The sequence below is a fragment of the Nylanderia fulva genome, unplaced genomic scaffold (genome assembly GCF_048542155.1).
Source record: "Nylanderia fulva isolate GAGA-0341 unplaced genomic scaffold, ASM4854215v1 Scaffold419, whole genome shotgun sequence".
Lineage (NCBI taxonomy): Eukaryota > Metazoa > Arthropoda > Insecta > Hymenoptera > Formicidae > Nylanderia > Nylanderia fulva.
This window is the reverse complement of record NW_028190498.1, coordinates 18,560-90,648: the sequence shown is the minus strand read 5'-3', so window position 1 is coordinate 90,648 and position 72,089 is coordinate 18,560. Positions and strand designations below refer to the sequence as shown.

The 72,089-nt window shown below is 34.0% G+C and overlaps 4 protein-coding genes, 1 long non-coding RNA gene and 1 pseudogene across 5 annotated transcripts; 3 read left to right on the top strand and 3 right to left on the bottom strand.

The window, feature by feature from the left end:
- Positions 1-12,202: 12,202 nt before the first annotated feature.
- LOC114931175 (uncharacterized) lies at positions 12,203-17,497 on the bottom strand. Its single transcript, XM_085486311.1, has one exon. The coding sequence runs from the start codon at positions 17,495-17,497 to the stop codon at positions 12,203-12,205; it is 5,295 nt and encodes a 1,764-aa protein (XP_085342437.1).
- A 1,738-nt stretch (positions 17,498-19,235) lies between these two features.
- LOC146721758 (uncharacterized) lies at positions 19,236-19,991 on the bottom strand. Its single transcript, XM_085486310.1, has one exon. It carries the CDS (start codon positions 19,926-19,928, stop codon positions 19,236-19,238), a length of 693 nt encoding a protein of 230 aa, XP_085342436.1. The 5' UTR covers positions 19,929-19,991.
- Positions 19,992-21,985: 1,994 nt separating this feature from the next.
- On the top strand, positions 21,986-24,759 carry LOC146721757 (uncharacterized). Its single transcript, XM_085486309.1, has 3 exons — positions 21,986-22,123; positions 22,437-22,657; positions 24,577-24,759. The coding sequence occupies exons 1-3, from the start codon at positions 22,111-22,113 to the stop codon at positions 24,757-24,759; spliced, it is 417 nt and encodes a 138-aa protein (XP_085342435.1). The 5' UTR covers positions 21,986-22,110.
- Positions 24,760-29,535: 4,776 nt separating this feature from the next.
- Positions 29,536-32,101, top strand: LOC114939757 (uncharacterized). The gene is made up of 3 exons (XR_014925511.1): positions 29,536-30,354; positions 30,844-30,985; positions 31,192-32,101. It is a non-coding gene; the product is annotated as an uncharacterized LOC114939757 (long non-coding RNA).
- Positions 32,102-33,940: 1,839 nt separating this feature from the next.
- On the bottom strand, positions 33,941-36,895 carry LOC114945571 (uncharacterized). Its single transcript, XM_085486312.1, has 6 exons — positions 36,788-36,895; positions 36,267-36,473; positions 35,174-35,342; positions 34,789-34,990; positions 34,313-34,492; positions 33,941-34,229 (listed from the first exon to the last, which is right to left on the bottom strand). The coding sequence occupies exons 1-6, from the start codon at positions 36,880-36,882 to the stop codon at positions 34,069-34,071; spliced, it is 1,014 nt and encodes a 337-aa protein (XP_085342438.1). The 5' UTR covers positions 36,883-36,895; the 3' UTR covers positions 33,941-34,068.
- A 6,966-nt stretch (positions 36,896-43,861) lies between these two features.
- LOC114931301 (uncharacterized) lies at positions 43,862-45,076 on the top strand (annotated as a pseudogene).
- The last annotated feature ends 27,013 nt before the right edge of the window (positions 45,077-72,089 follow it).

Sequence of the window (72,089 nt, the reverse complement as noted above, 5' to 3'; positions counted from 1 at the left end):
TTCAATATAATAGGACCTGTATATAATAAAAATTGCCGATATTCTGTGGCTTTCCAATGTTTGATATACTTTAATGATCTTGGTTTTCGAGCAAAATCAGAAGGAATATAATTGCGTAACTTTATTAGTTTCTTAGAAATTTGTTCTTTGTCTGAATTTGATAATCTTATCTTAAGTGGTCCTGAAAGCCATAACATAATAAGTTTACGCATAACACCCAAACATACCAGGTGCATATAATCTAGTGGCACATTTGTAACTAAGCCTAGATTTGGTATATTTTTTAAAATTGTGTCACCAGTTTGATAATCAAGATTATAAGATCCAGTAAAAAATTCTTTATCATTACGTAACATCATATTAGATGTGTATGGAAAACATATATGTCCTTCTATATTATCACCTTCAATAATGCATTTAGTGCAACTATTATATCCAGTGTGTCCTTTTACATTTAAAATAAATGATTTAGCAGGAGCGTCACAAATTATTGCTTTAATTTCGACTTTTATGATCTGTCCCTCATAATCAATCCCATTATTTATAAAAGCAATAGCATCACCTACAAACATTTTCAAAAAACTCATTTGCATTTTTTGGTTTTCCTTCACCATAATATAAGGCAATGACATATACATTGTTTATAATATTATCTGCACATAATATTGGCCATAAACTCTTTGTGGAAGACTTATATATAGGTAAACCATCAATATTTATAAATAATTGAATGATATCAAGAGCAAAATTCAATCTTTTACGTTCTTAAATAATTTTTAGAAGAGCTTTTTCGAGACCTAAGTGGCAGTAATCTCCGTTTTCAATTTGTATAATTTCAGTTGATTAGGAGTTTGCAATAATGTACGTGGATCTTTAGGCAAAGTATAATTAGTGTGTGTTTGCAATATCTGTAAAAGGTGACGGAGTGATTTGAGTGATATCTTTTCTTCAATAGCCCATTTACTTATGTCATGTATAAAAGTTTCGTTATCATTTAAACACAGATTTTCATAATTGTTATCGACTATAGCTTGCAGCTTATTTGCATCCGTGTAATTTTGTATCATACAGGCATTATTTTCATTCAAAAAGTTAATATTATTTTCATCATAATATTGATTTAGATTTCTATCTGAGTATACTTTATCAGAATCACATAAAGACGAAGCATTCTCATCAACACAATTAGTTGATCATTATTATTATTAATTATTGCCATAGAATCCGCAGAATCAGTCTGATGAGATATCATATTCATATCTGTTACTGTGTTTCTTGCAACTAATCTTCGTTTATGTCTTGCACTATAAAATATTGAGTGTTTTCGTTTGCGACCCATATTTTTCACAAAATATATTTTTTTTCCTAAATATACATATACAATGAAAAAAAGATATCTTGTTACAATAAATATGAAAAAAATATAAGACAAACATAAGATAAAAAATATTGTATATACTAACCTTAATTTTTATGTTGATGTTTTTCACTTTGTTAAATCACTTCTTATTGCTAAGTGATCTTCTGAGATCACTTATTTTGAGTCAAAATGTCCTCTTATGCAAATAAAAAACACGTGCTGGTACACCAACAGACTGCGTATACGCTGCAGAGCGTTTTGGGCAACGTGCACGCGCCTACACGGTCACGCTTGCATTAGGATTAGGTAAGATTAGGTTACATTAAGTAGCGTCCATTAACGGTGACGTGTTGATTCTTTTACTTTTAGAACAAATCAACGTCAAGTCTTGACAAGATGACAACTTAGCAGTCATTCTGCTGAACGCGACTATTTTAAAGAAAAATATTTCAAATAAAGTTGTTTGATTCAAAGGAGGTCATAAAGTAGATGATGCCCTTTATTTGATGAATATTTTAAGAGATATTTGAAGTGGTGTACGTGTTATTTTAAATTTGACACCCTAATATATATTTAGTTATAGCAGTAATAATATAAATAAATAAATATAAATTATTTATTAAATATATCATAAATTAAACTTTATTTTTCTAATTTTAATTGTTGTTCGTCACAGAACAATATCTTTATGATGTCACTGTGACATTTTCTTGCTATGACAGATTTTTTATCATTATTGTTACATTTCGTGATATACTAGTTATATCAATGTGACATTTTTGATGATATCACTGTAACATCATAAAGATGTTGTGCTGTGACGATTAAATATATATTTTATCGTCACAGCAGAACATCTTTATGATGTCACTGTGACATTTTCTTGCTATGACAGATTTTTTTATCCTTATTGTTACATTTCGTGATATACTAGTTATATCAATGTGACATTTTACAATGATATCACTTCAATTGTGATTAATGATATCACAATGACATCACAGTGACATTACATTTTTTTGTCACCTTGTGACTCTATTGTGAGCTTATTGTGATGTCACTGTGACATTTTTTGCTATGGGGGATATAATTAACTTATAAGATACATAATAACACAAATCGCTAACACAACTAATATGGTCAGTGCTGTTAATGTGGGCAATAAGAAGTTTTAGTAATATATATAAGTTATCATCTAATTGCATTCATTTATCGCTAAATAATTTTAATACAAGCCAACATTTTAATATAAAAATATTAATTTCTCTTTGATTTTAACGTAAAAATAAAAAATTCATGAATACACTAAATACACAAGTAACTATTATTGTGATACTTAAAAAATGATAAAACTTATTGACGTTGTTGCTTTGCCTGTAAAAAATAAAAGTAATAATAAATATGTTGTTATATCGAAAACTAAAATATACAAGTAAAACGTAAAACATACTAGTTCTCTGTCGTAGCGCGTTTTTGAGTGCCTTAACCAAGCTGACACATAGTTCTGAAATTGTTTATCTGTCAAAAATGGAAAGTGTTTTCTAGTCGATCCTACAAATGTAACAAAAAAAAAGTTAATATAGTACCGGTACAATTATTATGCTATTAAAGCATTAATTTTTTATAATTATATATTTTTACATTTCTATATACGTTTTAAAATGTCCATAATTATTAGTGTGTTCACTTCGAAGTTGCCTTTGCGACCCATCCAAGAACATTTTGTACCCAATTTATTAGTAAATATTTTTTCTAGTCCAGCTTTTATTTGATCGTGGGGAGAAGTGCCTCCTAATAAATAGACAAATGTTTCCTACGAAAAAAATGTAAATACATATATATATATATATACAATTGTTCGAGCCCTTTCTGGTAAATATTGAGCATCCTTTTTGTCTAGTTTAATTTCAATTAAAGTCAGTTAGTCAGAAGGAAAAAGGGTTAAATATATATTTTTTAAAAATAGATATCAGTAGTTTTGGCATATTCAACAATGGTACAATGAAATTATAATGAATGTTATAAAATAATCCTAGTTTAATCAAGCTTGAACAATCAAAATTGCTTTTGAAAGCAATTTCTTTCTAACCATTTACATTATTTTACCAGCTCGAACCTTGAATTTTGTCTTAAATATTCAAAAAACAAGAAATAAGAAATGTAGACTATTTTTACCATTTGTTTTTGTCCTTCCTCATTAGTTTTTAATGCGATGTCGAAATCAAGTAATTTTGTAAATTTCTTGAAAGGTTTGTTCGGAATAAGAGAAAAAGTACTACTACAGCTTGAACCAGATGCTGAGAGCAGTGGAAGCGAATTATTTGTACGCTCTAATTGCTTTAAAAATGCATTTTGTTGTTCCAATAATTTTTTAATCGCAATCGTGTTTTGCAGGATTGAAACAATATTCTGAAATATAAATTTACAAATTATATTACTATAAACAAAAGAACAATAAATATGAATGATTACCTGCTGGAAAATTTTCAAAAATGTTATCGGTTGGTATCATATTATTTACTGGATTAACAGCATCTTTAGGATCTAAATAATGGAAATTTTTAGTATCATTATTGTATTTATTTAATATTAAATTAATAAATTAATAGACACTATATATATATTAAGCGGGATTACTTAAAATCGACTTGTATTGTTTAATACCTTATTGTACCAAAAATTATTTGTTTATACCTTCATCAGAAGTTACATGGTCTTCAGAGGCAATATTATTCTTTTTATTTTGACTCACGTTTATTGCTGTTTCATCCATATTTTCGATATCCTTGTCCAAGTTTTGGTTATCATCATTAATCAAATCTAAATGTATAAAAAATTACACTATTAAGCATTACTTTATTTGCAAGTTAAAAAAATAATGTTAAAGATTTATAAAAATAATATATATATTTATTTATTGTTATACCATTTGTCAACTGTTCATTTTCTAAATGCAAATCCATGACAGTCATTAACGGAGATGGTGTCATTCGCGGATTTGAATCGTCATCATTTAAGTTGTTTGCTGTAACTGGTTGGAATGTTTTCTTTTTTCTTTTCCCTCGGCCTAATTGCGAACATGATGTATCTGATGTATCGGTTCGAATTTTTTTATGTACAACATCTATAGCTTCCTTATATGAATCTGTAATTACAAATTATTTTATTAATTGTCTATATATATACATACATTTGTATTACATGATTTATATAAGTCTTTTCCATAACCGTATTCATAAATATTGGGAAGTTATGATTTGATATATTAAATACAAAAAAGTCATTTTTTTAATATAAAACATGTTTAATTAAGATATTATCTTATTATATACTATCAATATTTTTATGACAATACTTACTACTTTGAAATATTAGTTGCACTATGTATTTTTGCCAATTGTCTTTTGGGGGTTCTTTCCGTAATATATATTTCCTAACATTTTTTTCCGGCCATTTACACATTATTTGATCATTTGTAAATGTCATCCATGAGGTTGGTACAACTTCTACAGCGTTTGATTGGCCTTCTATATTGATAAATTCAATCACTGACCAAGTCTGCAAAGCATATAAACCATTTAATTTTCAATTAATAAACATTATTATAATGTTATAATATGATCCCACAAAAAAAGACATCACAGATGTAAAAAAAAAGCGCTAAGTTATATCTTTCGTCAGCAAAAATAGTTCTTTATAATAATAAAAAATATAATCTTCTCAAAAATTATGTTTATAGCCAAAATAATTCTTTGCAAAAATTAATCATTATCAAAAATATTTTCTCAAAAATTATATTTATAAATTATATTTTATTTTTGTTAATAATACTAGAAAAAAATTAAAATATTAGCATCAAAAAGTAGTGAAATCAAAAAATTGCGCTAAATAATTATATTGATAATACGAGAAAAAAGGTTAAAATATTAGCATCAAAAAGTAGTCAAATCAAAAAGTTGCACTAAGTAAGTGACAACATAATATATAATATTTAGATAAATTTCTTATAATGATACAAATGTATAATTATTGCTTTATTTTTAAAACGTTTATAATATCTACAAGAACAAAAAGCAATTCAGTAAAATAGATATATAGTAGTCTATTATATTTCTTCCTCTTTATATTTAAATACATGAATAATTATGTAATTATTTAAAACTGGAATGTATATACATTGTAAAGTTATTATATATTTTTATAAAATATTTAGATAAATAGATATATATAATAAATAAATTATTTAGCTCTAAATAATTATTTAATCAAATATATTTAACGTATATTCAAAAAGGTAATATAAGGCACAAAAATAGGAACTTAAATTTAGGAAATTACAAAAAATTTAAAGTTTAAATAAAATTTTTAAAATGATAATCCTTAAAGGTCCCCTAAAAAATAAATCTCTCCCCAATTTTAAATCGCCCGGGGAAAAATTTTTTTTAAAAAAAATTTTAAAATTCAATTTTGGGGGTTTATTTAGCCCTTTTCAAAAATAATTAAAACCCAAACAAATTTCACAAACCCCCACAAAAAACCATTGTTTTGATAACAAGTAAACTGACGAAATGGCACAAAAATATTTTACTTTACAGAAAAATTTTCACATCAATTTTTGCTAACCAAAATCTTTTTTTCTCCATTCCGTCATTTACGTTCATCAAAAATGGTTTAATTTTTTTGGGGGTTTTTTTGAAAATTTATTTTTTGGATTTTCTATTCTTTAAAGGGCTGCAATAAGCCGAAACTTGTAATTTAATAATTTTTAAATAATTATTTCCAGTTGGTCGACTTTAAATTGGAGAGAATTTTAAAAATTTTTATTTAAAAAAAAAATAAAAATAAAAAAAAAAGAAAAAAATGTAAAGTACAAAAAAAACTTGCGCTGTTTTTTTTAGAAGCGAGAGAGAGCATACAAAGCGGGAGAGAGCGAGAGAAAGCGAAAGAAAGCGAGAGGAAGCGGAGAGAACGAGAGAGAGCGAGAAACAGCGAGAGAAAGCGAAAAAACCGAGAGAGAGTGAGAGAAGACGAGAGGGAGCGAGAGAGAGCGAGAGAGGCCGAGAGAACGCGAGAGAGAGCGGGAGAGAGCGAGAGACCGGAAGAAAGCGAGAGAGCGAGAGAGAACGAGAGAAGGCGAGAAACAGCGAGAGAAAGTGAGAAAGAGCGAAAAAAAACCGAGAGAGAGCGAGAGACGACGAGAGAGAGCGAGAGAACGCGAGAGAGAGTGGGAGAGAGCGAGAGAACGCGAGAGAGAGCGGGCAGAGAGCGAGAGAACGCGAGAGAGCGGTAGAGAGCAAGAGAGAGCGATAGACGCGAGAGAAAGCGAGAGAGGGCGAGAGAGAGCGAAAAAGAGGAACTACGAGAGAAATTAGAAGAAGGAAAAGGAGGAGGGATAGCAGAGGTTATGCTACGGAAATAAAGGAGAGAGCAGAAATGAATAGAAAAAACTTTCAAAATGGGAAGAGGAAAGAAAATCTTTTGAGGAAAAAGATTTATGGAAGGAAGGGAATAACCTTGGAGAAGGAAGAGGGAATGACAGAATTTAATTAATGATAGAGAAGAGAAAGAGCAAAACAAGAAGGAGGAAGATGGGAGAAAATAGAGAAGCAAGACATAATACATGGTATAACAAATTAAAAGCAAGGGATGACCAGAAACCTGACAAAAAGATGGGCAGATAACAGATGAAAGAGTGCAAGATTTAGGAAGGAAATGAGAGAGGGGAGCGGGCGATATTGGGAAGGGGAGAAAAGAGAAAATGTAGCGTGTGTGGGGAAGAGAAGAAAGAGGAGGGAGAAGAGGAGAGAAAGAAGAATCTGGAAACAGTATTGGAAAGGGTAAGAGAGAGAAGGATGGAGAAAAAGGATTGGAGGGAGAGAGTGTAAAGATATTAGAGTGAGGAGGAGAGGGGAAAGTGGATGAGAAAAATTAGAGGAGTGAGAGAAGAAAAGTTAGCAGAAACAGGAGGCGTAGGAGTTAAGAGTGCGTGTGAGGGAGAGCGCTTAGTTTCCCCCCCACGTTTATGATCCTTTTCACCCCAACTTCTCCAGTCCTATTTGCTTTTCCTTTTCCTTTCACCACATCTGGCCCACCTCCCATCCCTTTCCACCCCCCTCACTTCTAGTTCTCACCTACCTACTTAGCCACCTTTCCTTCTCTTCTCCAGCACAATTACTCTTATAAATCCATCCACCACACCCCAACCATATGCTTCATATATTCCATTCCAGATCCACATTCGCTAATCTTTGCCGAACCCCTCGCTCGAAACTCTACGCCACCAACACTCTTACTCTCTCAACTCCCCCTTCTCCCTTTCTATTCCAACCCCCCCCAGCTCTTTCTCAGTCACCTGAGCCTCACTGTTACCCATTTTTTCACCCCCCTCACCCGTTTTAACCACATCATAAATACCTCGGTGTTTTTTTGCATCCTCTCCGTCCACGACTCCCTTCTTATGCCCCTCGGTTACCCAGCTTATTTTAACTCGCTCGGTTGTTAGTCCCTGCCCTCACCTGCTCTTGTTGTGATCATCAGATAGGGTTCTGGTGGTCTTACGGTCAAACGGGAGACGTAGGGCGCCGTGAAGTGTGTTCGTCGGGTGGGGGGGGCGGGGGGTGTGAGTGTGAGTGTGGAGGTGAGAATGGAGGTAAAGAGAGGGAGGGAGAGAGAGAGAGAGAGGGAGCGAGAGAGTGAGAGAGCGAAATAGTAAGCAGTAAGAAATGAGGGGAAAGGAATGCATAAAGCAATGCGAGAAGGAAACCGGAAGCGAGGGTCCAATAATAAGATTAGAGTAAGATATAAGAATAAGTATAGAAAATAAGATATAGAATAGGATAGGTTAAGTTGAAATAGTGATAAAAGAGTAAGCGAAAAAGCGTGTGTGTGTGTGTATCGGAATAGGTGTAGGATGTATATATTAGAAATAAAAATTTAGTGATAAGTATTGTATTCGAAAATTGTAACCCGACTAAAGGGAACAATAAACAATTTATATATATATATATATATATATATATATATATATATATATATGTATATATATGTATATTATCAAATATCGTTGCCGGCTCGTCAAATGAAATCATAACTAAGAACTATACGAGTCGCTATACGAGCACGAAATTTATTTTGCTTAGACATTGCTAAAACATTGAGAAACAATCTCATATTGGAGATATGAATTTCTCGGTACTTTTTACCCCCCTAAAGTGTAGACGAGAAAAATATATCGGTCCGAAAAAGTCGCCTTCGGCTCGTGCGTTCACTCCGCACTCGTGTACAATTGTCAACTTCCCGCACTTGTTACACAAATAACTATTAAATCCAAAATGTCTTGAAGCAATTGAAGTTAACACAATTTCACGTGGAAAACTTTTGTTTGTTTTATACAAATAATTTACAATGCATAGATTTAATGTTATGCATTACATATATTCTCATAATTAAAAAATACGATGTACATGTTAATATCAATATTATTATTTTTATTAATAAAATTTAAATTCCTCCATAAATTATTTACCTTTCATTATTACAGCACATGTTTTCAATATTTCAGTGTAACTCAATAACTTTTTAAACAGCAATCAGACAAAAATGTAGCAATGCTGTATCCCGACTAAGCAAGATAAAACAGAGAGATTATGATAAATAACTTTTGTCCATGCAAATACTATTAACTGATTTTTAAGAAAAAAAACCAATTACATATATTGGAAAATAATTATTAAAAAAATTAAGTTTTTTATTTTGTATGTAATGTTAGAAAATGCTTTCTTTATTTTTTACGTATTGTCACAAGAAATAATTTGTTTTTTATATATTGTTAAAAAAATAATATATAATATTGCTTCACTTGATAAGGACCACAACCAAATGGTCGAAACGTCGTGAAAGTATTGAATAAAATTGCTAGTTACGTCGAAATCAATTTTGCCAAGTTTATTTTTACCACTAGCGTCCAATATTAATTTTGATTGATATAATATTATGATGAAATTATTTTATAAGACGTAATGATTCGATGTAAGTCCGATGATTTTTCGTATTTAATTTATGCAAGGAAAACTATGTTAAAAAATTTTTAGAACACAAGTAGTATAGTGGGCACTATGGCCCGTCATAACAAACCCCCACCACCGACCCGTCTGGCGCCGAGTCTTATCTTATCTTTCCCCCACCACCGGCGTCTGGTTTTTCCGAGTGTGGGTGTAGGGGGAGAGGGTGTTGGGGAAAAAAAATGGCGACTGGCCCCGAAAGGTGGGGATGAGAATTTTTTATTTTTTTATTTTTTCTGATTTCCTCTGGATTTGAACCTGGGGCCTTCGTGTTTCCGAGCAGGGTCCTAGTATGTTGAGCTAAACGAGATCTTACTAGTCTAAGGATTAGATGAGGTATTTAAGCTAAAGCTGCGTAGGGTACGGTAGGGGGTACGGGTATACGTATGGCAAGGATAGCTCGTCGAATCAAATGGTCGATATTGGACGGGGTGGGGTAAAAACAGTTAGGGTATACGTATGGCAAGGATAGCTCGTCGAATCAAATGGTCGATATTAGACGGGGTGGGGTAAAAACATTTTGACCAAGAAAAGCGTCATGCGTTCGACCGGGGATCGGTGGCAGGTAGTAACTGACAATGCCGTAGGGTAATAAAAAAAGAACACGCAAATATTTGTACTGGCGAGCATTTCGACTCGTGTCACGATAAAAAAATAATGCATCATCGTAGATTAGAAAGAATGCTTATTGTTGAAAAGATGTCGGATAAAATTTTATTTTAAAATAACTTGCTGCTTAATGAAGGTAAACAGAAACATGGATGTTGAGGAAATTTCTGGAAAGAGGAAGTGAAAGAAAATTGAACAATGGTTTTAAAAGTACAAATATGATTTATATTTAAAATATTTTTACAGAACAAAATTATTCACAAACATTTCAAGAAAATATTTGTTGCGAACGCGCGGCTTGAACCGTGGTCCGACGCGAAGCTGCGGCGAACGAGCATGCTCGGCCTTTTTAGGGCCGCGTCTCGCGCGCCGCCTCTCAAATCCTTCACCCGTTTTTTTATTTTTTTATTGGAAAGAAATCATAGGAATCTCATGAGAGATGTGATGGATGGACAATAGGATAATTGTTGAGTGGACTGTATCTTAATAGGGTGATCGCGCACCCATGTGTGCGCTGAGATTGATGATTTACGTAGGAAGCCGAATTGAAAAGAAGTCTTGAAGTTGATGAACAAAAACAGATCAATTTATTATTTCACATGTCAGAAAGTCACCTGGACTTGACACAAACAAATCAAAGAAAAAAAGAACAAAAACTCGATATGAGAATCGAAAGCGTTTGCTGTACACGTTTCGAAGCTCGCGATCACAAAAGAAAAAACTGTTTGTTCGATATCGACACCAATGTTTTTTGTCGCAAGAGAAAACAATGTCTTATTTGAAAGTCACGATCGCGAATCGTACAACAACAAATTTGTCCTCTTGTGGACGACCGTTATAATTTATCGAACACGCGCACATATGATTTGACGCGACTTAATAATTGTCTTCAATTATGTGACATTCAATCCTCCAGCAGGATCCGAATATTCGTAATGTTCGATCACGTGCATTTATATGCAATTAACTATCACACAGAATCCTCCAGAAGGATTCGAATATTCGCAGGAGTCGATCACGTGTACGCAGCGTGCACAATACGACGGCGAGTTCGTCGCGACGGCGTACTACGACAATTGTGAGAGAGAGCGCGGGAGAGAGAGAGAGAGAGAGAGAGAGAGAGAGAGAACGAGCGAGAGAGAGAATGCACGACATGCATTCACCGATACGCGAATATCGCAGTGAATCCTCCAGCAGGATCCGAATACTCGTAATGTTCGATCACGTGCACGTAGCATGCACGAGACAATGGCGAATTCGTCGCGAGAACGTGTATGTTGCGTCGCGAACGAGATCCGATTACCCGTTAACTCTTCACTCTCGATATGTCACACAATACCGCGCAAATCTGTTCGTATTTGTCGCGATAATACATTCACGCACTTATTACACCGTAACGCGAATTCTTTGGTCTGACTTGCGACCAACGCCGGCTCTCTCTCCGCGACGACTGTCCCCGACGGAATGCTACCCTCATCGATCACGCTATCGACCGCCTGATCGCGAGGGGTACACGCGGAACGCGCTAATTGGCCGAAAATTTGCTTCCGCGGCGCTTCCCGCGGTGCGTGCCGCGAGGTGCTGCCGTGTTAGGCCCGCGGCAATTGCTTTCACTTAAATTCTCGACTGTTCGTGAATTTTCGTTCGATCGAGCGCGGCAAATTTTTCTGAATCCTAAACATACCGCCCGCCTCGAAATTTGAATTTCGAAACTACTCGATCTCGCGGTATACCTTACACAAGGATGCATCGTTCACTCCCGTGTGAGTGAGGTTTGCTAAATGAAAACTAATTGCGTGTGATTGTTCGTCACGATTGATCCCATGCAATATATAAGATACTGAGATGTAACTTCTGATTACGCTCAGATCGCACTAAAGTGAAATTGTAGACCTGAAACGGCTGACAATATTGACTTAAAGTTGACTTCTAAAGATCACTGTTGTTATCGCGGACGGATTTTAACATTTAACGCAGATCGTGTAAACAACAGTATCCGCTGTTCGTACTAATTCGCACGACCTTAAACTTAGGATTGCAAGCGCCGCCCGCCTTGGCGACTTTACTTGCACGCTTTGACTTAACTAATGAACATAAACTTGACTTACTTGCTACATAAATTATAACATAATTAGAATTAGAATCGTATAATTAACTTACACTAGAATTATCGCTAATTGCTTGACACTCGAGGTTGATCCTCGATGGAATCGTCAGAATCAACGTCGATTGGAAGCACACATAACTTAGTTATGGGACGCTTATATTCCGAGTTCGCTGTTTTGACGGAAACTACTCGAATTAATCCGTCAGAGCCTGGTTGACAGTGGATTACGCGTCCGAGTTCCCATTTGCAAGGAGGAAGAAGAGGATTTTGAATCAGAACCATGGAACCGATATGGATAAGTGACTTTGCCTTTCGCCACTTAGTTCGCTGTTGAAGCGTGTTAATATAGTCGGCGTGCCAATGCTTCCAAAAACGCTCCGTGATCTGTCGCAACAACTGCCACCGTGACAGTCTGTTTTCATTGATTTGCAGAACAGAAGGTTCTGGATTGATTGTGATTGCCGATCCAATCAAAAAGTGACCCGGAGTGAGCACTTCAAAATCGTCAATCGAATCAGTCAATGGGCACAGGGGCCTTGAATTTAAGCATGCTTCAACTTTACAAAGCACGGTAGTAAGTTCCTCGAAAGTGAGGGTGTGATTTCCTAATATCCTACGAAGGTGGTATTTAACGCTTTTGACCCCTGCCTCCCACAATCCACCGAAGTGTGGAGCATGGGGAGGGATAAAACTCCATGTGATGTTATCTGACACGATGAAGTTGAGAAAGTTAACATCGCTTTGAGCGTCTCGATACGCTTGCGACAACTCCTTGTCTGCTCCTGCGAACGTAGTGCCATTGTCCGAGTACATGACCTCTGGTAATCCACGTCGCGCACAAAATCTTTGAAAAGCGTTAAGAAAGGCAGCAGTCGAGTAATCACTAACCAGTTCGAGATGAATAGCGCGTGTGGCTAAACAAATAAAAAGTGCTATGTAGGCCTTTCGCGAGGTAATTCCTCGGCCGGCTGAAGCACGTGTGAAGACTGGTCCGGCGTAGTCGACACCGCTATGTAGAAACGCTCGAGAGGGCGCCGAAACACGACTTGTAGGTAGCTGGCCCATCAGCTGACTAGCTACTTGAGCCTTTTCTCTTGTACACGGAACACATTTATAAATAACCGACTTTACTAGACTTCTTGCTCTCAAAATCCAAAACTCTTGTCTAAGTTTTGAAAGAGTGGATTGAAGACCGGCATGGAGAGATACAACATGCGTATAACGGATGATCATAGTAGTGATCGTATGGTTGGCTAATAAGATTGGATGCTTGGACTGGAAAGATAATGACGAGTGTTCTAATCGCCCCCCAACGCGAATTAGACCGTCAGAATCCAGGAACGGATTTAATGAGAGAATTGGACTGTGAGTAGGCAACGGTTTGTTTGACTTTAAATTATGGAGCTCGTTTTCGAATAGTTCTAACTGAATGAAGTTCAGCCAGAAGTTTCGTGCTTCGTTGAATTCAACTGTAGTAAGAGCGTGAGATTGAGACTTGTTGTTCGATCCTATTGTGTGTTTCTTTCTACACTTCCTTATGAAACGGTAAATGTAGGCGGTAATACGTATCAATTTTGGCCACCATGAATATCGAGTAGTGAGATTCCACGGTTCATTAGCGTTCACTTGATGCACTTGACACGGTTTTTCTTCTAACTGTGTTTCGTCTATCGGCGTTATTGTGAATGTGGGCCAATCATCCTGTTTAAGACTCAACCATGAAGGTCCGCGCCACCAAATGTCGAAGGCGCTTAATTCTGTGCCGAGTAAACCGCGAGATGCACAGTCAGCGGGATTTTCATGTGTACTGACATGATGCCAAATGCCATCAGATACTCGTGTTTGAATCTCTGTTACGCGATGCGAGACGAAAGTTTTCCAATGAGATGGGTGCTTGTTTAACCAAGCAAGCACAATACTCGAATCTGTCCAACAATGGACTGGCATTTTCGTGAAATGAAGAGATTTTCTGATGAATTCAATTAGGCGCGCTAATAAGACCGCAGCTGACAATTCTAATTGAGGGATTGTCAGCGGTTTGATAGGCGCGACTTTGGATCGCCCAGCGAGGAGCGAAACAGTTGTATGACCGGATAATGTTGTGACTCTCAAAAAAACTACTGCGGCGTAAGCTACTTGGGAAGCATCCGCGAAACCGTGTAACTCGATGCTCTTGGTATCTGAATCGCATCCAATCCAGCGACTAAGTTTTATGCTTTTGATGTAAGGAAGTGATTTATAAATCACGCTCCATTGTAAAAGGAGATCTTCTGAGAGATTGTCGTCCCAGCCTACTTTGTGTCGCCATAATTTCTGCATAAAAACTTTCGCTTTGAGAACCACGGGTGTGACCCATCCAAGTGGATCGAATATTCTGGCTATGGTAGAGAGAATCGTTCGTTTTGTAGAAGGGAGAGTCTGTGGTAATTCAATTTGAAACTGGAAACAATCGTGCGTCGGATTCCAAAAAATACCGAGAACCTTCAGATTGTTGTCAGTCTCGAATAATTTAAGCTGTGCGAGCCCGTGATGATCCGATGAAATATCTGAGAGCAACTCCGGTTTGTTACTCGCCCATTTGCGAAGATCGAATCCACCGCGTTTCAACAATTTGCAAACTTGATCTCGAGTCTGTTTAAGGAGAGGCATATCTTCGGCCCCAAACAGCACGTCGTCCACATAGACGTTCTCGCTTAAAACCGCAGATGCTAGTGGAAACGAGCTTCCTTCATCATCGTTTAACTGATTAATGACTCGAAGAGCTAAAAACGGTGCGGAAGCCGTACCGTATGTTACCGTAAGGAGTTGATGTTCTTGAATATTCGAATTTTCATCTATCCATAGGATGCGTTGATAATCTCTATCTCGCGAGTCGACCAATATTTGTCGATACATTTTTGCTATGTCTGCGGAGTAAACGTATTTGTGCTGTCGCCAACGTAATAAAACCGATTGCAGATCTAACTGTAGTTTAGGCCCAGTAAACATGTGAGAATTGAGCGAGGTACCGTTAGAGGTTGTGCATGAGGCGTCAAATACGACTCTCAACCGAGTTGTCGAACTAGTCTCTCGAATGACCGGATGATGAGGGATGTACACGACTTGTGAATTTACTGAATCCACCGGTGCGATTGCTTTCATATGATTCAACTGTGCGTATTCGCTCATGAACTCAGAATACTCCTGCTTAATCGCAGGTTGATTATTAATTCTCCGAAGTAACGACGAAAGCCGACGCGCGGCTATTTCGCGAGATTCACCGATTTCGATGGGTGGGCCGTTTCGAAACGGCAGACGCACGATATATCTCCCATCCGATGTTCTCGAATGCGTTTGTTTGAAATGTTCTTCGCATTGTTCGTCATCTGGAGACATTTCAATTGATTGAGGTGTTTCTTCTGCCTCCCAGAATTTAGACAATTGATTTTCGAGAGAACAACAATGAGCGACAACACTGTAACGTTGATTTAACTGAGCTGATTGCACGACGCGACTCGCATCCTCAACAGGCGGAATTACGAGAGTTGAAGTTACCACATGAGAGGGTTGTGTCACGTGATTCGGGATAGAGGTTGTTCCGGATAGGATCCATCCGAAATGCGATTCAATTGCACCTGGTTGACCGAGCGGTCCGTTACGTACGTGAACGAGTACGTGATTATATAAATCGGATCCTATTATGAGATCAATCGGTGTTGATCCGGTAGGATTATCGTCAGCCAATTCTAGATTGGAAATATGTTTCCAATCTTGCGATTGCGAAGCGTTTTTGGGAGCATACCTCGTTAATGCCTTCATAATATAGGCAACCGTTGTGAACCTTGGTTTCGATTTTTTGCGAGGAGTGATGTGAATCAGAGCCGCAGATCGGCATGTACCGGTGTCAGCGTAGCTTATTCCCGACGTTGAAGTAAGCGTTCGTATACGCTTAAGACGTAATATTTGAGCAACGCGCTCCGTCACAAACGTGAGCTCTGATCCACCGTCAATCAAGGCTCTGACAACCAATGAGCGTCCAGAAGGCGCCTGCAAATTCACCTTTGCAGTAGATAAGACAACAGGAGTCGGCGCAGTTGTCATTGTAACTGATGAGAGTGCCGTAACGTTAGGCACGTTGTCGATGACGTCATTCGCGTTTGACGTATTGTTCGCATTTGTAACTTGTTGCAATGAGTCCGAATCGAGATGAATCATAGAATGATGTCGTTTATTACATGTTCGACATGTGAAATTACTTTGACAATTGATCGACATGTGTTTATCACTCAAACAATTAAAACATCGTCGAAATTTCTTAACCAATTCGCGTCGCTGAATCGGACTCTTTGCTACAAATTGCGGACATTTTGAGAGAATGTGCGATTGCTTGCACATTGAACACACTATATTAGATGACGCAGTCGCTGTTGCGCTAGTCACTTTCGCATGTGACTTGGTCTTGTCGTTATCGCGAGGGTGAAGTTCCTCTAACGCGAGAGCACGCGACGAAATAAATTTTAATACTTCTTTGTATGTTGGCGGATTTTCGATATCGCTCGTTTTTAACTTCCACGCACGGCGCGTGGCGGGATCGAACTTCTGAGAGAGAAAATAAACTAACATGTCGCTGACTATATCGTCCGGCGAACGATTAAGACGTTGCAATGTTGAGATCGCTTGTTCGGCTTTATCGCGTAAGGCGTGAAGCTCGACAGCTGACTCACGAGTCATTTTCGGAAGATTATACAAATTCGAAATGTGAGTCTCAATTAATCGGCGCTTATTTTCAAAACGCGCTGTTAATGCTTTCCACGCAACCGAGAAGTTATCCGCGGTGACTTTAATACCTGATATCGCATCGCGAGCTGAGCCTGTTAAACTTGACACTAAAAAATGCATGCGACTGAAGTTCGATAATTCGCGATTGTCTATAATAAGCGATTGAAACCGATCGCGAAAAGTCTCCCACTCCTCAATCTTACCGGTGAACGGCGGCAATTTGATGGGAGGAAGATGTTTGACCGATAATGACGCAGAGTCTGTATGCGCGAACGAAGCGTTGAAAGAGGTTTCACGACTTACGACTGGAACCAGCTCCTCCAAGCACTCGTTCATGTAGTCCATAGCTGCCTGATAGAGGTCCTCGTGGAAGGCGAAGGTCTCCTTTTTGAAGTAGTGAATTGAAACTTGCTTCTCGTCAGGAACAAGCTGCAGCAGTGTCGCGTGATTGTGTACACATTGTGTCCACGTGTCTTGTAAGCTCGTCATTCGCGAGCGAATTTTGGCGGCCGTCAGATTTGACCGACCGATCTTCTTAAAATTGTCGAGAGCTCGAGCAACTGAATAGCAAGCAGTTTGTTGATTTGCGAGAGCTTCTTCCATTTTGACACTGAATTTAATCAACTGAGGTTTCAACGACACTGAATTTAATCAAATGAAGTTTCAACGATACTGAATTTAATCAAATTAGTCTTTTACGAACCGAGCTGTCACTCTCTTTGAATGCACTGATAGCGTTTGATGATGTCCGATTTTGAATGTACTTGCAATGTCACTGTGTTTTTTACTTGAGTTTTTCACTTTTCAATTCGTCACCAATCTCAAATCCGGCTCGAAGGACCAAATGTTGCGAACGCGCGGCTTGAACCGTGGTCCGACGCAAAGCTGCGGCGAACGAGCATGCTCGGCCTTTTTAGGGCCGCGTCTCGCGCGCCGCCTCTCAAATCCTTCACCCGTTTTTTTTTTTTTTTTATTGGAAAGAAATCATAGGAATCTCATGAGAGATGTGATGGATGGACAATAGGATAATTGTTGAGTGGACTGTATCTTAATAGGGTGATCGCGCACCCATGTGTGCGCTGAGATTGATGATTTACGTAGGAAGCCGAATTGAAAAGAAGTCTTGAAGTTGATGAACAAAAACAGATCAATTTATTATTTCACATGTCAGAAAGTCACCTGGACTTGACACAAACAAATCAAAGAAAAAAAGAACAAAAACTCGATATGAGAATCGAAAGCGTTTGCTGTACACGTTTCGAAGCTCGCGATCACAAAAGAAAAAACTGTTTGTTCGATATCGACACCAATGTTTTTTGTCGCAAGAGAAAACAATGTCTTATTTGAAAGTCACGATCGCGAATCGTACAACAACAAATTTGTCCTCTTGTGGACGACCGTTATAATTTATCGAACACGCGCACATATGATTTGACGCGACTTAATAATTGTCTTCAATTATGTGACATTCAATCCTCCAGCAGGATCCGAATATTCGTAATGTTCGATCACGTGCATTTATATGCAATTAACTATCACACAGAATCCTCCAGAAGGATTCGAATATTCGCAGGAGTCGATCACGTGTACGCAGCGTGCACAATACGACGGCGAGTTCGTCGCGACGGCGTACTACGACAATTGTGAGAGAGAGCGCGGGAGAGAGAGAGAGAGAGAGAGAGAGAGAGAGAGAGAGAGAACGAGCGAGAGAGAGAATGCACGACATGCATTCACCGATACGCGAATATCGCAGTGAATCCTCCAGCAGGATCCGAATACTCGTAATGTTCGATCACGTGCACGTAGCATGCACGAGACAATGGCGAATTCGTCGCGAGAACGTGTATGTTGCGTCGCGAACGAGATCCGATTACCCGTTAACTCTTCACTCTCGATATGTCACACAATACCGCGCAAATCTGTTCGTATTTGTCGCGATAATACATTCACGCACTTATTACACCGTAACGCGAATTCTTTGGTCTGACTTGCGACCAACGCCGGCTCTCTCTCCGCGACGACTGTCCCCGACGGAATGCTACCCTCATCGATCACGCTATCGACCGCCTGATCGCGAGGGGTACACGCGGAACGCGCTAATTGGCCGAAAATTTGCTTCCGCGGCGCTTCCCGCGGTGCGTGCCGCGAGGTGCTGCCGTGTTAGGCCCGCGGCAATTGCTTTCACTTAAATTCTCGACTGTTCGTGAATTTTCGTTCGATCGAGCGCGGCAAATTTTTCTGAATCCTAAACAATATTCGTCGAATAATTATTAAAATTTACGTTTTGATATAATTGTATGTACAATTTGTTCGAAATAAAGTGAAATTATTTCTAAAAATGTTATCTCAAAGTATACATCGAGAAATTTAAATCTTTCAGTTGGGTACGTACATTACGTTCTATTTCCTTACTGTTACCTCTGATCGTGAGTTTCACGATACTGTTATTAATGCTACCGTTGACAGGAAGATTTAACTGTATTTCGTTAATTAAATATCGAGCACATTCGTTGACATTAGTTGAAATAAAATTTAGACGATTTAAATTAGCGTTCACACAATCAACTATATTTTCTACACCTTGAAAAGTCGTTCTCTGCATGACTATCGCAATGTTGTAAGTTTTACGTTTCTTCGCCTTCGGTCCGTTTTCGTTCGTATCCTCCACAGTCTCGGAAGAAAGATCTTCTTGCTCGTTTTCACGATATGTTATTAGTATGGCTCTAGCTCCATATGCGGTAGTGAAATTTACAATTATCTTGTTAAAGATGATCGAGCTCAAATTAATTTTATCACCGTTTAAGTAGCTCGACATCGTTTTCATGTTTTCTTGAAATTTTTGCCACGATTCCATGTCGAAGCAAATTCCTACAGCTCCGTGAGATGTTAATTTAACAACAGGCAGAAAATCCAGTTCGACGTTGTCTTCCGTCATAAGACCCACTTGAATTTTCTTCGTGTAGGATGAATTCAATCCGTATGTTGTTGACAGCAACATACGTGGTTGTTGCTCGATTTTCTTAAGATTGTTCATGGTAGTTGCTACCGCGTAGAAAATCAAAGATATAATAATCAAAGACACGCAAAAATCGAAAAATCGAGAACTTTTTACTAACAAACTTTTTTACTAACGAACTTGAAAGTCCAGACGATGAAAGACGAGTGAGCGAAGATTTTCAAGAAAATTTATAAGAAGGAAGATAAAAGAGAAAAGTGGTAGGGAGAAAATGTATGCGTAGATAAATAAAAATTATGAGGAAGGGATATTTTAAACAATATAAATAATATAATTTTTAATGTGGAAGGGGAATTTTTTAAACAATAAAGTGATAGGGAGAAAATGCATGCGTAGTATAATAAAAATTATGTGGGAGGGGAATTTTTTAAACAATATAAACGATATAATTATTAATGTGGGAAAGGAATTTTTTAAGCAATATAAACGATATAATTTTAAATCTGACTTCAGAGAAAATATAAAATTCCTATCGCTATCGAGAAAAGATACCTGAAAATTCCTCATCTTGATTTCTATAAACTTTTTGTAACTAAGTAAATAACGTCCTAGATTAAATATTTTTTGTATCTAAGTAAATATTACCATATATATATATATATAGATATATAGATATATATATAAAACATGGGTAAAAATACACGGCTATGAGAAAAAAAGATAAAAAAAAGATAAAAAAGATAAAATAAAATCGAGAAAAGATACCTGAAAATTCCTCATCTTGATTTCTATAAACTTTTCGTAATTAAGTAAATATCGCCCTAGATTAAATATTTTCTGTATCTAAGTAAAGATTACCATATATATATATATATATATATATAAAACATGGGTAAGAATACACGTCTATGAGAAAAAAGATAAAAAAGATAAAATAAATCGAAAAAGTTACCTGAAAATCCACCATTTTGATTTCCAAAAACGTATAAATACGGCTCTCGGAGTTAAGTTAGCTAGCTACATTTTTGAATTTTGTCTCTCGCGTACTCACGTATTCGACGCAAGTGTACTATTAAATTTCAAATAATGAGTTTGAAAAAAGTAATTGAAATTTGTCTATCTATCACTAGCGCAGAGTTTATGCGGAAAAAATTTTTCCAAGTATATATATGAATTAACATGCGCGAGTGAAGACAAATGCTTCAATATTTTTGGAAAATTCGCGGGGAAATGTCCCAACGCTGTGCTAGCGGTATTATTCCGACTAGGACATTTTAGTGTTTTTCGCGAATTAGTGATTATCGCGGGTGAGGTGATCGAGTCGCGATACTATTTTGGTGGTGAGAAAGAAAACGACGCAGCAGGTCACATAGAATATCTCCTCCTACATTTTCATCGAGTTCTCCGGGGAGAAGATAATAATGGTAAGTTTTTATTTTTTTTTTTACACTTAATTATAAATAAAAATTAATTAAAACTACCCCAATTATTTAAATCGCTAAAACTTTAGCTTTCGTACGTCCTGTCGCACGCGTTACAGGAAACCGGTTGCGCGTACTAGAGAATCGCCCCGTATCACTTAGATTAAGGTTAAATAGAAGACGACGAGCAGATTCTTCGCCGGAGCCCGGACCTTTGCGTAAGTTTTTAACATCATAAATTATATCGCGCTGCTAGAAAACATTATATTAAACAGGAAATTTTTTAATAAAAATAATATACGTTCCAGGCCGTGCACGCATCGTGTTAACGCCGGAGCTGGAACACCCGGTTATTGATTTAGCCGAAGTGATAACGACGTGGAAGAGGTGCGGGTTCGCGAAGTAAGTCCGTTCGATGAGGCGGCCATATTTACTCCGATTGAAAGTAAGTAAGAAAAATACTACAGTGCTATATATCAACACAAAAGATTTTTTAATTATGTGAAATACTAATAATATATGACCGATGAATATTAGATGACGCGGCGAATGAAAACGTGGTCGTAGAGGAGCGAGAACTGGGGGAGGAAATCGACGAGGAAATAAACACAACACGATTTCGGAAGATGAAGAGGAGCTGGAGGAGGAAGTGGAGGAGGAGGAGGAGGAGGAGGAAGATGAAGAGTTGGAAGAAGAAGAAATAGAGCAAAACGGAAGATGAAGAAGAAGAGCCGGAAGATCGAGAAGAACAAACGGGAGATGAAGAAGAAGTGGAAGATGAAAATAACAACGCCACGTTTTCTGTAGAAGAAGAAGAAGAAGAAGAAAATAGCGGGGAGATGGGCGAGGAAGGTAATAATTTCATATTTTATACTTAATCTTCTCCTACGTTTAAATTTTTTGTTTATTTTAATTAAAATAAAATTTTATTAGGAATTTCTTTCTCTCCTAACATCGCGCCCGAAATTTCATATTCACCGGAGTATTAACCCTCGCAGCGTGATACAAATACCCCGGTAAAAGAATATTAAAACGTAAGTGAACTTAACATAATTATTATTAATAACAACATTTTCACATTATAATAAAAATAAAAATTCAAACGTAAGAGAGTAATATTTTATTAAATATTTTATTTTGTTAATATAATTTTTATTTCTCACAGTACAGAGTGGTGGGGGAAGGAACGTCAGAATACAACAAGAAGATTCCCAAACCCGCTCCGCTGAGGAAACTTCCGACGAAGAGCGACATTTAGAGGCTGCTGGTGGACAAGAGGAAGAAGAAGAAGAAGCGGAGGAAGAAATAGCGAATCAAGAGCCTGATGGTAATTTTAGATATTTAATAATGTTGGCGGAAAACGTGCGTCGCTTTAGAACTTTTGGTGTAGAAAGGACGGGAAATTAGTTTCCGTATTCGTCCGATACCCGAAGGAGCAAACGTGTAAGAGTGGTTAGAAAATGCGTTTCGCGAACTTCACGAGTACGCGTTGCATTCGTGCGAACCGAGGGATTACGTCGGCATATCTTTCGATTCCGCAAGTTTAACCCGCGGCCCCCGCAGGTATATCGTTTCCGACCTTACCTTTGCGAGATTTGACTTACGAAAATATTTGGGAACTCGTAAGCTCGTTAGCGCAAAGCTGCGGAGGACCACGATATAGCGCAAGAATTTAACATTCGGATTTTTTTTAAAGTCACCCCTCCCATTGGTCGCGGCCGTAACAGGTTTACGCACGATGTTATTGCTAAACGCTCGATTTTAACAACTTTCCAATTCCGATAATTTATGTCTTCCTCGCGCGCTTGTATCGGCTCTAATTTTTAACGAGCGTGGAAATTTACGCACGGGAGAGTTACACGCGAAATGGAATGCGGTGAGAAGACAAACTCTGTGTTACAGCGCGAGTTTGCGTTGCAACTTACGATGAATGCCGGTTGTCACGATTCAGGAGGAAGGGTGTGGAATTGATGAAATCGAGCGTTTTTCAGCCAATATCCTCGCGATGCGAAAATGTCGCGATAATATATATAACGACGATACTTTTGGTCGAGGGGGGTAATCCGCTATTCGATGGAAACGAACCACTTTGCAGCGGGAAATTAAAAACTCGTTCTAAATCTATTATACAGTTTAAATAATAAAACATTTCGATGTGTATTTTAATATTTAATGCAGCAGCAGGCGGGCGGGGATATTGTATCCCGTGTAATTTAAGTTACCGCTCCGATGTGAGAGAGGCATCGATGCTCTAATAATGTCCGCGATTGTAAACGGAGAGCCGCCGTGCGAGCAATCATTCGCGGATCGTACTAGGTGCGATAATTGTAGACGTGAATTTTTCAATCATGCCTGCTTGGAGCGTCATCACGCGGTAAAATCATACGATGGTAAATACGTCGGAGTGTTTGTGAAAACTATACGATTTTTGCGAAGATTGCGGACGTTTGATTCAAAGAAATAATCAACACGAATGCGACACGCTTATTGCGCTACGTGCGTTCTCTTCAACATTTGAATCATCTTTGTTACATGCTTCCCTTCGTCGGCATGGCGATTAATCGTCCCGATCCGAGCACTCCTGGAAATAGCGAACAACAACAGCGGTTGAAACGACGACGACGACGACGATGACGCCGAAGGTTCGATTAATCAGGACTCGCGAAACGCGTAAGAAAGCCGGGGTCGCATTCGTGTTTTTATGACCTTTTGAGACGAGACAAGACGAAACGCTCCAAGGTAGCACAAATGTAAAATTCACGTACCTACGCTGGCTGCCTCTACAGTTCCGAAAATTAATTTTTGTAATTCTTCGTGCAGCTCTTAGGCCGATTTAGAAACCATTCATATTATATTAAATATGAATTATATTTGAATAAATATAAATAAAATTTTTAAATAGGTGAAGGTTCGGACATATGGACGGGTGCACATACATTTTTAGACAGTGATGACGGTTAGGATTGAAATGTTGATGAATGTAGACTTCTCTAGATTTTTCCAAACTACTGGTCTCCTTCTGGACGAAGTAGCTTGATAGCTAGGAATGCTGTAACAGAATTGCATCTTTATACAAAGCACATTTTTTTAAACAGATTACTTTAAATTTATATTTCTTGAATAAAAGTGAATTTTTAAGTTAATTGGGATCGTAAATATAAATAAAACAGGGACTTCATAATTTTATTGTATTACTACTTGCATTTACTTTTCAGGTTTTGTAGGATCTCTTTGGGAGGATTTATTCTCCCACCTTCTTTGTTTCGAACTTTTATGAACATAACTCATAATTGAAAGAATTTCAGGCACACGTTGCCCAAGTTCAATTGGGCTTAAACAATGGAGAAGACTACATTCGTTTAACGCCAGTAGTCCGCAGTACTGCGAGCATCATTCCTAAGCAGGACCGCCGAGAGGGCTGCGCAGATAGGCAGCCTCTGCTTAAACGAACAACAAACTGCGTGAAGTCGGTTGCGCAGGTGGAGTAAACGAACGACATTGCGGCTTCTGCGGCAGTCATGCATCAACGAATGCCCCAAATTAAAATTTATTTTATGAAAGTTCAGAACAAAAAGGTGGAGAATAACTCCTCCAAAAGATCCTACAAAACTAAAAGTAATGAAAAGGTAAGTAATACAATAAAATTATGAAGTCTGTTAATTTATATTTACGATCCAATAACTTAAAATGCATTTTTTATCAAGAATATAAATTTAAAGTAAATCTGTTTAAAAAAATGTGCTTTGTATAAAGATGCAATTTTTTTAAACAGTCATTCCTAGCTATTAAGCTACTTCGCCCCCCAGTTAGTTTGGAAAAATCTGAGAAGTCTACATTCAGCAACATTTCAATCCTACCGTTTCACTGTCTGAAAATGTTATGTGCACACGTTCATATGTCGGGAAACCTTTTCAACCTATTTAAAAAATTTTTTATATTTATTCAAATAATAATTCATATTTAATAAAATATGATGGTTTCTAAATCGGCCTAAGGAGCCATAGCACGAAAAATTACGAAAATTAATTATTCGGAAACTGTATCTCTTGGTACGAGATTACTAAAGTTCCATATATTTAATTAACCTTGAACCCTTACATATGGAGAAATAAGCGAGAAAAATATAGGTCCGAAAGTCGCTGAATGCGGGGAATCGAACCCGCGTCTTTCACTTTCCGGAGCGACTGCTCTTACCAACTAAGCTATTCAGACCCTTTCGATCCTATATTTTTCATTTGCCTTTTTAGTAGATTTAGTAAATAACCGCCGTGATTAGCCCAAGGCGTGAATAAACTCAGAAATAAATATTTTTATCGGCTCTCAATATAAAACAATAAAATATGATGGTTTCTAAATCGCTAAGACCAAGCCGAAAAATTACGAAAATTAATTATTCGAATGTATATCTTGGACAGATTACTAAATTTCATATTTTTTTAAAAATATAAAATTTTTTAAATATTTTCAGTAAATTTATAACCTAAAAAACTCCCCTTTAAAAAAAAAGGTTTAAAAAGGGGGCCCTTTTTAAAAGGGCACACCATTAAAAAAAATTATCCATTCCCAAACCCATGTACAAAAAATTTTGTAGGGAAAAATTATCGATTAAACCAATGTACAATCGAACAAAAGTAAAAAAAAAAAAAAAATTGCGCCAAGTGAAGTAGAAACTTGTACCAGGGGAAAAAAATTTAAAAAGTTGCAGACAAAATAGGTCGAAAATAATAAATTTAAAAATTTAAATTTGCAAATGTAGAATTGCCCAAAAAAAAAACTTTTTTTTAAAAAAAAAAAATTAAACAAGAGCCAAGTCATGCGCCGGGTGAAAAAGTGTTAAAAAAAAAAATTTTTTTAAGAAAAAAAATTTAAATTTTGACAAAATTTATTTCAAAAAATTAATATTTTAAAAAAAAGAAGCCATTATTCCGGGAAATAAATAAACTTTTTTATAAAAATTAAAATTTAAAATTTATCCCAATTTGAAATTAATATAAAAAAAAAAAGAAAAAAAAAATTTTAGTTAAAAAAAGGGGGGCGCCTGCAATGAGTTTAAAAGTAACAATTTTTTTTAATATCTAAAATTTTATTTAGCAGCGCGTCCAGTTTTTTTAACTAAAATTTTTTATTCTTTTATTTTAGATTAATTTTAAATTTGCATAAGTTTTTAAATTTTTAATTTTTTATAAAAATGTTTATTTTTGCGCAATAATTAGACATTACTTTTTGTAGAGATATTAATTTTAGAACATTAAATTTTTGTCAATTGATAGATTTTTTTACTTAAAAAATACTTTTTGTTTTAACACTTTTTCACATGGCGCATGGAGCTTGGCATCTTGTTATCTTTTTTTTTTAAAGATAAGTTTTTTTTATGGTACAATTCTACATTTGCAAATTTAAATTTTATTGATTCATTATACGACTCTATATATGTCTGCACTTTAATTTTCCACTGGTACAAGTTTCTACTTTCACTTGGCGCAATCTTTTTTTTTATTTCATTACTTTTGTTACGATTGTACATTGGTTTATAATCGAAAATTTTCATACAATTCTATTGTACATGGGTTTGCAATGGATAATTTTGTTAATTGTGGTGCCCTTCATTGGTCGCCTTTTTTTTACCTTTTTTTAAAGGTGAGTTTTTAGAGATTATATCATTCATTTTTGTATATGATAAGCATCTTTAAATAAATAAAGCAAATTCAATTTTTCTGGCATTTTCTTATTTAGGTACATATATATCCAATAATTAATATACAAAATTAAATATTATTCATCACACAATTTGGATCAAATAATATATTTTAAAAATTATTTTAAATTTATTTAATTCATTTTTATCGTGATTATGTAGTGGCAAGGATTTTATTGCTCAGTGTCATTGCAAGCATCTGCCTGTATATACCCATAATATATTGTGTAATACATTGGCTAAGTATTGACAACTATGGATTTTGATAGATTCCCATGGAATATTGGAATTTTGTCGGACTTGCAGTCATCCACCACATATGCAGCCTACAATTAAAGAACGCATTTATTCCATATTATTTGCTTCGTTATTGGCATAGTGCACATTTTTATATATCTCAATGCTGTAGATAGAAAACATTTTGAAAACATCATATCTTTCTATGTTATCTGCTTTTTTTGAAAATATTGCAGCAAATTTATTATGGCAATATGCTTGTCCTCCTGCAGTTAAAGAGGCTTAGTACTTTAATATAATCTTTATTATTTTGTATCATTTCCTTTTTTCTGGGAATTACAGCAATGCTTTTTGTACTATATTGTCTTGCATCCCTCAAAAGACAACATACTTCAAACGCACCAGTTCAAGCAATGTAACTTTGATATTTATTTACTTTAAAAAATGAGAGATAAAATTATACAATATGCAATTAACCTTATCTTATGACTTTTATAAATCTTATGATAAAATCTTAACTCTCTCTTAATCTTTATTATGAAAAGAATCTCGGTATTATATGAAATAATTTCATTGTATAGTTTAACTTTCAAAAATTTTGCAAAATAAAATAACTCACATTGGTATTTCTACCATATATATTAAAAAAAGATAGGTAAATAAAAAAATAAATATATATGTATGATATACAATAAATACACTATATATTTATATTTTTTATATATATATATATATATATATATATCATACTAATGTTGTATTTTTATTATATATATATATAATTTCAAAAACTCTTTTTATATTGCTATTGAATTTTAATACATTTACAATTTTGATTTATATGTATTTATGAATTGTCTATTTATAAGTATTTTTATATTATCTTAAAAAGACTGCATAGAATATTTGTGCGACACTCTTATATGTATTGTATAATTAATAGGGACCACCAACTACCACATTTTTTTTTTCCAATGAATAAAAACAATCTCAATATTAAAATTAATTATTAAAAAAGATTACTGTGATATTTTATTGATGAGAAATGTACATTTATAATTTGTATTAAATACAAAAATAGACACTGCCATGAATTACTATATATACTATTTTCATAATTATCAACTTTAAAATATAATATTGGTTACCAAGAAGAAAGCACTATTTAAAACTCTAAAAGTTCCTAATTTGTTAGATTAGTAATTAAATACTGCATTTTGTATAATTTTTTAAGCTTTATTCTTTTATTTTTCTTTATTTAATTGAATAGATATTAACATCCACAATGTAGCATACAGATTAAATTAACAACCAAAGAAATAAATCTTAACTTTGAAATATATTTTTGTTTCTTTTAAATATCAATCAACTGGATTTTGTACTACTATTAATATGAATTCTTTATCTGGTGCCATCATAATTTTATGTTTTTTGCTACGTATGCGCAAGAAAGTTAAATCATTTGTTGGATTCAAGTCACGTACGACAGAACGAGCTTTATTCTGACAATTGACTTATCAAACCTGCGTATTGAACTGTTGTCGTATTATCTAATGTTGGACTTTATAGGAAATACCTAAAACAGATATAATTTTATAAATTTTTGTTTACAACTACAAGTAAATCATGTCAATGATCTCATGTAATACCTTCTGCATTCACCACTATTGTTCCAACTACCCTTTTATGAGACTGAATTTGTTTCATAGTTTCTTCAACCTCTTATAAATTATTTCATCGAAATTTATTAATAAAATTTTTATTTTAAATATTCCAATAACGGAAGCAAATCATATGGAATAAATGCGTTCTTTAATTGTAGGCTGCAATATGTGGTGGATGACTGTAAGTCCGACAAAATTCCAATATTCCATGGGAATCTATCAAAATCCATATTGTCATACTTAGCCAATGTATTACGCAATATATTATGGTATATACAGGCCAGATGCTTGCAATGACACTGAGCAATAAGATCCTTGCCACTACAATCACAATGATAAAAATGATTAAATAAATTTTAAAAAATATATTATTTTGATACAAAGTGTGTGATGAATAATATTTAATTTTGTATATTAATTATTGGATATATATGTACCTGCAATAAGAAAATGCCAGAAAAATTGTAAAATGGTTCCTATAGCACTGATATTAGATTTATCTTGTTAAGCTAATCGAATGCTGCGATGATAACTAGCCATTGCCCAACCCATGCTCACAAGTGAAGCTGATAATGCTACCTGCTTGATGTACAACTGAAAAAAATATAGAAGCTAATTTAAGAAAATTATTAAAAATATATGCATACTCATACATAGGCATTTATATAATTGAAATATTATTGAATAATAGCAAAATATCTGATTTTGTATCACAGACTGTAAACTTGCACATAAATTATTATGACAATAAATTTGCAAATAATAACATTAAAATTGAATGTAAAAATTGAAATTGAAAATTGAAAATATCTAACCCCGCACGCTGTCAATATAGCGGAGGGCAACTATCGCCGTCTGTTGTAAAACGTGCGAGATGGACATTTCGAATACATGCATCTATTCATGTGTTGTGTACGTGTGATATATGTGTGCGCATGTGTTGTATACGTGTGAATACGTGTAGCACGATACTACTATGTTTGCGTGGTCGATGATGATAATAATAATGACGATGACGGGGACGTTTCTTAAAAGAAATTTTTCATATTTTGACTTTGCAATTATATATCTCTGCTTACAAATCACGTAGAGCAGAAATAAAGACACTTTTATTATATAATTCAAACTCAATCTATCGATTAAGTCTAGTATAAACTCGATTGCTTCAGCCGTTATTGAGAATTCGAAATATTATAAAGACTCAAATGTCCGACTCGCGTTAAGATACACGGTGTCTCGGCTACGCCCTTAACTGGTCGCGAGACACTACCGTGTCTCTTGATTACATACATAATTAAAATAATTTATTAAAATAATTTATTTTAAATTACATTATTCTGTTACAAATTTGAGATGATCTAGTTGTAATATTTTCTTTTCAGTGATAAGAATGATGAGGGAACTAAGATATTCGACTTTTTCGAAGAACATTGAGAGGACTTCTTCGAGTTATTATTTAGCACAATTGCCATTTGATCCAAAAACAGGTCATACTATTTTTACTACTTATAAGGGGCTGCATACAATACACAATAAAAGGAACAGAAAACAAAAGAAAAGAATAAAGAACAGTTTAATATGAAACATATGTAATGTAGTAACGCAGAATAGAAAAATTTTTTGTCTATTTATCCCTTTTACTTACTCCTACTATTGTGCACAGCCTTTAAACAGCACTCTTGTTATTACAATTATACATATTATTATTATTAATAACGTTTTATTATAATATTCAAAATTTTATTAGGAAAAATGATTCTCTGAGTAGCATTGTTTTCTTGCATTGAACCAATATTTGCTGTTTGTCACATTTAAAGATGTCTTTTATTATTCATCCTGGATGATATCTTAACATCGCTGTTATAAGGGATATTTCATTACATTTATTTCAATTCTTTTTATCTGTTTAAATTGTTTGAAATAATGATAATTTGTTATTGTAATTTATTTAATTTCTTATTTATTTTAATCTACAGAAAAGATCTTGCACTTTCACAAGTAGTTTTTTATATCTTCTCTCTATTCGCATCATACAAGTTTGAACAGTATGTAATGGATTATTTGTTCCAAATAAATTCAGATTACTATTTTAAAAATTCTACGTTTGCAAACATAGTGGTAAGTGTACTTTAATAGATTTTATTTATATGTTTTTCAATTTTTATTAATTTGTATTACTTTGTTATTTATATTCTTTGTGATGTATGTATATAATGTGACACATAAAATTATAACTTATTAACAATTTTTTAAATACTAATATTATATAAATAGAGTATACATGTATTTATTCACTAATATAAATGTATATATATTATCCACAGGGGCTGTGACTCATGCAAAAGAAAATCACCTGATTGTTCCATTGCATTGATTGTAAAACATAAGGAATTGGTGGCAACATGCAGGTGATAAAATGCAATATCGGATGAAAAAGATGCAAAAAGAAGAAAGAAACAATGAAAATCAGCATTAATATTAGATAGCTTAAATATTAAGCTTCTTGCATAATGTCAGGCAACAGACAGTAGAAACAAGAAATAAAAGATATTCTCCCATAAAGGGCAAAGAATAGATATTACTTTCTGCTCTTATTGGTGAATATCTTTTATTTCCTGTTCCTATTGCCTGTTATTGCCTGGCATTGTGCAAGGGGCTTTAGAGACAGGGATATATATACAATATATATATATATATATATATATATATATACATACATATATACAATATATATATAATTGGACAAATGATATGAACAGATTTAATTAAAATATTTTTAATTGACGATTAATTTTAGAAAGATTAATTAGATTTTGTTACAATGACGATTGATATAAGCTAGATTAATCGAAGATCGCTTAATTAACAATTAATATGATCGAAGTCAATTAAAGATTATTTAATTGACAATTGATATAAACAAAATTAATCGGAGAGCGATCGATTAAACGATTAATACAAGCTAATTTAATTAAAAGTTTTTTAATTAACGATTAATATGTTAATTTTAATTAGAAGTACTTTAATTGACAATTGAAAAAAACAGATTCAATCGAAGATAATTTAATTGACAATTGATTTGAGCAGAAACAATTAAAAAATATATAATTGACGATTAAATATAGCAAATTTAATGCGAATCTCTTCCATTAATAATTGACTTAAGAAAATCGATATAATTTCTCTATTTCCATTAATTAACATTGTGTAACGATTAATAAAATTTAAATTTTTATCGAAGATGTTTGACTGATGATATTAATATGACTGAATTTAAATAATATATATCTTTTCCTTGATTCTAGCTAAGTTATTGTACGTAATAGTTACAATATAAATAATAAATAATTTACGTTTTTTAAACCATATTTTTATTCAGAACATTTTAAATTTATTATACATTTTATTATACATTGTATACTGTATATATAAATTATAAATATAATTTTGAAAAAAAAACTATTTTTAATCATTTTTGTTATAAATTACTTTTGTTAATGTTTTTACAAAACATATTGAGGGAGAGTGGGTGGAGCAAAAGAAGAAGGAAGAGAGAAAGGGGAGACAAAGAAGGAGGGAGGAAGTGGGAGAGAGAGAAGGAAAGGAAGAGAGAGAGAGAGAAGAGGGAGAGAGAGAGAGAGGGAGAGAGAGGGGGGAGAGAAGGAGGGAAAGGGGGAAAAGAGAGGAGAGAGAAAGGGATGGAGGAGGGAGGGAGGGGAAAGGGGAAAAAGAGAAGAGGGAGGGAGGAAGGGAGGAAAAAAGGGAAAAAGAGAGGGAAGAAGGGGGAAAGGTGGGAGGAAAAGGGAAAGGTGGGAGGAAGGAAAGGAGAGGGGAGGGAGGGGAAGGGAGAGGGGAAGGAAAAGGAGGAAAGAGAGAGAGAGAGAGGGAGGGAGAGGGGAGAGAGAGAGAGAGAGAGAGAGAGAGAGAGAGAGAGAGAGAGAGAGAGCTTTTTATTATGAGTTACAACACACACACAATATCGAAAATAATTTAATAATCTACTATAAAAAAAGTCATGTGTACCCGTGAAGTGCGTGTTTGAAGTCGAAAGTCTTGTTGCCGTTTTTCCGCGTATACGTGATTGGTGGTCGATTCGAGGTACGGGGCGAACTTGATCGCGGTTATTATAATAATGACAGTTCGTATCGTGATAATAAAGGTTAAATGTGTAGTGATCTCGGTATGTGTTATATAATATTTCTTAAGAGCTTGTGTCGTGTCACGCAAGATTTAGTAGAAAATAATATATTTATAAAAAAGAAGGCATAAATAAGATGAAGCAGTGATCGACGAATGAAGAAAAGTAAGTATATATATAAATATATATACAGATCTTTTTATTATATTTAATACAGATAAATCTTAATTTTTTTTTTTTTAATTTTTTTATCACAATTTATAGGATTCTAATTAAATAATTAAGCAAATTTATCTATTTATAAAATAATTAAGAGAAAAAGATATAATATCATTTTACTTCAGTACTCTCTAGCCAAAATTTATGATACATTAAACTAATTATTATGTCGAAATAGGCTATCTTTTTGCTTACTCCTGAGTAAATTAAACATAAAAAACAGAGATCGATAATATTAAAAAGAAAAAGAAGCCTTCGATTTGAAAAATTATTTTTATTTTACATCTGCATAGAAAGTATGAATGATGATTAATAAACGACTAATCCTGTAGTTTGAATTCTGATTTAAATATAATTATTGTACTCGATATCTCGGCCGTATTAAAATTAAATATGAATAATATCTACATTCTTGCAATATATAATAATACAACATATGATATACACAATAATTAAGTACAAAAATATCCTATAAATTGTCGTAATGCAATTTGCTTACGAAAACATTTTACATAAAATTTAATTTTATTTCATAAAATACATTATAATACATAACATCATTTTTGAAAAACCATTACTTATGTAACGAATGGTGACATTTATTTTTAACATCATTGAAATAATTATATTTTACTTAATGTCAAAGTTCGATAAAAAATTGATACTTGATATTATATATAGTTTCTAAAAGAGTATATAAAATAATACTTTCAAAATATTATAACGTTTAAATAACACGAAAGTGAAACTAATTATAACCAAACATTGTGAACGCGTTAAAAAAAAATTTTTTTAAATATTAGAATTATTTTCACATATTATTTAATAAAATGGAAAAGAATCATTATTTTCGAATCATTTTGCGTGGTGGTAATCCTAAATCTTCATTGGATGTTTTTTTTACAATTGGTCTTGTACCCAACAATAATTGTTGAAATGATAACTTTTCCTCTCCTATTTGCTTTATGTCTGTTGAATGATCAATCTCCAAATAAAATATGTCATCTAAATGATAAAATTATAATATTAATGACAGTTATATAGTAATTATATTTTTGGAAATTTTAAAACTTTTTCACATAGCTTACTCATAATTTTTACATATCCTTTCATTTCAATCATTTGCCCCTTGTCAAAGTAGACATCATTATCATAATTTACTATTTGTATCTCCAATTTATACGTCTTATCTGTAATGGATCCGCAGCCAATTGTTTTAAAACTATTTAGAAATTTATTAAAATTCGTTTTAATGTATCCACGTATAACTGAAAAAAATTTTATTAATTTTTAGTTTATCACAAGATTCATCTTTAGTTCATCAGTATCATTTTTAGTTTATTACTGTATTATAACGAATTAACTTATAGAAAATATTTAAATCTCATAATTATAAAAATCAAATAGTATAAAAATAAGAAATTATGTAAAAAATATGTATATAAAAGATTTATAAAAGCATATAGTTACATATTTATACGTACGTTTGCATACAAATGTTTATCGATATATAAGAAATACCGGATTTTAGTATAAAGTATATTATATACATATAAACACTTACTAATGCATGCATTAAGATATTGAGGTACATCACACAATTCCACTAATTGTGGTTGCATCGCTTGAATGTTTTTTTTTAGGTCAAAATTACCCAACGTATTTATTGTCGTGTTGGATCGAATAATTAGTTCGTATTGAAGTGTCCCTTGGTTGAATTCAGGTATTTTTACCTTTTTAGCCTTAGCACCATCAATATGCACAATCTGCAAAATTAACAAATATTATTAAATTAAATATGTATATTAAATTAATATTATTCTAATACTACTGTTTTATATGTACTTTATTGGAATAAACTTTTTTTTTTAAATATTACAACAAAATGATAATAAAAATAATAATTTTAATGTTATAAAAAATAAATTATACAAAAATGTATCGCTTACTCGATTTGGTTGTATATAAAAATTTATACGATCAATTTCTTCGTTCCAGGCAACAACTTGAATGCGATGTTTACTGTTGTTGTTCACCAAAAATTTTAACAATCTATAATGTTGGGATTTACCAACTATCTTCGGACCGTCAATTTCATCGATAAATCCAACAATTTCTCTAAATAAATTTTTTATTAAAATTAGTAATATAATAATATTTTAATTTGTTTTATTCGGGTTCGATTCCCGATTCAGCGATTTTCGGATCTAGATTTTTCTCTTGCATTCATTTATTTATTTTCCGTAGGGGGGTTAAAGGGGTATTGAAATTAAATCTCAAAATATGAGATTATTTCATATTTAAAATCTTGGCCGTGTCCAAGTAAAAATTTGGTGCCTTGTGCACCGGTATTTAATTCTAACGAAAAATTATTTAGTTTCGTTAGGATAACGCATTGTCATCCGCGATTTGGCTCTTGTTGCCCGTCTTATACGTTAAATTTATATTTATATTACAGAGCCTTGTTAAAACTCTTATAATTTGTTTTAATTATCAGGCTAAAATATTAAATATTATGTTCTTTTATTTGTTAATTACAACAAAAGATAATTATTTTTTATTTAAGAAAGAATTAAATATATATACATAATGTGATCACAACAATTGTTAATAAATAGTCGAAAAGAAACTTTGAAGGTTATTGTGACATAAAAATTTTGATATTAAATATGTATATGTGTATCAAAACTATATTAATTTACAAATGAGATATTTTAATTAAATTATTCTAATAACATGCTTTAAAAAACAATACATTATTAACGAAAGCGTACTAAATATCATTTACTGATAATATTTTTCCAATGGTAGATTTGATAATTACATGTTATATAATTTCTGATAATGTAAATTTTAAAAACAATTCATTATATTGTAGTACATTTCGTTATTAAATTTTTCGTTTAAATTAATCTCATAAATATTTTATTAACTGATATGATAATACATTTAAGACATAGAGGTAAAAATTTGATAAATAATTATACAATTAAATAAAAAATTATATTATATTAAGTATAAATTAAAAATATAAAGACTCACACAGTAGAATCTTCGAATTGTATCGATTCCAACATTTCATCCGATGCCAAATATATCGTCTCCAAAACATCATTTTGATTGAGAAAAGTAATTTCCTGTCTATTGACTTCCACATCATTACTTCGATTTGGAGTAAAAGTTTTCTTTTTGTTGCAGGTTTCCGAATGACTTTCTTCGTTTAATGTCTCCTGCTGTATGTTAAGTATTCTGTAAATGAGTAGCGTATATCAATATAATATCGTGATTAATAAAATATATTTTATAAAACTTTTATGTCGCAAGTTACAAGCTCTTCCATTTAAATTATGTAAAAGATTATTATATTGCGAACTTTAAAAAAGAATCGGTAAAATAGAATCTCTTTATATAAGAAAGCAGTTATAAAAATAATGTAAATTATTACTAAAAAGCTATCAATCGATTTTAACTAACAAAATTAGCTATTCTCTGTAACAATAATTTAAAAATTTATAAATAAAAAATGAAAATATTAATAAAAATAAGTATATTAATAAATTTACTTGTTAAGCGAGGATTCCTTTAAATTAATTTGGGACGAATGTTTATTTCCATTATTTTTTTTCTTATCCTTTTGATGTTGGTTAACTTTTTCCATTTTTTCTTTTTATCTCTTTTTCTTCCCCGTTCCTTTATTTAAAACTAAAACAAAAACGTATACTATAATGTATCGCATAAAGTGTAATTTTATGTTAAAAATAGAAATTAAATCGCAAGAGTTTTATAAGAGAGCAATATCAATATCGAACAAAATTTAAAAAAAAAATTTTTTTTTAAATTTAAAATATATATTTAAAAAATTTTAACAAAATTATAATTTAAAATTTAAAAAATAATTAAGTAATGTAATAATTATTAAATTTATTTATAATGTATAATAATTTATAAAATAATTATTAAAAATATATCAATAATTTAGCTCACTTCTTCGAACCTCCTGTAGATTTGAGAAGATATGTTGCTATGTATAAAGAGTAACATATTTTAAGAGTTTTAACAAGGCTCTGTAATATAAATATAAATTTAACGTATAAGACGGGCAACAAGAGCCAAATCGCGGATGACAATGCGTTATCCTAACGAAACTAAATAATTTTTCGTTAGAAATAAATACCGGTGCACAAGGCACCAAATTTTTACTTGGACACGGCCAAGATTTTAAATATGAAATAATCTCATATTTTGAGATTTAATTTCAATACCCCTTTAACCCCCCTACGGAAAATAAATAAATGAATGCAAGAGAAAAATATAGATCCGAAAATCCCGATTCAGCGATTTTCGGATCTATATTTTTCTCTTGCATTCATTTATTTATTTTCCGTAGGGGGGTTAAAGGGGTATTGAAATTAAATCTCAAAATATGAGATTATTTCATATTTAAAATCTTGGCCGTGTCCAAGTAAAAATTTGGTGCCTTGTGCACCGGTATTTATTTCTAACGAAAAATTATTTAGTTTCGTTAGGATAACGCATTGTCATCCGCGATTTGGCTCTTGTTGCCCGTCTTATACGTTAAATTTATAGTAACATATTTTGTTTTATCGTTGCTATAGAAAATTCGATGACGTTAAAGTTGTGTTCTAAAATCACTATTAATATTGAAAATCTATAATTCACGTCACATTTTAGAACACAACTTTAACGTCATCGAATTTTCTATAGCAACGATAAAACAAAATATGTTACTCTTTATACATAGCAACATATCTTCTCAATTCTACAGGAGGTTCGAAGAGGTGAGCTAAATTATTGATATATTTTTAATAATTATTTTATAAATTATTATACATTATAAACAAATTTAATACGAAAGGATATAGATGGGAGAAGCAAGCAGCAAAGAAGAGAAAGAAGAAAGGAAGACCGATGGGGGGAATGATCATGGGGGTAAGGGAGGAGAGGGGAAAGATAAAAGTATCAGGAATGGGAGAAAAGGCGGAGGGAATAATGATGGCGGATTTAGAAGTAGGAAGAGAGAAGTGGAGGGTAATAGGCGTATACATCAACGGGGACATGGAAAGGAAATTGGAGGAAATGAAGGAATGGATGGAAGAGAAAGAAGAAAATAAATGGACGATTGTGGGAGGAGATTTCAACGCAAGGACAGGTAGAAAGGGGGGGGGGGGTGATAGGAGGGGAGGAGGAAGAAGAAAGAAGATCAAAGGACAAGAAAGTTAATGAGGAAGGGAAGAAGTTGATAAAGGAGTTGGAAGAGGTGGGATGGGGAATTTTTAACGGAGGGATAAGAGGGGATAGGAAGGGGGAGTACACATATACAGGAGGAAGAGGGGAATCGGTAATAGATTACGTGGTGGGAGAGGATCGAGTAAAGGAAAGGATAAAGAGAATGGAGGTGGGAGATAACATAGAATCGGACCATCACCCATTGATTGTAACGCTAGAAAGAAGAGGAGGGGCTGAAAAGGGAAAAAGGGGGGAGGGAAAAGGAATAAGAAAAAGAGGGAGATGGACAAAGAGGGGAGGAGAAAGAATAAGAGAGGAAATAGAGTGGGGAGAGGGGTGGAAGGAGGGGATTGAAGAGGAGCTAGAGGAAAAAATAGGAAGAATAGAAGAGGAATTGAGAGAAGGAGAAAAAGAGAGTGGAGAAGGGAAAAGGAAAGGGTGGTGGGACGAGGAATGTGAGGAGAAGAGGAAAGAAGTGAGGAAAAAGTTAAGGGAATGGAGGAAAAAAGGAGGAGGAGGAAAAGGATATAGAAAAGTAAGGGCGGAATATAAGCTAATGTGTAAAGAGAAAAGGGAGGAGGAGAGGCTAAGATGGTACAAGGAGGCGATAGAGGCAAGAACGGAAGGAGAGGTATGGAAGATTATTAACAGGGAAAGGAAAAAGAGAGAAGGGGTGAATGAGGAGATAAAGGCGGAGGAATGGAAGGGATACTTTATGGATTTATTGGGAGGGATAGAGGTAAAAGTGGTAAGAGGAGGAAAAGAAAAAAGGGAGAGGGATGAGGAGCAGGAGATAAGCAGGGAGGAAGTGAAGAGGATGCTGGGAAAACTGAAGAAAGGAAAAGCAGCGGGGGAGGATGGGGTACCAAGTGAGGTATGGAAATATGGAGGGGAGAGGGTAGAAGAGTGGGTATGGGAAATGTGCAACAGAGTATGGAGAGGAGAAGGATGGCCGGAGAGGTGGAAAGAAGGGATAATAGTGCCACTGTTGAAAAAGGGAACGGGGAATAAAGTGGAAAACTATAGAGGAGTAACATTGATGCCAACGCTATACAAGATATACGTGGGGATTTTAACTGAAAGGTTAAAGGAAGAAATGGAGGGGAAGAATATGATACCGGAGAGTCAGACAGGTTTTAGGAAGGGAATGGGGGTGATGGATAGTACCTATGTGTTGAACTATCTGGTGAATAAGAGGGTAAACAAGAAGGGGGGAAAGGTAGTCGCGGCATTTATGGACCTGAAGGCGGCGTTTGATTCGGTAGATAGGGAGGTGTTAATGGTGGCAATGAAGAGGAGGGGAGTGAGGGAGGGATTAAGGAGTAGGATAGAAGAGGTGTACAGGGAAACGAGGAGTAAGGTAAGAGTGGGGAAGGAGGAGGGAGGAAATTTTTGGACGGCAAGGGGGGTGAGGCAAGGTTGCCCAATGAGTCCGCACTTATTCAGTTTGCTGATAGCGGATATAGAGGAAGTGCTAAGAAAAGGAGGTTGGGGGGGGGGTGAAACTGGGAGGGGAAAAGGTGCATTGTTTGGCGTACGCAGATGATATGGTACTGTTGGCGGAGGATGAAGAAGGGATGATACATATGTTGGGGAAAATGGAAAGTTATATGGACAAGAAAAGGTTAGAGGTGAATGTGGATAAGACAAAGGTAATGAGGTTTAAAAAGGGAGGAGGAAGAATGAAGAGAGTGGAGTGGAGATGGAAAGGAAAAAGGTTAGAGGAAGTGAAAGAATTCACATATTTAGGGTATAAGCTACAGAGGAACGGGGGGCAGGAGGCGCATGTAAAGAACAGAGTTAGGAAAGCAGGAGCGGTGATAAGACAGGTGTGGGGAATGGGAAAGAGAAGGTTTGCAGGAGACTGGATGAAAAGAGTATGGCTAATGGAAAGGTTGGTGGGGACGGTGTTGGAATATGGGGCGGAAATATGGGGATGGAAGGAGAGGAGAGAGGTGGAGGCAATGCAGGAGCGATGGATTAGGTGGACGTTAGGAGTAGACTGGTGCACGCCGGGGTATATGGTAAGAGAGGAGATAGGAAAAGACAAATTTAGGATAAGGGCAGGAAGGAGGGCGGTAGGGTATGAGAGGAAGTTGGAGGAAGGGAGGGGAGGAAGTTTAGCGAGGAAATGTTTTGAGGATATGAAAGAGAGGATAAGGGGAGGAAAGGAAAGAACGATGTGGGAGGAAGAGAGGGGGAAATTCTGGGAAAAAATAGAGGAATAGAGGGGAAAGAGATGGAGGAAAAAAGGGGAAGAGGAGAGGAAGTATATGAGGGGTGGGAACAGAAAGACAGGGAAAGGCAGAAGGAGGAAAGGTGGGAGAGGATAAGAGAGTCGAGATATAATAGATGGTATGGGGAATGGAAGGAGGAGGGTTTACCGGAATACCTGAGAAAGGGATGGGGGGAAAGTAGATGGAGAAGGATAATCAGGTTCAGAATGAACAATGAGATGAGGGGGGCGAGATACTGGGAAGAAGAGGGGAAAAGAAGGTGTAGGTTATGCGGGATAGAAAATGAAACATGGGAGCATGTGATAGGAGAATGTGGGGGAGAAGGGGGGAAGGGAAACTGGTGGGAAAGAATGAAGGAAATACTGCAGGAAGGAGGAGAAGGGGAAGGATGGATGAGAGAAATAGAGAAAAAGAGGGAAGAGGGGAGAACGGAAGAAAGGAGGGAGGGAGGGGAAAAGGAGGAAGGAAGGATGAGGAGGAGAATGAGTGAGGTATGAATGAGGTGGTGGAGAATGTATGGGGAATCGGAAGCCGAAGCGAAACGATAGGTAGGGACGGCTCTTTCTCTCTCTAAAGTAGTAGATAAGTAGGTTAAGGTAGAATTAAGTTATTTGTAAATTAGATGTAAGAGTAGAGTTAAGAGTAGATATAAGTAACATTGTAAGAGGTTGTAAGGTTGGGGAACGCTCCTTCAAAAGCGCCTTCAATCCCTTAGGGGACGAATAAAGAATTGAATTGAATTGAACAAATTTAATAATTATTACATTACTTAATTATTTTTTAAAATTTAAATTATAATTTTGTTAAAATTTTTTAAATTTTAAATTTAAAAAAATTTTTTTTTTAAATTTTGTTCGATATTAATATTGCTCTCTTATAAAACTCTTGCGATTTAATTTCTATTTTTAACATAAAATTACACTTTATGCGATATATTATAGTATACGCTTTTGTTTTAGTTTTAAATAAAGGAACGAGAAAAAAAAAGAGATAGAAAGAAAAAATGGAAAAAGTTAACCAACATCAAAAGGATAAAAAAAAAAATAATGGAAATAAACATTCGTCCCAAATTAATTTAAAGGAATCCTCGCTTAACAAGTAAATTTATTAATATACTTATTTTTATTAATATTTTCATTTTTTATTTATAAATTTTTAAATTATTGTTACAGAGAATAGCTAATTTTGTTAGTTAAAATCGATTGATAGCTTTTTAGTAATAATTTACATTATTTTTATAACTGCTTTCTTATATAAAAGAGATTCTATTTTACCGATTCTTTTTTAAAGTTCGCAATATAATAATCTTTTACAAATTTAACGTATAAGACGGGCAACAAGAGCCAAATCGCGGATGACAATGCGTTATCCTAACGAAACTAAATAATTTTTCGTTAGAATTAAATACCGGTGCACAAGGCACCAAATTTTAACTTGGACACGGCCAAGATTTTAAATATGAAATAATCTCATATTTTGAGATTTAATTTCAATACCCCTTTTAACCCCCCTACGGAAAATAAATAAATGAATGCAAGAGAAAAATATAGATCCGAAAATCGCTGAATCGGGAATCGAACCCGAGACCTTTCGCTTGCCGGGCGACTGCTCTTCCAGCTGAGCTATTCAGATCCTTTCGATTCTATACTTTTCTCTGTTATATATATTAATGTTGGTAAACAAACGCATTTTTTAAGCCAGCGTGTATCAAATATAAGAGTTTTAACAAGGCTCTGTATTATAAATATAAATCTCTTGCATTCATTTATTTATTTTCCGTAGGGGGGTTAAAAGGGGTATTGAAATTAAATCTCAAAATATGAGATTATTTCATATTTAAAATCTTGGCCGTGTCCAAGTTAAAATTTGGTGCCTTGTGCACCGGTATTTAATTCTAACGAAAAATTATTTAGTTTCGTTAGGATAACGCATTGTCATCCGCGATTTGGCTCTTGTTGCCCGTCTTATACGTTAAATTTATATTTATATTACAGAGCCTTGTTAAAACTCTTATATTTGATACACGCTGGCTTAAAAAATGCGTTTGTTTACCAACATTAATATATATAACAGAGAAAAGTATAGAATCGAAAGGATCTGAATAGCTCAGCTGGAAGAGCAGTCGCCCGGCAAGCGAAAGGTCTCGGGTTCGATTCCCGATTCAGCGATTTTCGGATCTATATTTTTCTCTTGCATTCATTTATTTATTTTCCGTAGGGGGGTTAAAAGGGGTATTGAAATTAAATCTCAAAATATGAGATTATTTCATATTTAAAATCTTGGCCGTGTCCAAGTTAAAATTTGGTGCCTTGTGCACCGGTATTTAATTCTAACGAAAAATTATTTAGTTTCGTTAGGATAACGCATTGTCATCCGCGATTTGGCTCTTGTTGCCCGTCTTATACGTTAAATTTATATTTATATTACAGAGCCTTGTTTAAAACTCTTATCTATATCTTTTACATAATTTACTGGAAGAGCTGTAATGCGACATAAAGTTTAATAAAAATATTTATAATCACGCTATAATTGTATATCGCTTACTCATTAAAGAATTACTTAAACATACAGAGGAGACATTAAAACGAAGCAAGTCATTGGAAACCTGCACAAAAGGAAACTTAACTCCAAATCGAAGTAATGATGTGGAAGTCAATAGACAGGAAATTACTTTTCTCAATCAAAATGATGTTTTGGAGACGATATATTTGGCATCGGATGAACTGTTGGAATCGATACAATTCGAAGATTCTACTGTGTGAGTCTTTATATTTTAATTTATACTTAATATAATATAATTTTTTATTTAATTGTATAATTATTTATCAAATTTTTACCTCTATGTCTTAAATGTATTATCATATCAGTTAATAAAATATTTATGAGATTAATTTAAACGAAAAATTTAATACGAAATGTACTACAATATAATGAATTGTTTTTAAAATTACATTATCAGAAATTATATAACATGTAATTATCAAATCTACCATTGGAAAAATATTATCAGTAAATGATATTTAGTACGCTTTCGTTAATAATGTATTGTTTTTTAAAGCATGTTATTAGAATAATTTAATTAAAATATCTCATTTGTAAATTAATATAGTTTTGATACACATATACATATTTAATATCAAAATTTTTGTCACAATGACCTTCAAAGTTTCTTTCGATTATTTATTAACAATTGTTGTGTGATCACATTATATATATATATTTAATTCTTTCTTAAATAAAAAAATAATATCTTTTGTTGTAATTAACAAATAAAAGAACATAATATTTAATTTGATAATTAAAACAAATTTAGCTTGATAATTAAAACAAATTAAAATATTATTATATTACTAATTTTAATAAAAAATTTGGATTTATCGATGAAATTGACGGTCCGAAGATAGTTGGTAAATCCCAACATTATAGATTATTAAAATTTTTGGTGAACAACAACAGTAAACATCGCATTCAAGTTGTTGCCTGGAACGAAGAAATTGATCGTATAAATTTTTATATACAACCAAATCGAGTAAGCGATACATTTTTGTATAATTTATTTTTTATAACATTAAAATTATTATTTTTATTATCATTTTGTTGTAATATTTAAAAAAAAAGTTTATTCCAATAAAGTACATATAAAACAGTAGTATTAGAATAATATTAATTTAATATACATATTTAATTTAATAATATTTGTTAATTTTGCAGATTGTGCATATTGATGGTGCTAAGGCTAAAAAGGTAAAAATACCTGAATTCAACCAAGGGACACTTCAATACGAACTAATTATTCGATCCAACACGACAATAAATACGTTGGGTAATTTTGACCTAAAAAAAAACATTCAAGCGGTGCAACCACAATTAAATTAGTGGAATTGTGTGATGTACCTCAACATCTTAATGCATGCATTAGTAAGTGTTTTTATATGTATATAATATACTTTATACTAAAATCCGGTATTTCTTATATATCGATAAACATTTGTATGCAAACGTACGTATAAATATGTAACTATATGCTTTTATAAATCTTTTATATACATATTTTTTACATAATTTCTTATTTTTATACTGTTTGATTTTTATAATTATGAGATTTAAATATTTTCTATAAGTCAATTCGTTATAATACAGTGATAAACTAAAAATGATACTGATGAACTAAAGATGAATCTTGTGATAAACTAAAAATTAATAAAATTTTTTTCAGTTATACGTGGATACATTAAAACGAATTTTAATAAATTTCTAAATAGTTTTAAAACAATTGGCTGCGGATCCATTACAGATAAGACGTATAAATTGGAGATACAAATAGTAAATTATGATAATGATGTCTACTTTGACAAGGGGCAAATGATTGATATGTAAAAATTATGAGTAAGCTATGTGAAAAAGTTTTAAAATTTCCAAAAACATAATTACTATATAACTGTCATTAATATTATAATTTTATCATTTAGATGACGTATTTTATTTGGAGATTGATCATTCAACAGACATAAAGCAAATAGGAGAGGAAAAGTTATCATTTCAACAATTATTGTTGGGTACAAGACCAATTGTAAAAAAAACATCCAATGAAGATTTAGGATTACCACCACGCAAAATGATTCGAAAATAATGATTCTTTTCCATTTTATTAAATAATATGTGAAAATAATTCTAATATTTAAAAAAATTTTTTTTTAACGCGTTCACAATGTTTGGTTATAATTAGTTTCACTTTCGTGTTATTTAAACGTTATAATATTTTGAAAGTATTATTTTATATACTCTTCTAGAAACTATATATAGTATCAAGTATCAATTTTTTATCGAACTTTGACATTAAGTAAAATATAATTATTTTAATGATGTTAAAAATGTCACCATTCGTTACATAAGTAATGGTTTTTCAAAAATGATGTTATGTATTATAATGTATTTTATGAAATAAAATTAAATTTTATGTAAAATGTTTTCGTAAGCAAATTGCATTACGACAATTTATAGGATATTTTTGTACTTAATTATTGTGTATATCATATGTTGTATTATTATATATTGCAAGAATGTAGATATTATTCATATTTAATTTTAATATGGCCGAGATATCGAGTACAATAATTATATTTAAATCAGATTTCAAACTACAGGATTAGTCGTTTATTAATCATCATTCATACTTTCTATGCAGATGTAAAATAAAAAATTAAATTTTGCAAATCGAAGGATTTTTTTTCTTTTTAATATTATCGATCTCTGTTTTTTATGTTTAATTTACTCAGGAGTAAGCAAAAAGATAGCCTATTTCGACATAATAATTAGTTTAATGTATCATAAATTTTGGCTAGAGAGTACTGAAGTAAAATGATATTATATCTTTTTCTCTTAATTATTTTATAAATAGATAAATTTGCTTAATTATTTAATTAAAATCCTATCAATTGTGATAATGCAATATGCTTACAAAAACATTCTACATAAAATTTAATTTTATTTCATAAAGTACATTGTATTACATATAACATCATATTTGAAACATCATTATTTATGTAACGAGTGGTGACATCTATTTTCAACATTATTGAAATAATTATATTTTAGTTAATGTCAAAGTTTGGAAAAAATTGATACAGCATACTGTATAGTCTCTAGAAGAATATATGCAATAATGCAATATGTTTACGAAAACATTCTCATAAAATTTAATTTTATTTCATAAAATACATTGTATTACACACTGAAAAAAAGATTATTTAAATTCAACTAATATTTAGTTGAATAAGTTTAAATAAATCATTTATTTGAAACAATGGATCCGCTTTGTTTTAAAACTATCTGAAATATGGCCAATCACAACCATTTCTCTGAAGAATAAAGGATTATGATTGGTGAAATATATTATTAATCGATCTTAGACATAGACATAGGAATATTTCTATATTTATGATCTCAGATTAATTATACCTACTTTATTCGAAAATATGAAAACAATTATCTATTTTAACCAAGAAATTTTGAACTATTATTTATATCTACCAAGTTAACGCATATTTATATAGATGAATAGGCATTACTATACTTTTTCTTTTGTACAATTATTTTTTGAATAATTTTTTTTTAAAAAAATATATACTATTTCCTTTCTATAAATTTATTTGTTCTAAGGTCATCTCGTGTGTCTTGTTCATGACTTACTTCATACATATATCATAATATTTCACAAAAGTTTTCACAATATTATGTCTATAAAGAAAATATAATTAAAGAAAAAAATAAGTATAAAATTTTATTAGAAAAAGTAAGAAGATATTAAAAAACAAAGAGAGAAAGAGAAAAATATAGAAATAAATTGAAAAAAAAGAAGAGAAGAAGGAACTGTTGGCTTTATCGTGGGCGAGGCGATGAAGTAGAACTCGGTTTTTGAATTAGCTAGTTGCTTGAGTGTATTTACGATAAAACAGTAGATACTTAATTACAAAGGTTTCGCGTCCCGTACAGCGCTTTTCGTACTCGACTCGCGTCGTTACACTGGAGTGATTTATGCTACTATGTGAGAGTGTGATTGCTTCGGTCTCTACAGAGCTTCTGCCCGTCGTCGCCGGTCCTCGTATCCTTCGAAGCCACACAACGTGCACGTCGCCCCACCGATCTTACTCTAGCGAGCGCTCTCGCTTTGCACGCTTTAGCGCCAAATTTGAGTGTCGAATTACTATTTCCATCACTCCCTTTTAATTCGTATTAGTTCTATTTTATAAACAAAAAACTTATAAAGTATCTGAAATTAATATAAAGTATCTGAAATTAATATAACATTGAGAGAAGCTTGCGAATCTTATTCTACCTCCTTTTTTTTTTTTTTTTTTTTTTTTTTTTGTTTTAATTAATAAAAGGTTTGTTTCTTTTACAACCAAAAAAAATTTTCATTGCAGTTTTCTTGTTCTAGGTTTATCTAACGTGTTTACAGAGAAAAAAAATTTCTATCCTACTAGTTTGTTTCGGTGCTTTGCAAATTTTAAGAAATTTAGGGGTTTTGTCAAAATATCCGCGGTTTGATTTTCTGAATTGCAATATTTTATTTTAATGTTATTTTCTGTTACTTTTTCTTGAATGAATCTAAATCTGACGTCTATGTGTTTTGAACGTCTGTTTAGTACCCCTGTTTTTATCAAGTGTATTGCGCTTTGGTTGTCTACCTGCATTTCCGCGGTTACAGTTTTATTTCTTAATTCCTCTAGCACGGCTTTGAGGTACAATACTTCCTTGCAGCATTCGGCCGCCGAGATGTACTCCGCCTCCGTGGTGGAAAGCGCAACGATCGGTTGTTTTCTTGAGCACCAGCTCACTGGTCCTCCGCAATATTGAATCACATAGCCAGTGGTGCTCCTTCTTGTTTCCGGATCGCCTGCGTAGTCGGCATCGCAGTAGGCAACCAGTTTCTCCGTATTAGTGTCCTCGCCGTACACCAGTCCGAGCCCCTTTGTACCCTGTAAATATCTTAAAATTCTTTTTATGTTTAAAAAATCTTTATTTTTGGGTGACTGAGTATATCTGCTGCTGTAGCTAACTGCGTAACAGAGATCAGGTCTTGTCTTCATAGTGAGATATAGAAGACTTCCGATGGCTTGTTGGTATTGGATTTTTGGATGCTTAGTTTCTTCGGTTGAGTCTCCTTCCGGCAGTAGTGGTGTGTTTATTGGTTTGGCGTTTTTCATGCCGTACGCCTCCAGTACTTGTTTTGCATAGTTTTCTTGACTCAGCTTCAGTTTTCCTTTTAGTTTTTTAATTTCCATTCCTAAGTATGTCGTTGGGTTTTCTTCCTCTGTCATTTCAAATTCTCCTTGAAGTTGTTTCACCAGCCTTTTTAATTTTTTCTTGTCGCTCCCCACGACAATTCCATCGTCTATGTGTATTGCCAATATCACTGTTCCATCTTCATTTCTGAATATGCAGTTCTCGGTTGCGAGCTGCTGTAACCCTTGTTTTTTCAACGAGCTTGTTAATTTTTTGTTCCATTTTTGTGGCGCTTGTCTCAGTCCGTAGAGTGCCTTTTTTAGTTTGCAGATTTTGCCTTGGTCCTCTTCGAAACCTTCTGGAAGGCTCATATATATTTCTTCTTGGATTTCTCCGTAGAGAAAAGCGGTTTTTATATCGAACTTCGTGATGTAGTAGTTTTTGACTGCAGCTAAGGCCAGAATCATTCGCAATGGTGCGCTGTTCACGACTGGACTGTATATTTCGTCGTAGTCTAAATCTCCCTTTTGCTCGCAGCCTCTAGCGACCAGTCTTGCTTTGTATTTTCCTTCTTCTTTTATTCTAAATATCCATTTACTGGTTAATATTTTTTTATCTTTAATTTTCTTTTTTTCGACTAGTTCCCAGGTATTATTTTTTTTCAGTGAAGATTTCTCTTCTTCTATCGCTTTCTTCCAACGTTTTTTGTCTCTTCCGTTTACTGCTTCTCTGTAGGTTAGCATCCCGTAGTCTGTGTATCTTTCTGGGGGTTTTGTTATTCTTCGTGTCCTCCTTGGTGTTTGAAGTATCGTCTCAGGTTCTTTTTTGTCTTTTTTTTCTTTGTGAGCGTCTTGCTCCTCTTCAGGGTCTGTGTACTCTTCCTCCGTTTCTTGATGGTCTTCTTCGTCTTCTGTATCTTGTTCGTCTTCTTCTTGGCTATCATCTTCTTCGTAGTCGTCTTCTTCTTGTTCCTCGTCGTTCATGATCAGCGATCTTCTTGTTATATTTTCTTCTTCGTCGGGTGTTTCGTCGAAAATTACGTCTCTTGAAATTTTGATCTTCCCCTTTTTGTCATCCCATAGTCTGTAGCCGTTTTTCGAGTAGCCCACGAATTTGTAGCAACTGCTCCGTTTATCTAGTTTCTTTAGTTGACCCATTTCCTTCGCATAGGCGTTGCATCCGAAAATCCTGAGCGGTTTCAGATTTGGTTTTTCATCATTCCAGATTTGAAAGGCTGTTTCATTATTTGCCTTTGTAGGACTTCTGTTGTGTAGGAAGGCCGCTACTCGCACGGCTTCTCCCCAAAGGTGTTTACTGTTATTTCTGTTGAATAGCATCGCTCTGACCTTCTCAACAATCGTTCGGTTTAGGCGTTCCGCTTTGCCGTTCAATTGTGGTGTGTACGGAGCCGTGTAGTCCATGTTTATACCTCTTTTTTTGCACCAGCCTTGGAATTCCTTACTTGTGTATTCCTTTCCGTTATCACAGCGCAAGTTAGCTATCTTCTTATTCCATTTCGTTTCCACCAGGGCCGTATACTCCTGAAATTTTTCTAGTGCCTCCGACTTAGCCTCCATTAGGTAAATCATTGTATAGTTAGTGAAGTCATCTAAAAATGTTATGAAATACCTCTTGTTATCCCACGTGGTGGGGCTTATTGGACCGCAGACGTCCGAGTGAATTAACTCCAATGGACGCTTTGCCCTTTTCCTTTGATCTCCGAAGGGTGTCCTTGATTGCTTCGCTTGCTTGCAAATTTTACATTTCTTTTGGATCTTCTCCAAATCTCCTTTGCACAATGACATTCCCTCCGATAGTGGCTGTAGTTTTTTCATGTTTTCTGCGCTGAGATGGCCTAATCTTGCGTGCCATATTTCGGTTTCATTTTGCTTTATTGCCGCGTGTGTCTCTTGGATCATTTTCTCCTGTGGTTTCACCACGTAGAGCCCTAAGTTGTCCTTTTGTCCTTGGAGTATTATTTCGTCTTTTCGTGTTACGAATACCTTATCCTTTTCGAACACGACCTTACCTCCTTTCTCCGTGATCGCACTCACTGAGAGCAGGTTTTTTCTTAATTCAGGGACGTAGAGTACATCGTTTAGAGTACAGTTTTTCATTTCTATTCTTCCTCTTCCTTTTGCCTCCATGGATCCTTTCTTTTTTGCAACTCCCACTTCTGTGTGGATTCTCTTCATGCTGCTTAATTTCGTCTTGTCATTCGTCATATGAGAGGTTGTGCCAGAATCGATTATCCACTCCTTCGATTCCTCTCCTCCGGCTAAGAAAGATATTTGATTGCTTTCTTCCTTTTCGTCGTCCTGTTTTTTTCTGAAGTAACAGTCTTTTTCCTGATGGTTTTGCTTTTTACAGATTTTGCATCCTCTCTTCGGCTTTGTTCTGCAATCTTTTGTACTGTGTCCAGTTTTTCTGCACGCTTAGCATTTCACGCTTCTATTTCCGGTGCCGTTTTCTGATCCTGTTTTACATGAGCGAGCCAGGTGTCCCTTCTTCCCGCACTTAAAGCACTTGCGTTCTTCGGCCTTGAGCGCTATCTGTTCCTCTTCGGCTTCTGCGTTATTTCTCGATTCTTCTGCCAGAAGCCTCGCTATCAGATTCGGCAACGTTCTTTCCTGTTTAGAGACGGATTCCCAGGCGCTTGAAAAAAATTTGTATTTATCGGGTAGCGTTGTCAATATTTTGGAGATCAGCATCTCGTCTGTGATGTTCTCCCCTAACGCCTTTAATCTGAAAGCTAGATTTTTCAGCTCTGCGATATGTGTAGCCACATCAATAGATTTTGGTTTTTTGACTTCAAAAAATTTTTGCATTAACGCGCATTTGTGCTGTTCCGAATCTCTCTCATATATGCTTTTTAATTTTTTCCACATGGCGTGACTCGACTCGCAGCTTAGGATGTGTATTAGCGATTGCTTATCTATTGTCGTGACTATCACCTTTTGCGCCTTCGCATCATTTTTTTTCCACTGTTCGTTTTGTAACTCTAACGAGGGCAGTGTTGTTACATTTTCGTAAAGATTACTAGCTTTTAAAATTATACCCACTTGGAATTTCCATATCGGGTAGCCTTCTGCGTCTTTTAGTTTGTCCACGCTGTCCAGGTTCTCGGTCCCCGTGTTCGCCGACATCCTTCTTGTTTCTTCTTTCTTTTTTCTCACTCTGTTTTTTCTGGTTTTACTTTTTCACTTTATTTTACGCCGCGCTACGACACGTGCCTGGGCCCATAACCTGTTGGCTTTATCGTGGGCGAGGCGATGAAGTAGAACTCGGTTTTTGAATTAGCTAGTTGCTTGAGTGTATTTACGATAAAACAGTAGATACTTAATTACAAAGGTTTCGCGTCCCGTACAGCGCTTTTCGTACTCGACTCGCGTCGTTACACTGGAGTGATTTATGCTACTATGTGAGAGTGTGATTGCTTCGGTCTCTACAGAGCTTCTGCCCGTCGTCGCCGGTCCTCGTATCCTTCGAAGCCACACAACGTGCACGTCGCCCCACCGATCTTACTCTAGCGAGCGCTCTCGCTTTGCACGCTTTAGCGCCAAATTTGAGTGTCGAATTACTATTTCCATCAGGAACAATAAAGAATAAGAGGTATATATATATATACTAGCGCTTTGCGCGGTCCTCATATAGTCTATATTAAATCCGTTTTAACACAAAAAATTAATTCTTTTTTTGTATTACCGCGAACTACTTCCACATTTGTTGTTCGACTTTCACGAAATTTATACCAAAATAAATGTTTAAATTTTTTTGTGGATGACTACTATGTTATCTATTTCTTTCTCCCAGATATTTTATTTTCTTTTTTTAAGACACGCTTTCTCTCTCTCTCACTCTAAAACACACGCGCTCCCTCTTTCTCTCTTTAAGACACTTCTCTCTCCCTCTCTCTTTCTCTCTCTGTCTCTGTCTCTCTCCCTCTCTCTCTCACTCTCTCTCTCTCTCTGTCTCTGTCTCTCTCTCCCTCTCTCTCTCACTCTCACACTTTACTTTTTAAAATAATAAATATCTATAAATTATTAATATATATATAGAGATATATTTTTATTAAATAAATATATAGTAAATACATATTACGTATAATTTAAATATAAAAATTACATATTAAATCATACATTAGAAATAGATATTAAAAATTATGAAAAAAAATCAATGAAATGAATCATTATAAATTTATTTTTACATATCAAATTTTATTTTTTTTTATATTTCTTGCTCTTGTTATCATTACTTATATCTTTTCGTTTGTTATTATTTTTCCCTTCTTCTTTCAATTCTTCTTTCTTTATCTCATGATTTTCAAATTCAATTAGTGCTTGTACTAAAATATCATCCAGCCCATCTTCAAGCACTGAAATTTTTTAAAATTTAATTAGATATCTCTATATATAATGTTACAGATATAATTAAAAGATATTATGCAACCAAAATATTTATTTAAAAATTAAAAAAATTTTAAATTAATTATTATTATTAATTTTTATTTACCGTCTCTAAATTCTTCCATGTCCCTTTGCCTTGTTGACATTTCCGTGCTGCTTTGCTCATCATAATTTATTCCATTGATTATAACGGCTTCACTACTTATGTTATTCTAAAAAAATACATATAATATATATCTACTATTAAATTAATCCCTCTCTCTCTCTCTCTCTCTCTCTCTCTCTCTCTCTCTCCCTCCCCCTCTCCCCCTCCCTCTCTCTGTCTCTCTTTCTTTAAGACACACACGCTCTCTCTCTTTCTCTTTCTTTCTTTGAGACACACTCTCTCTCTCTCTCTCTCTCTCCCTCTCCCTCTCTCTCTCTCCCTCCCCCTCTCTTTCTTTAAGACACACACGCTTTCTCTCTCTCTCTCTCTCTGTTTCTCTCTTTCTTTAAGACACGCTCTCTCTCTCTCTCTCTCTCTCTCTCTCTCTCTCTCTCTAGAACACACGCGCTCTTTCTCTCTCTCTCTTTAAGACACATGCTCTTTCTCTCCTTATTTCTCTCCTTCCCTCTTTCTTTAAGGCACACGCTCTCTCTCTTTCTCTCTCTCTCTCTCTCTCCCTCCCTCTCTCCCTCTCTCTTTCTTTAAGACATTCTCTCTCTCTCTTTCTCTCTCACTCTCCCTTTTTCTCTGTCTCTATCTCTCTCTCTAAAATTAAAATCTACTTACATTATGCTGATTTGAACTGCATGCATTTTCGCTGCTCTCTTTAGACATCTTGGTTAAGCAGTATTATATGTCACATTGATTTTAAAAAAGTTGAAGGAAATGTATGTATAAGATAAGAATATTGAATTTAAATGTTACTATGGTCAAGGCATACAAATTAAAGGTTTATTTACACGAATTGCACACATAATCACAAACACGTACACAAATTTTTTAAAAATTACTTCTTGGTGTGACCAAGTCAATAAATGCGTATGCACATGGGTGCGTGGGTGGATGAATAGGATGATAAAAATTTGTTAAAATCATAGTAGCCATCCCCAACAAAATTTGAATACAAATTTCGAAAAAGTCTGTGAATAAATGTGTGAATGCGTGGGTGGGATAAAACTTTAAAAAACCACACAACAGCTTTCTCATAAAAATTTGCAACATTTTTGTACCAATTTCGTAAAAATTGGTCCATAAATGCGCACGCGCGTGGGTGAATGCGTGGGTGGAGGTGTAACACTTGATAAAACCACATCGTCTTCATCTTCAAAAAATTTGCAACATTTTAGTACCAATTTAAAAAAAATCGGTTCATAAATATACGATTGCGTGGGTGGGTGCGTGGGTGGAGGGGTAAACTTAAAAAAATAAACCAGTAGTTTTCTCAAAAAAATTTGCAACATTTTGGTACTAATTTCGTTAAAATTGGTCCATAAATGCGCATGCGCGTGGGTGGGTGCGTGGGTGGAGGTGTAACACTTAAAAAAACCGCATCGTCGTTATCTCCAAAAAAATTTGCAACATTTTGATACCATGTGTTCAGAAATATTGCAAAAAAAGATTAAACATACCCTCCTCTGTAGAAAAAAAATAAAAAATTAAAAAAAAACCCACAGCAGCCACCCCCGAAAAATTTGCGACATTTTGGTACCAGTTTCACGAAAATCGGTCCACAAATGCGGAAGTAGTTCGCGTACATACATACAGACAGACGGTGCTTATATATAAAGATGAAACATTTTCAGCAAACATAAGAACATTGAGAATTAAAATACGTATAAATGTAATATGTAATAATGTGTACTAAAGATAAGGATTGATCGTCTTTATATTTAAATTCCATGATATATTAAATAATAATTTTTGAAACATTTAATATATAAATAATATATATTAATTACAACGTTTTATGTAATTGCACATTGCATTTTTTTAATAAACATATATTATTTACTTACGTATTTTTTTTTATTTTAAAAATTCTAAAAACTTCATTAGTAGTACCATAATATTTTATATTTAAAATGTAATTTTCTGGTGATAACACTTCCTTAAAAATAATATCAATTGTGTCTTCTTCAGTAGTATTATATGTTGGTTTGTAAACTGTATTTGCATCATTCTCATGAATTTTTTCTACACTTGCAAATAAAACTATATTTTCAATATATAATTTTTCTGAATGTAAAAGTATGTGTTGCGTTTTGTTAAGCATGCTTATGCTGATATTGTATTCTCCAAAGAAAAAATTTCCTTCAATGTATGATGTAAGCTTGATATCGTAATGCATTGGTTTTACATATTCTAATAGTGGATAACATAGAGATTCATTACGAACGAAAGCCGTCACAGCAATAAATATCAATCTACTATTTAATAATAGTTTTAGAAATATCATTATGTCAAAGAAAAGGAATATTTATTTTAGATCTGTAAAACACGTATCTAAACAAAAAATAAATAAAGATATTAAATATAGTTTTGATGTCTTTTTCAAATGACTCTTGTATATAAACAAGAAAATGAATACAAAAAAATATTAAAATTATTAATAGAACAACCATCTTAATTAGTGAAATATTATATGGTAAGAAAGCAATGTGCAATTTCCATTTGCACAATTTTTTTAAATAAAATTATACATATACATATACACTGGTCAAAAAAATTATCGTAACACGCAATTAATATCAAAATTTTGCGTAAATTCAAATAAGCGTATCTCCACGAAAAATTATCGTATTTGAAAAAAATTTTTTTTTGTTTTAAAGGGTGAAGTCTCTACTTTAAGAAACTTTCATTCGATTTTGATTTCATCCTCTCTCCCTCTCTCCATCCCTTTAAAAAGTAAGGTGTTTTTTTTCAAAAAATTGCAAAATTTGACGAACTCTACGGAGTGAAATAAATTTTTTTCGCAAACCTTATCCAAATTTTCGTAAAATATGGACTTTTTTCTACAAATTAAAAAAAAACAAAGTTTGTACGATTTTTTAACCGGTTAAATTTAAATATGTTTACTAAAGATTAAGAATTATTTTCCATTTCAAACATATTTTTAAACTCATATACTTTAAATTCCATTGTCTGATACTTTCTGAGACTTTCTGTCATTTAATTAATGATACAAATTTAAAACAGTTAAATATTTAATCACTGCAAAATCTGAAAAAGCAATCCAAATCCGTCTCTTTCCAACAACACGGTTCAAACTCGATATAAATTTCATCGCTATGTCTCATTTAAAATACAATTAACCAATTAATATCCGTTCGATTGTGTTTAATCCAGCACGGAGAACATGATATTGTTCTAATTTGAGCAAATTCGGAAGCAAGTGTCGATAATTTCTCCAAGGCGCAAATTTGGCAAGTACATTTCATCCAAAATCGACCATAAATTTTCAATTGGATTCGAATCTGAAGATTATGGAGATCAATGAGGCAGTTTTATATGATGGCAGATTAAAAACTTCTTCGTTTCTTGACGGTATGCTTATAGGATTATTGTCCTATTGTAGAATAAAATGCACATTTTGTTAAAATAATGTTATAAGTTTTTGTTACAACAAATAATCTCTCAATTCTTTTCACAAATCTTTAGTATGATAGCAACCCTTTAAAGAAAACTCGGTAATAGGATGTTTTTGCATTAAAATTCCGAGATTTCAGAATTTTTTATATACATATACGTATGAGGTTGTCTCTTTTTTGTCAATTTCTGTATATATTAACGGCTAAATTTAAATATGTTAATTATTAAAGAGTAAGAATTATTTTTAATTCCAAAGATATTTTTAAACTCATATATTTAAATTCCAATATCTGTTATATTTTGAGACTTATGATCATTTAATTAATGATACAAATTCGAAACAGAGAACAATATTAGTTCATTGCAAAATTTCAGCAATTTCAGAACTTAACAATCTAATCCTTTTCTTTCAAACAATAAAAAGGCTCGAACTCGTCATAAACTTCATTGTAATGTCTCATTTCGAATTTAATCAGCCAATTAATATTCGCCTGATTATATTTAGTCCAGTCTGAAGGAAGTGGTATGTTTTTACGTTGAGCAAATTCGTAAGCAAGTGTCGATAGTTTTTCCAAGGCGCAAATTTGGCAATGACAAATTATCTGTAAGTTTTTTCTGTTCCAGTTTTTCAACTCATCCCAAAGTGATTCCTCTTGCAAATATGTAAACATTTTTTTCTCAGCATTCTCTGCTCTGTCATATGCATATGGCTCTATGCTTTTCTTTATTTTTATTTCTTTCTTAAGCGTACTGTGTCCAATTCCATATTTTTTTTGCAACATCTATCACACTGATCTTTCCTTCGAAATATTCGTTCACTGCAGACTCAAATAGGGATTTGTTTTTATAAAATTTTACTTTACGCCTTTTAACTTCTACTTTTTGTAATAAAATAGATAATGCTATGTTATAATGTTTTGCTATACCTAGAGTGACAGATTTATCATGTTTTATAATTTTGTCTGCAACTTCCTCGAGCTTTCTACTTAAATCAAGGTGCGCCGCAATTCTTTTTCTCATTTTATTTCTATAAAGATTCGTTTTTATAATTTCCGACATTTTCGTAATTAGACTGATCTACGACGAAAAGCAAAAAGGCAGAGAAGTGAATACGTGTTGCACTATTGTGTATTTAAAAATTGCATTATCGCAAGATTGCAAAATTATATTCGTGATATTCGTAATACTGTATTTTAATTTATGGATTGATTATATATGTATTAATAAATATTCAAAAATGGTGTGACAAATTTTTCATAAAGATAATAGATAAGTTGCATAGTATTTAATTGGAAGTTCGTTACAAAATAATAAATAAATAATTAAAATGAAAATGTACTTACTAAATAAATCGAAAATAAACACAAATAAGTTTAAAAAACCGTTTTCTGACGGCAAGAGAAATTAAAAATTGTAACGTATGTTTTACTCTAGTTATTTATAACGACGACTAAAGCACAATGTCAGATATCAACTAAATTCGAGATCCAATATTGCACTATTCGGAATACAAATAAATTTATCTCGAAAAGTATATGTTGCTGAGTGGTAAACAATTTTTTCTCTATTTAAAAAAAATATATGTCCGCTTTTTTCGCGTATTTGGCTTTGAATTGGCGTTCAATTTCTATACAATAATATTGTAATAATAATTCAAATTAGATAAAGTAAAAATTGTTAACTTTTTTACTAGAAATGCAGTAACATTAGTTATTCGATTTAAAATATTTTATGAGATGCGTTTATATGGAATATAATATATTTATATTTGAATAGAGTATATATACATATATATATATATATATACATACATAGTATATAGATATACACTACGTATATATAAAGGTGCCGTTTCTCGCGTTTATTGCAATAATGTTAATTACACAAATTACCACTTTTGTTTAAAAAGTTGCTAAGCCAACCTGGTTGAGAAAATGTGATTACAAACATTGTAAAGCGTACCATAAACATATCATAAAACCTTATAAAACATATTATATATATATTATATATTTTTGTAAATATATGCTTAAAATGAAAATAATTGTTATATCCGGTGGATTGTTGCAACATTTATATATACCTATATGCTGCGATTTTCTAAAATTCATAAACATTATAAAATATTTCTTTGTTATGAGTATGAGAAATTATACTTGCGATTAGTTTCATTGATTCAGTAAAATTAACAGAAAATAATAGGAATACAGAATTTAATGTTACATGCCTCGATTCTTCCAAGAACATTTGATAAATTATATAAATTCAACAAAAAAAATATATATATATATAGTTTTGCAATGCTTTATTAATAATTTTATGAATTTAACTACATAGTTACATACAAATTTGAAAAACAAAGAGATGTAAAGTTTAATATAATATGAATAAAAAGAGTGAAATAATGATTTTATTTGAAGAATTTCAACACATAGTTAAAATCTGTCATTATTTATTTTACATAATTTTTACTTAAGACGAATTTTTTACATATAAGAAATAGATACATATGTGCTCCGTTCTTTAATTAAGATATGAAGGAAAAGAAGCACATTTATTTTTCAAATTATCTCTGCATACCATTAAAACTTTGTATAAATCACATTAACAGTTTAATTAAAATGAATTATTTATTATACAGCCAATTTAATGAAGCATATCATAATTTATAAAATATAAAGCATATATTTATACCTTAACATTAAAATGGAAAATATTAATCAAAATATATATCGAAGGATCATTTTTTTCAATTTACGTTATTGAAGAATAAAGTTTCGCCTGTTTATTTGAACACAATATGTCGTATAATATAGAAAATATTCTTTAACACAAATTCAATACTCAATATGTTATTAATATATGTGTTTGACTATAATAATAAAGTAAATTAATATTAATTGTGAACATTAATTTGTTTATATGCAGATACAACAATTAATCTGTGTTAATAATAAAATTACTATAGAAAAGTATTGTTAAAGGAAATTAAAATTAGAAATATTACATAACAAAAATTACATATCTTCTAAAAATATACAAATCAATAGTATTATATTTGATTATTATTACTATTATTATTATTATTATTAAAAAATTATTTAATATTAGTCTTTATGATTTTTCCGTGATATGTTTGAGACATATAATTACTTTGACAGTCCGATTTGTGACGCTTTAAGAATTGCAATTTTATAATTTTTAACAATTAATTTTAACAACAATATCATACAAATATCAATCACTGTTAAAAAAATGTTATTTAGAAGTATTCTTTTGCTGCAAAATGTAATGTGCAAAATTTCAGAAGTAATTAGCAATCTAATCCTCTTCTTCCAAACAATAAGAAAGCTCGAATTCGTCATAAATTTCATTGCTGTGTCTCATTTCGAATTCAATCAACCAATTAACATCCGCCTGCTTAAAAGTAGTCCAGGTTGGAGGACAGAGTATTGAATTATTTTGTGCAAACTCGTAAGCAAGTGTCGATAGTTTTTCCATGGCGCAAATTTGGCAAGGGCAAATTTTCTTCAAGTCTTTTCTGCTCCAGTTTTTCAACTCATCCCAAAGTGATTCCTCTTGCAAATACGTAATATGTTTCATGTAAGTACTTATTGTTCTGTCATATACGTACTTTTCTGACTTTTGGGCATCAAATTTGTGTATTTCTTTCTTAAGTATACTGTATGCAATTTCATATTTTCTCGCAATACCTTTTTTTGTAGTGTTTTCTCCTTTGAAATATTCTTTCACTGCTAGTTCAAATTTGGATTTGTTTTTATAAAACTCTGCTTTACGCTTTTTAATTTTTACTTTTTGAGATAAAATTAAAAATTTTATGCCATAATATTTTGCTACATCTTCATCGACAGATATACCACGTTCCAAAATTTCGTTTGCAACTTCCTCGAGTTTACTACTTAAATCGAGGTGTTTCGCGATGATTTCTCTTCTATAATTTCTATAATCCGATTTTTTAATTTCCAACATTTTCGTAATTAATCTAACCTACGAGAAAAAGCAAAGAAATGAATACGTGTTATATTATACTATTGTTTATTTAAAAATTGCTTTATCACTAATCTGCATAATTATTTTCGCAATTTTCGTAATACTATGTTTTAATTTAATGCGTTTATGAATATTTAATAATCCTTTGAAAATTTTCCAATAAATAACAAATAAATGGCAAAGTATTTTGAATTATAAAAATGCTTCAGCTCTTCACAAATTAATAAATTGATAATTAAAAAATAAGAGTGTACTTACACAATAAATTTAAATGCAAATATGTTTAAATGAATTTTTCCTGACGAGAAGAAATAGATATTTTATTCTGATACATGGACAAACGTGGATTAAAAGAACAATGTTAATTGTCGTCTAAATTCAAGGTACTGTATATTATAAGAAGAAAATCAATGTGTGTGTTCAATATTCGAAGAGTATATTTAAATGTCGCGACAAATGTTTGCTATTTTATTTTTAAAAAATGTATCCTTTCGTTTGTTTATTTGGCGTTGAATTAGTGGTATCAATACAATAATAACGCGTTAATTGCTTTCAGTGAAAATTTTTACAGAACTAAAATATATTTATAATAAGGAAAATAAATATACATTTAAGTAGACTAAATATAATTCAGAAATATGACCACCCTTATGTGTACCAAAAGTATTAATAATATATTAATGATTCAAATTAAATGCAGTTGATACTTTGTACTTGAGTTACTGCATGTGTGCTAAAATTTTATTTAAAATATTATATATAATACATGTATATATATAATTATTTATTTATTTCATATATATATATATATATATGTTTGTTGAAATATTTTTAGATTTGATATTAATTATTCTTAAATCAGTTGCTATTTCATTTTCATACAAATATGTTAACTATTCAAGTTAAAATATTTTATGAGATATATACACTGAAATTATATATTTTCTCGCATATGTAGGTATAAAGATTCAATTTTTCAAAAGAAATCGTCAGCATCTACATATCAGATATAGTAGGATATGCAACGAATGAAGGTCGCCAGAGTTGAAAGAATCGCCGCAATTTGCAGGGACAGTGCCAGGCCTTGTGTTAATTTCAATTTAATTTAATTATTTTAATATAATACATTGCAAATTACAAGATCACCTTTTTTGTAGAGGAACCAACAGCAGGGTATGCAGCAAGTAAGATATTTTAATTATTTTAATATAATGCAATATAGATTACAAAATCACTTTTTTTATAAAGGAACCAACAGCAGGGTATGCAGCAGGTAAGGTAACTGATACATCCCCAATTGGACAGCAGGGCCACCAGAGACTCGTTCCAGGTCGGGAAAGCCCGCAAAGCAAAACCCGCTATCGGGCTCACTACGTTTCGACCATGTGGTTATGGTTCTTTTTAAGTGAACAAATGTATATCATTAAATTAAATCTTCATATTAGTAATACTGTCGATAATTATTAAACTATAAATTATATAAAAGTCAAACAATTGAAAGTATGAGAAATAGTCAACATATGTCACGCCGAAGGATCGTTAAGTTATCAGTATTGTTTATACGATGTGCTAAGAAACGTGTTGTAAACTACATTTTCTGTCGATGTTTAAGGAGATGCTTATTCGAATGTTTAAAGTCGTTCTAAAATTTTACAGCAAACTAATTGATCTGTTTTAAACTTGTATCGTTAATCATATGATCATATAAAATTTACGAATGTAATAGATTATACAATTTTTAATTGGAAGTTGTTCTTCTTGTATTTTAGGAGAATGAAATGAAATTTTTAATCTAATATAGATACATATTTTTTGTATTCAAGATTTTACAAATATTCTAAAATTTTTAAGTCTATATATGATCAAAGTGATTATAAAACGATAAAAGTTTTAAGAGTATTATGACGAAAATGTCTGGTTAATTAATAGTATATTGTGATACAAGTGCGACAATTGCCAACTCGCACGTGTATCACATACTACTTTATATCATGAGTGCGAACTATGTGGAATGAGAGGGTGGAAGTAGGCGAGGGAATAAAACGCAATGGGGGGGGGGGTCCAGGGGACGAAGCCCCCTGATCAGGGGTCTAGGGGGCGAAGCCCCATGGCGGGGGGCAAAAGAGAAAGCTTTATGAAATATAAAGAGATTTTATTTATATCTTGTTTTTACAATGAAATAATAGGCAAGCAAAATAAAAATAAGTCTTAATTTTCTTCTAATAGAAAATAACAAAAATAAATAAATAAAGTAAGGTAATCTTTGGTTTCTTTGATAAGTAATAACAAAAAAATAAAAATAAATGTTGGGAGAGGAGATATTTGAATAAAGTACTTTATGCGTTGAAAACTGTTTATTACGCGGATTCAATACGAGGAGAATAATGAGTGTGTCTCTCGATCGGGCGGTCGTCTTATATACCGTCGTCAAAATAACCGACGCTTCAAATCGCGCCAATCACGCGAGGACACGAATTCGACAAAAATCTCAGACGACGAACGGATGAACATGTACGGAAGACATACAATACAAAAGAATGTAAATACCGAGACAATGCCTTATACTAATACATGCCCGCAATAACAAGACGGACGACGGAAAACAAAATAAGTCGAGCCCGACAAATAAATGCCAACAGTTCGGCCATTCTGACATTAGGCCGTCCCGGCCTAACATAATCAAATATCGCATATCGGTCAAACGCATACTCGTGAATACAATTATAATTTTACATATGGTCGCATCTGATCGGGCGCAACTACACCGCTATATGGCCGTTGTGTCACCTGGAAACTGTCGATATCGCTTACAATATATCGGTCATAATCGAGCGCTTTCTTTATCACGTACGGTCCTTTAAATTTTGGTATCAATTTTTTGTTTATTCCGACCGTATTCTCTACATTTCGTATTTCGATATAATCGCCAGGTTGATATTTACGTGCTGGTTTTCGTCGCAAATTATATCGCGCAGCACTTTGTTGTTGCGATGCTTTAATTTTTATTTCAGCGTCGCATCGAAGTCGATCGAGATCACGCTCCGCGTTTACATCAATCTGTACAAGGTCGCGTAGTACATCATTTGTTTTTCCTCTCTGTTTTAATCCGAACAGCAAACGAGCAGGCGTTTCGCCGGTTACACGGCAGACGGTATTATTCATCACGTATTCTATTTCTGTCAGAGCACAATCCCATTTGGAGGGCGTTTCACACAATTTTGCTAGCATTGGTGTTATTGTTCGATTAAATCGCTCTACCTGCCCGTTGGCTCTCGGTGTTCCAACGGCGATCAAAACGTGATCGATTGATATTGACTTTAAAAATTCTTTAAATACCTCGGACGTAAAACAAGTGCCTCGATCTGAAATCACACGCCTCGGCTGACTGTATGCACGGAAATAATCGCGAAGATGCCTAATCGCTTCCTCTGACGTCGTTGATTTGCATGGATAGAGTCTAATAAATTTTGTAAACGCGTCGATGATGGCGAGTAAATGCCGAAATTCCTTTCCGGTTTTTTCTAGTGGCCCTAAATGATCAACGTGAATTGTCGCGAACGGAAAGTTTTCCTTTGGAATACTAAACAAATAACCCTCCGTCTTACCGCTCGGCGGTGAAAATTCTACACAGCGCAAGCAGTTAAAAATGTATTCTTTGACTTTGTCCCGCATCCGCGGGAACCAATAAACTTTCCTTATACTATCGATAACCTTGTCGACACCGACGTGACCCAGGTCGTCATGACAAGTTCTAATCACGTTGCTTTCCATCGACTGTGGCACGTAAAATAATAATTTCCTATTTTTGTCCTTCCGATAGACCAATCCGTCGCGCAATTCATAATATTTCATTTCGCTCTTTTCGAGTTCGTCACGAATTTTACTAATTTCCTCGTCGCGGTCTTGGCAAATTGACAGAGTTCGCTCGAATGTATTACCCTCGAGTACTAGGACACTGTGACAGCGGCTAAGCGCGTCCACATGGCTCATACGTCCCCCCGGGCGGTGAACGATTTCACAGTCGTAGTCTTGTAAAAAGAGAGCCCACCGCGAGATCCGAGGATTCACGTCTTTTTTATTAAGCGTAAGTCGAAAGCTGTCACAGTCGGTCATCACCTTAAATTTCCGTCCCGCCAGATAAATATGGAAACGCTTTATCGCGTACACGACCGCGAGACACTCTAATTCGAAGCTATGATATTTCGCTTCGGTGGACGTCGTTCTCTGGCTCCAAAACGAGATCGGACGCCACAATCCATCGCTCTGTTTTTGGAGCAAAATACCACCGAAATCGCTAACGCTCGCATCGCAATGCAGCTCCGTATCGGCGCACGGCGAATATATCGCCAACACCGGTCCGCTCGACAAACACCCCTTAAGCGTCTCGATTGCCGTGGCTTCTAGACTTTTGAATTTAAACCTCGCGTTTTTTTTTATTAAATCGTATAGCGGCTTCGCTATCACGGAAAATCCGGGGATAAACCGACGAAAGTAACTCGCCAAACCGACGAATCTCTGCACTTCCTTCGCGTTACGCGGGATCGGGTAATTCAGCACGGATTCGACGTTTTCATCGCTCGGGCGTATGCCGCTCTGACTCACGCAATACCCCAAGTATTTGACCTCTGTTCGCGCAAAGCAGCACTTATCGAGGCGAAACTGCAAACGAGACCGACCGGCCGACCCGAAAACCTCCCGCAAGATCTCGATGTGCTCATCTAGGCTTTCCGTCGCGACCAAGATATCGTCTAGATATAATAATATTTTATTGGCTCTAATTAATGACGCAAACACCATATGTATAAAACGCTGAAACACACGCGGCGCGTTCGTCAGTCCGAACGGCATACGTAGCCATTCAAACTGCCCCAGCGGCGTCACAAATGACGTATATTTTATCGACGCGGGATGCATCCATCCTGACGTGATGGAATCCATCCTTTAAATCCAAAATCGAGAAATATTTTTTGCTTCTCAAGCGATCAATATTATCGTCGATCAATTCCGTGGGGAAATTATCTCGCACCGTGATTTTGTTTAGTTCGCGATAATCGATACACAAACAAATACTTCCGTCTTTTTTCCTAACGAGCACGATGGGACTCGCATACGGGGAATCGCTGTGTCGTATGGTTCCATCACTCAAGAGCCTGTCTAAAATACCGCGCAAAGCCTCCTTGTCAGCGAATGACAACCTCCGCGGGCGCGACGCTATCGGTTGTTCGTGCTTCAACGCGATGGTCATCTCAAAATCGGGCGCGCCGCTCTCCGCCCGCAAGCAACCGAGGTAACATGCCTCGTACGCCTCGCTGATCTCTCTAACGCTCTTTTCGCCAATACCTTCGTCGATTCGGAGTTCGCCACACATATTGACCGAATCGTCACCACTCTCAATCGTCATAATTTCTCCAAAAGTACTCGGCTCCTCAATCGCTACGATTTCTACTGTTTCTCCGAGCGTAACTCGTATCGACGGACACGTCAAAAAATCTCTTCCGAGAAGAACATTATACATCATTGCGTCGTCCGGTACTGTATAAAACTTTATTTTGATTTGGACGCCACAGACTTTTACAATACTATAAAAAATACTATTTACGCGGAGTAAAGAACCGTTAATACCGCGAAATTGATTTGCGCTCTGATCGACCAGTGAACACAATTTTTCTGGGGCGCTACTACTTTTTATTAGGCTGACCGGTGATCCCGAATCAACCACCGCGCCGTCGGTATAATTAAAATCTGCGCCCTCATCTGCCGCTAAAATATCCACACTTACAATGTACGGTCCAGGAAGCGCGGCGGGCCGAACCGCGTCCGCCAACACGATCTCCGTCGATCCCGCCGTCGGACCCGCCACCGCCGGCCGTCCACGCCCAGGGCACCCCGCCGCCAAGTGTCCCGACACCCCGCAAACATAACACGCGCGACCCGTCGGCAGCCGCCCGCAACGTGCCGCGATATGGCCTACCTCACCGCAGCGGAAACACCGCGCCCGCTCTAACCCCGGCCGCCCAGCTCCACCATCCGCATCTGGCCTCACCCTGCCTCCCCGGCTCTCCGCCCGTCCCGGGCCCAACGCCGCTCCTAATCCCTCGCCGACAGCGGGTCTCGCTCCTCCGGGCGGCCCCATCATCCTGTCTCTACGCTCGAACACGATGCTCTCGAAAGCCTCCAGCAGTTCCGCTCCCGACCGGAACCTCATCAGACGCGCCTGGTTCCGCAATTGCACGTTCGTAATGACCTCAATCACATGATCAAGAAGCTCGTCCTCAGCCACCGGGACACGATTAGCAAGAATCACCTTTTCGTGATAATAATTGCTAAATGACTCGTCGCCCCTCCACATGCGAGCCTCAAATTTTCTCCGAAACGTGATCCTCGCCGGACGCAGGTCGAACATTCGCGCCATCTCTTCCAGCAGCTCCTCCATTTCCAATGCAAGGTGTTCGGTTTTGGAGTAGAACCAGGTCAATGCCCGTCCCTTCAAACGAGAGCCGATCAGGATCCTGGTAGCGCCTTTGTCAAGACGATAGGTGTCCCTGAGAAGTCCGAGCTGACTCCTCCACCTCCAAAACGTATTCTCACTTCCGTCGAATTCCGGCAACAACTCCTTGACACCCCTAAAACTTTTACCACCGGACGATCCCGCTGATGCCACCGAAGAGCCGCGAAGCAGCTCTCTCTCCCTTTGAAAAAATGATCTCTCTCTCTCCCACAGATCCTTCTCTCTCCGCAAAAGATTTAACTCGGCGCGTTCTAAATTTCCGAGGAGAGCGGACGAGGCGCCCTCGTGCCCTCGCACCGCCGCATCCCGTCTCGCCGCAGTCCTCTCCAACGCGGCCTCCTCCGCAGCAAACTCCTCCAGAAGGTCGTCCTCCGCCAGGGTCTCTCCCATCTCACTCTCCATTTCCGGACGCGGGGCACCCGCTAAACGCCGCCCCTCTGGTTGCTTGTTCAATTCGGCCCACACGCCCGGATCGCCGATCTTCTCGAGCCTCTGGATCAACTCCGCTTTCGCTCCTCCCGACGGCAGCCCTTTCGCCCGTAAAGCCGATTTCAATTCCACCACCGTGAAATTATTACCCGGCGTACTCATTATGCACTTTTCTCCCTTTTTTTTCAAGTAATTGACACGTGAACTTCGAATCCCACTTCTGATAAACTGTTGGGAGAGGAAATATTTGAATAAAGTACTTTATGCGTTGAAAACTGTTTATTACGCGGATTCAATACGAGGAGAATAATGAGTGTGTCTCTCGATCGGGCGGTTGTCTTATATACCGTCGTCAAAATAACCGACGCTTCAAATCGCGCCAATCACGCGAGGACACGAATTCGACAAAAATCTCAGACGACGAACGGATGAACATGTACGGAAGACATACAATACAAAAGAATGTAAATACCGAGACAATGCCTTATACTAATACATGCCCGCAATAACAAGACGGACGACGGAGAACTAAATAAGTCGAGCCCGACAAATAAATGCCAACATAAAGTAAATTAATCTTTGGTTTCTTTAATAAGTAATAACAAAATAAAAATGAAAATAAATTAGTATTTTTTTCCTTCAATAGACATGTTGTGTATTGTGCAGTTATTTAATGTTAATGAAATATATTTTGTTTGGCGTGCTGTTAATATTTCTTTCGAAATCTCTATATTCTCTATATTCTCTTTATTTGTTATAATATTTATAGTGTCTGATTGTAAGTTTTTTGTATTTTGCATGTTGTTTTTGGATGTTGATGGATTTTCATTACTGATATTTAAATATGTTTTTGATGTTTCTAAAGTTGAAGAACTGGGCTTATTTATTATTTCCTGTGTAATTTGATTATAGATTTTTTTTAATTACTGAGGGAGTGTTCCACGTATCCTTCGGCAACAGTGCTAGATTTCCAGCCGCCATGTCTTTTTAACGTCATAATATCAGCTCCTGCGTCTGCTAGTAGTGTAGCAGAAGTTCGACGGAAGGTGTGGCCAGTGTAACAATCAGGATGTGGTAGTTTTAGATATGATGCAATGATTTGTGGCATTTTGCCAAATGTGTTTATTCCTATTGGCTGTTTAGTGCATCGTCCGTTTTGATATTTAAAAAAAAACCTTGAAGTTTCAGTGTTTTTTGGTCTTAAATTTATGTAATTTTTAACAATGGTGTAAAACTCATTACTAATTACAAAGGATCTTGGTTTGTAATTTTTTGTCATTGTAATTGAAACAAGGAAGATAGAATCCTTGTATTCGATATCATTAATTGTTATTTTGGTCAATTCCTCCCTTCTACATGCACCGCAAATACCAAGAATCATAGCTACCTGTAAATAATTAAGTATATGTGTAGATAATGTATAGAATTTTTTATTAAATATAAAAATTGATTGATACCTTTATAGCTAAATATTTATTATCATCAGCTTCATTTAAAAATGTTTTGATTTGTTCCGCTGTCAAAACTTTTGATTTTTTAGGTTGATATCCTTTAGATTGTTTCTTCATAAATGAAGTGAGTGTATTGTATGTATTTAGATTAATATTATTGTTGATATTGAGAGTAGTTTTTAGCATAGAATAAATTGCCCACAAACTGGATGGTTTGTCGATTTGTGATAATTCTGTAAAGTATGCTAACAATGTGTTTTGAGAAAATGATCTTATATTTTTGACAGTTGTCCAGGTTATAAATTTGTTGTATGCAGCTGTATATTTTTCTTTTGATTTTTCAGGCAAGAGATTTTCTATGGTGTTTCTTGCCATTTCTGTAATTTCTGGAGGTGATTCATTTTCACTGTTGTCAAATGTGATGTTCGATGTCATATTGGTTTTTTTATATTGACTCGTTTCAATTAGATTGATGCAATGCAAAAGACTGGAATGGGGACGTAGTGGCGGTTGCGCGCTGCGAGATGGCGTTAGGAAGAAAGTGTTTGTAGCGATTGTAGCATTTGCAGCGTGAAATAATGAGCTTGTAGCGTGAAATAATGGGTTTGAAGCGTGAAATAATGAGTTTGAAGCGTGAAATAATGGGTTTTGAAGCGTCTGTAGTGTGTTGCGTGTGAAAATGGTTACTTTGCGAACGGAAAACAGTGCGCAAAATCAAGAGACACGGTAGTGTCTCGCGACCAGTTAAGGGCGTAGCGGAGACACCGTGTATCTTAACGCGAGTCGGACATTTGAGTCTTTATAATATTTCGAATCCTCAATAATGGCTGAAGCAATCGAGTTTATACTAGACTTAATCGATAGAATGAGTTCGAATTATATAATAAAAGTGTCTTTATTTCTGCTCTACGCGATTTGTAAGCAGAGATATATAAATGCAAAGTCGAAATATGAAAAATTTCTATTAAGAAACGTCCCCGTCATCATTATCATCATTATCATCATTATCATCATCATTATCATCATCGACCACGCATACATAGTAGTATCGTGCTACACGTATTCACACGTATACAACACATGCGCACACATATATCACACGTACACAACACATGCAAGATGCATGTAGTGGTAATTTTGTCCATCTCGCACGTTTTACAACAGATGGCGATAGTGGCGCTCCGCCATATCGGCAGCGTGCGGGGTTATGTTGGCTAACTCTCTCTCTCTCTCTCTCTCTCTCTCTCTCTCTCTCTCTCTCTCTCTTTCTCACACACACACGCACACACACACACACTCTCTCATTCTCACTCACTCACTCACTGTTCGTCTTGTGTACTTATTTAGTACATTCATGATCGGCAGCGTGCGGGGTTATGTTGGCTAACTCTCTCTCTCTCTCTCTCTCTCTCTCTCTCTCTCTCTCTCTCTCTCTTTCTCACACACACACGCACACACACACACACTCTCTCATTCTCACTCACTCACTCACTGTTCGTCTTGTGTACTTATTTAGTACATTCATGATTAAACATCTATATGCATTAATGTGAAATTTACTTACAATTAGTTTACTTGAAATATTCAATCTCTAAAGTGTTTATCTTATAAGATAGACAAAAAAATCTGAGTAAATAATAAGAAAAAATACAAAGATTATTATTGTCATAATTTTTTATCAATTAAGTACTCTCAACTATCCAATAATTAAATAAATACGTACAAATGTGCGCGCGTGTACACACATACACATATTGATATTAAAGAAATTGAAGGAGAGGAAGGAGAAGATAAAAATTTAAATATTCACATATATTTTCAAATATTATATATGAATTTATAGTTTACATATCTAATTAATAATGAATTTCTAATTATATTAAACATATCAAAATAAAGACATACATGTATTTATCAAATGAATAAAATTATTGAATACAGACTTAAAAAATTTATTAAACATAGACTTAAAAAATTAATTAATTAAACATATTCCAAATTTAGAAAAAATAAACTTTATTTATATATGCAACAGCTTTTTAAACTAAATTTTTAAATTCTATTTTATATTAGACAATTATCTCAATCAACATCTACGTCCACATTAGCTGCACTGCAGACTACCTCTACAGCCACATTATCTGCTGCGCGGATATATCGTTATGCCAATACGATACATTACATGTACTTACTTACTTGCCTTTACTGTACCAACTCTTGTTCTTTCCACGTAATCATGTTTTTACAGTTATCGTTTGCTGTATATCTTCCAGCAAACTTTATTTCGTGTGAAGTGTATTTAATTAATTAAATCTCTGCGAAAGATTGAGAAGATGAAGGGATAATTCAAACTATGAAGACATGGTTACATGGAAAAGACAAGAGTTGGTACAATAATAAAGACATACATGTATTTGTATCCTGCTGGCATAAGGTTATAGAAGTTGATTGAGATTGAAAAATAATAATGAAAATAATAAAAAAAATAAAGACACATGTATTTGTATCGTGCTGGCATAAAGTTATAAAAGTTGATTGAGATTGAAAAATAATAATAAAAATAATTAAAAAAAGGAAATATTCAATTATCATTTAAAAGCATATTTGAAATCTGTAGAATAAACAGTTTTTGCAAAAAATGTGGAGCATTAGAGCTCTAGTAAGTCTAAAAATAAATGTAAACATCAATTAATAATAACTGATGTTATATATATATTATATATATAAACCAATTTGTTGCAATATTCACTATAAAAGGTTGTAAGGGTAAGATGGCTAAAAGTGAATAATTTAAAAGATAGTTAACATAATTTTACATAAACTGAAATATTTCATAGAATAAAATATTTGTAATATTTCGAAGTTTATGTAAGATTATGTAAAAATTATACCTTTACAACTTTTTATAGTAAATATTGCGAGTTAAATCGATTTATATGAGAAAAATTAAGGTAATTCTATTTTGAAAATATAAGTGACCTTTAAATAACCTTGAAAATCGCCGTTTAGGAAAAAGTCTGTGTCAACTTTTTCTTTTTCGAAATCCTGCAACTTTTATCTAAATTTAATAGAAAATGTATAAAAAATGCTCGACATTAGTACACACACACACACATATACACACACACACACATATACACACACACACACACATATGGGTAAATTTATATAAATAGGGTGCTTTAGGAGGAATGATCAGGATTCTAGGATATGATTGTACACATCATTTTAAGCAAAGAAGTTTAGATAAACATGTTTAATAATTGTTCTATTCCGG

Bases quoted from the DNA above. Each gene is read 5' to 3' on its own strand.
- LOC114931175 (XM_085486311.1), bottom strand. From the start codon at position 17,497: ATGGAAGAAGCTCTCGCAAATCAACAAACTGCTTGCTATTCAGTTGCT.
- LOC114945571 (XM_085486312.1), bottom strand. From the start codon at position 36,882: ATGGAAAAAGTTAACCAACATCAAAAGGATAAGAAAAAAAATAATGGA. The intron at 36,474-36,787 runs GTAAATTTATTA...ACTCATTTACAG, and splicing joins AAGGAATCCTCGCTTAACAA to AATACTTAACATACAGCAGG. The intron at 34,991-35,173 runs GTAAGCGATACA...TTAATTTTGCAG, and splicing joins TTTATATACAACCAAATCGA to ATTGTGCATATTGATGGTGC.
- LOC146721757 (XM_085486309.1), top strand. The intron at 22,658-24,576 runs GTAGAAAGGACG...AAAGAATTTCAG, and splicing joins GTCGCTTTAGAACTTTTGGT to GCACACGTTGCCCAAGTTCA.
- LOC146721758 (XM_085486310.1), bottom strand. From the start codon at position 19,928: ATGAACAATCTTAAGAAAATCGAGCAACAACCACGTATGTTGCTGTCA.